The sequence below is a fragment of the Budorcas taxicolor genome, chromosome 11 (genome assembly GCF_023091745.1).
Source record: "Budorcas taxicolor isolate Tak-1 chromosome 11, Takin1.1, whole genome shotgun sequence".
In the NCBI taxonomy this organism is placed as follows: Eukaryota; Metazoa; Chordata; class Mammalia; order Artiodactyla; family Bovidae; genus Budorcas; species Budorcas taxicolor.
Genome location: NC_068920.1, coordinates 79,806,218 through 79,878,306, shown reverse-complemented (window position 1 = coordinate 79,878,306; position 72,089 = coordinate 79,806,218). Strand labels below are relative to the sequence as shown.

The 72,089-nt window shown below is 44.4% G+C and overlaps 1 protein-coding gene across 3 annotated transcripts; it reads left to right on the top strand.

Annotated features, from left to right (window-relative positions):
* Positions 1 to 25,428: 25,428 nt before the first annotated feature.
* CDC42EP3 (CDC42 effector protein 3) lies at positions 25,429 to 51,289 on the top strand. Of its 3 annotated transcripts, XM_052648753.1 has the most exons (3): positions 25,429 to 25,476; positions 25,932 to 26,154; positions 49,301 to 51,289. In XM_052648753.1, exon 3 carries the CDS (start codon positions 49,527 to 49,529, stop codon positions 50,289 to 50,291), a length of 765 nt encoding a protein of 254 aa, XP_052504713.1. In that variant the 5' UTR covers positions 25,429 to 25,476; positions 25,932 to 26,154; positions 49,301 to 49,526; the 3' UTR covers positions 50,292 to 51,289. The 3 variants fall into 3 exon arrangements, with proteins under 3 accessions (XP_052504713.1, XP_052504712.1, XP_052504714.1); XM_052648752.1 differs by lacking the exon at positions 25,429 to 25,476 and having other exon boundaries at positions 25,910 to 26,154; XM_052648754.1 differs by lacking the exons at positions 25,429 to 25,476; positions 25,932 to 26,154 and adding an exon at positions 38,144 to 38,219.
* The last annotated feature ends 20,800 nt before the right edge of the window (positions 51,290 to 72,089 follow it).

Here is a 72,089-nt window from a genome sequence, read left to right as displayed (position 1 = left end):
TACTTGTGATACCTAATACAATGTAAATGTTATATCAATAGGTGCCGGGGCAGCAAACAAATTTTGCTTTTTGGAGCTTTATGAAAATTTTTTTCTAAAGTATTTTTGATCCATGGTTAGTTGACTCTGTGGAGGAAGAACTCACAGATGTGGAGAGTCAGCTGCACTGAAATAGGGCAAAGACTAACATGGATGTAGATATTCCACAAAGCCACCTATTTTTTTCCCTGCAGGATTGCTTTTTTCCTTATTTTACTAGGATGGAGTAAATGTACCTTCCCTGCAAAGCTCTTTCTCATTAGTCCTCAGATCTCCTGTCTTCCCTGGGTTGTACCTTGTCCCCCATCAGTGAGAATTTGTAGCTAATCTGTTAGCCTACTGGTTACTCCTAGTCAGAGTGAAGTTACTTGTGGGAGACCCAGGTTCAATCTCTGGGTGGGGAAAATCCCCTGGAGAAGTGAATGTCAACCCATTCCAGTATTCTTGCCTGGAGAATTCCATGGACAGAAGGTCCTGGCCAGCTACAGTCCATGAGATCACAAAGTGACTTTCACTTTCACACAAGCTTTTATCAGTATAACTTTTTCTTTAGTGTATGTTAGTCGCTCAGTCAGGAGATCGTCCCCACCACTGAACCCCAGCCTCCTGCATTTCAGGCAGATTCTTTACCGTCTGAGCCACCAGGGAAGCCCATAGCTTTTCTTTATTACATTTCTCTAAAATTGAAGTGGTTCCCTCAAAAGCCATTCGAAATCTTCTGCCAAAGTCATCTTCTGTTTCTCACATTATAAATCCCTAACCTTCTAAATCCACATTCTCTAAACCCCTTTATTAGTTCCCATTTCCTTGTCAGATTTTACTTCCCATCCTCAGATAACTGATTTCTTCCACCTCCTCTGCTCACATCATTTTTTGTTCCTGGGATTTCTCTTTTCCTTCCCTTTTTGTACTCCACATCTGCACATTTTTTCAAGCCACCTGACCTCTCACGAGAATACCCTCTCACTTCTCATCTGACAAACCAGCTCTCTCAGCTATTAAAATATGGGAAATTTTCCAACAACTCCTACATACTCTAGAACCTATAGTGACAGATTCACTACTGCTGTCCGGAGACAGTTCTCAGGGCTCAAAATAAACACTCCTTTATTGATCAAGAACTTGATGATTATGTTGCAGTGGCATAATATATGCATTACTTCAGCCACCTGATAAACCAGAAATGTACTCTAATGACATTGTTAATTAAACAGCCTTGTGAGATAACTCAAGAATCTAACCACCATTTATAACATTACTCATTTGTGAAAATGAGGCCTCCATTCTAAATAACCACAAATGAACTTTTGAAGCATGAATGTTCCACACCTGGCATCGGTAGACATTTGTTGTAGTTTGCCATCCACGTGCAAGCTTCATCTAATGCAGGAAGCCACAGCTTTTCTGTTTCAAGGACCCAGAAGAAATGCATTGCTGCACACTGGAGGAAGCCCACTTGTTGATGACAATAACAGTAAAACATTTATTTCTGTATATTTTTACCTTTTAATCACATCTAATTTTTAAAACCTTAAGATTTTTAAAACCTTAAGATTTTTAGAGCTGAAAGCACAGATTTGAGCAAAGAGCCAACTATTTGGAGACAAGTAACCTAGATCAAGGCCTGACTCTACTGTGTATTAGATACCTAATTGGCCAAGTCACTTAATCCTTCTGAGCCTAGTTTCCTTAAGAGTAAAGCAACAGAAGTAACAATACTATTTACACTATCAAATGTCATGGCTCTTCAGTAAGGCATGGCATCGGGACTAGTTGTGAGCAGGGGTGGAACTGCTGGGACAAGTAGGGTCTAGGGTGACCACAGAAATTCAAACAAACAAGTAGAGCATAGCAACCAAGGGAATGAAGCAATGCCCAAACATAAGGCAGACAAACACCAAGTTAGAAGGCAGAAGAAGCAGGATGTCCTCACTTGGGTTCAAAATCTGGTGAACAAGACTGAGTGGGTGGTATTCACCATCCTAGGATTCCACTGAGGTCTTTATCAAAGCCAGTTTCACTCCGTTGGGAAGAGAACCAAGCAAGCATTTAAAATTATAGGGAGATAGACAGAATGTGAATCTAAGGGAAGCCCAGTTCTATGCAATGAGTGGGGCAACAGATGCTTGGAAACAGGTGGCAAACTATGATGAAACTGTAGAATGGCTTCACCAGAACTCAAGACAAAGGATTCTAGTGGTCATCCCTGAGATGCCATGCCCAGCAGCAAAAAAATCTTGTAGCATGACACTAAGGTTACACATCATCAGGGAGAGAATTTTTTTTTTTTTTAACATTTCAAGTTGCTCAGTCGTGTCCGACTCTTTGTGACCCCATGGACTATACAGTCCATGGAATTCTCCAGGCAAGAATAGTGGAATGGGTAACCTTTCCCTTCTCCAGGGGATCTTTCCAACCCGGGGATTGAACCCAGGTCTCCCACATTGCAGGCAGATTCTTTACCAGCTGAGCCATTAGAGAAGCCCAAGAATACTGGGGTGGGTAGCTATCCCTTCTCCAAGGGATTTTCCCAACCCAGAAATCAAACCAGGGTCTCCTGCATTGCAGAGGGGATCTTGATCAATTGAGCTATCAGGAAAGCCAAAAATCTGACCCTTGTAGTTTATTTCCTCCTGCTGCTTAAGAGAGAGATAAAAAAATATCTGGTACTTGCAGGCTATTTTCCATTTGGAGACCCTTAGCCTTCCTACCTGTTTCTTCTCATTCCCTCCTTTTCTTTTAGAAGAATTACATTGCCTAGGGAAAGGGGTGTCATCTCTAAATTGGTGAGGCAGCATATTCCCCTAACCCTCATATTGAGGGTCTCTGATCCAGGGGCCCCAAGTAGTAGTTGGAGGAAACTGCCTCAGTGGCAGGAGTTTGAGTAACCATTGGTAACTTAGCCTATAGCAATGTACATTGAGGGGGCACAGGGCGGTTTGACAAGAAACATCTTCCAGTAGGATTAAACTTGACTTTAATTCAGTTAGTTCAGTGGGCTGGGACTTGGTGTGCTTGGTTTTGGGGCATTGGAGCAGGTGAGTTCCTCTCACTGCCATGTGACCACAGGCCTCTTCTTTGCTCCTGTCAGTTACTCTGTAAATGCTGGGTGCCAGAGCACCATGGGGGTAAGGCAGATTGGCACCACAGCTGATGCTCAACAAGTGTCAGAAAAGTACATGGACCAAGGACTACATAATGAATTTGTTGTTGATTAGTTGCTAAGTTGTGTCTGACTCTTTGTAATCCCGTGAACTGCAGCACACCAGGCTTCCATGTCCTTCACTATCACAGTTTGCTCAAAGTCATGTCCATTGAGTCAATGATGCCATCCAACCATCTCATCCTCTGTTGTCCCCTTCTTCTCCTGCCCTCAATCTTTCCCAGCATCAGGGTCTTTTCCAATGAGTCAGCTCTTTGCATCAAGTGGCCAAAGTATTGAATAATGAACGCCTCAAGTTAAAATGGCTTCCCTCATAGCTCAGTTGGTAAAGAATTCGTCTGCAATGCAGGAGACCCCGGTTCAATTCCTGGGTTGGGAAGATCCGCTGGAGAAGGGATAGGCTACCTACTCCAGTATTCTTGGGCTTTCCTTGTGGCTCAGCTGGTAAAGAATCCGCCTGCAGTGCGGGAGACCTGGGTTCGATCCCTAGGTTGAGAAGATCCCCTAAAGAAGGGAAAGGCTACCCACTCCAGTATTCTGTCCTGGAGAATTCCATAGACTGTATAGTCCATGGGGTCACAAAGAATCAAACATGACTGAGCCCCTTTCAAGTTAAAGTCCATGAACAGGAGATGAGGATTCAGACATAGGAGCCTTTTGTACAAAGAAGAGCCTGTACTTTTTCTCTCCTGCACAGGAACTTTAAGGACAGTGTCTCATTCCTCTTATTAAAAATTAAGCCTGCAGACGTCTGTAGTCCTGTGCTCTCTTCACTTTGGAAGATAGAATGCAGCCCTCTGAATGCATTTTAAGAGCTGTGTAGGAAAAGACAAGCTTAGAAAAATTCAATAAAAGACGAGAAGCCACTTGTTGACAAAATTCAGTGTTCCTGATTGAAGCCAGGCAAAAGCTCTAAACAAAAAATGTGTTAGGCAAAGTGAGTTAATCGCTTAGTAAATACTTTAACATCCATGTGGAAGTGCCTGATGTATCAGTCCTGCTATATCTCCCTTGCAATGCATTTAAGGAGTAGTATAATATAGGGTGCAGTCCAAGGTGCTGTGATCTCGGCTTACTGGCGATAGTGTGAAGCGTGCAGTCTAGATGGGCAAGGTCTGCCCTGCAGGCATGGTGCGTGCTCAGTGGCTTCAGTCATGTCCAACTCTATGCAACCCCATGCACTGTAGCCCACCAGGCTTCTCTGTCCATGGGATTCTCCAGGCAAGAATACTGGAGTGGGTGGCCATGCCCTCCTCCAGGGGATCTTCCCGACCCAGATTGAACCTGGGTCTCTTACATCTGCTGCACTGGCAGACAGGTTCTTTACCACTAGTGCCACCTGGGAAGCCCGAGTTCTGCCCTACAGCCCTGCAAACCCCTTTGTGAGCCTCAGGAGTTCCCACCACGGGGAGAGGCATGTGGACATGTGTTTCTTCGGCTCTCATCCCCAGCGAAGGGACCTTCACATTTCCTAATTAGGCTATATTCAATGTTCACAGGCTGCTGATGGATGAGATACTGAAGTGTAATCACAGCTGATATTATTCATGTCCCAGGAATGTGCAGCCGAGGCCGCTCTGCTTGCTCCAGCAGGAAACAATGGTGTAATTGACAGGGCTTTTGAGTTTCAGATTCTGGTCTGACTTTATTCCTTCTGTTTGGTCATGATTGCAGAACAGGTATCTAGAGAGGAGAAGTAAACATGCTGTGAGTTCCTTTTCCTTGTTGTTTGAAGCTCATTGAGTCATATAGAGACCAGCATAGCCTGTCCAGAAATGGGGTCAACTGGGGAAGCTTTGAGTTGTTGCCTAGAGGCCACAGTAACCACAGAAGGACAACTACCTTAATCAACAGGTGTTGTGCCAGGCATTGTGCTAAAATAAAAGGTGAAGATAAGCTGCCTGAAAAGGTTGGCAGTGAGGTGAAAAAGCAGGCAAAATATGCCAACAATTAACACAAGTCAGATGCAACTCAGTGCTGTGATAGAGGAAAAAGTCTTAATGACTCACCGGAGCAGGGGAAGATGAACTCTGACTAAAGGGAGATATTCTACCAAAGGAGAGTCTTGAAGGATGAGTAACAGAACATGAAGGAGGTGTGGGGTACATTCCAGGAGTTAGGAAATGGGGCAGAGTCGTGTGCAAGAAGCTATAAAAACACAGAAGAGGGACAGTGGCCCAGCCAACAGGACCCCAGAGCATTTGACAGAGGCTGGGGGCCTTGAAGGACCCAGAGGTGCTAGTCAGGTGGAGCTGGAAAGGATATTCTAGAAAGAAGAGCCAGCGCTGCGCATACAGAGCGTGAGAGAATGTGGTGGCTTTGAATACCACAAATCACTCAGTTTGTTTGGAAACTGAGGAGGATTTAAAAGATGAGCTTGGAGAAGTAGGCAAGAGCCAGGGCGCAGCAGAAGTTATTTTTAGCCAGCTGAGCACTTTATATTTTATTCTGATGGCTATGAGAAACCACATAAGGTGGGCCAATCTTTCTGACTCAGTGACAGATTGGATCTGGGGAGAAAGTAGAGATGGTGCCAGGATCAGTATCTAAACCAAGAGAAAGTCCTTTAACAACTTGCTGTGCAGAGAGGTTACTTTCTGTGTCCCTGCACTTTCTCAAGACAGTTGTGACCGTGAAAATCAGTGTGAAGTGAAGACTTCAGTGACGCCCATCTTCTCAGGGATGGTGGCCACAGAGTCTATATCATTTCCAGAGGATTCCAAAGACATACACTTGCCAGTGCAGGGCAAAAGTGAGAAAGAATTTCTCATCAAAATTTCAAAATATCCACTCACTTATTTACTGATACTTACGAGTTCACCAGGTTTCTCTCAAGTCATTCGTTTCCCAATCCATATCCAGAGCCAGCAGTATTTTGGATATTGAATGTGTATATCAATATAGACTGTAACTAAATTTAAAATTTATGTTTGTCCTGGGACTTTCATAGTTGCATTTCAGTAATGCAAATCAATAGTCAATCATCAACCCTGATTATCAATATGGAGAAAAAGATAGTGTTCTATACTTTTGCATCCTTTTATTTTGCTGGCCTAATTATCTACTTCTAATTTTCTGCAAGAAAGCTCTTTATTCATGATGAATCAAAATTTATTTATTATTTAAAAAGTTAAATTTCCAAGCTCTAAACTATAAAGGAAAGAGTTAAAGAAACAAAAGCCAGACAAACAAAATAATTAAGCCCAGATCCTCTTCTCAGTACTTTTTTAGAACAACTTTTTTTATTTTAAAATAGTTGTAGACTTACAGAAAAATACACCGATGATAAAATCCCCATATACCATTTCCCTGTTATTACCATTTTACATTAATAGGGTATATCTGTGACAGTTTGTGAACCAATATTGATACATTATTTTTAACTAAAGTCTGAACAAAATATTTTATTCACATTTCTTCACTTTTTACCTAATATTCTCTCTCTGTTCCAGGATCCCATTCAGTATGGCATATTACATGTAATAGTCATGTCTCTAGGCTCTTCTTCATTGTGAGTTTCTAAGGCTTTGTTTTAATGAATTTGACGGTTTTGAGGGGAAGTGGTCAAGCATTTTGTAGAATGTCCCTCAATTAGGAACTGTCTGATGTTTTTCTCATGATTAGACTGTGGCTATGAGTTTTTGCAAGGAAAATCACCAAGATAAAATGCCATTCTCATCAAATTATTTCAAGACTGCATATTAGCATGATCTAATTAAAACACGCTTACTCCTTGGAAGAAAAGTTATGACCACCCTAGATAGCATATTGAAAAGCAGAGACATTACTTTGCCAACAAAGGTCCGTCTAGTCAAGGCTATGGTTTTTCCAATAGTCATGTATGGATGTGAGAGTTGGACTGTGAAGAAGGCTGAGCGCCGAAGAATTGATGCTTTTGAACTGTGGTGTTGGAGAAGACTCTTGAGAGTCCCTTGGACTGCAAGGAGATCCAACCAGTCCATTCTGAAGGAGATCAGCCCTGGGTGTTCTTTGGAAGGAATGATTCTGAAGCTGAAACTCCAGTACTTTGGCCACCTCATGCAAAGAGTTGACTCATTGGAAAAGACTCTGATACTGGGAGGAATTGAGGGCAGGAGAAGGGGACGACCGAGGATGAGATGGCTGGATGGCATCACTGACTTGATGCATGTGAGTCTGAGTGAACTCCGGGAGCTGGTGATGGACAGGGAGGCCTGGCGTGCTGCGATTCATGGGGTCGCAGAGAGTCGGACATGACTGAGCGACTGAACTGAACTGAACTGATGACAGCTGATGTTGACTTTGATCACCTGGTTGAGGTTGTGTTTGTCAGGTTTCTCCGCTGTCAAGTTACTTTTCCGTCACCTTTTCATATTGTATTCTTTTAAAGGAAATCCCTATATGCAGCCGAAGAAGGCAATGGCACCACACTTCCAGTCCTCTTGCCTGGAAAATCCCATGGATGAGCCTAGTAGGCTGCGGTCCATGGGGTCGCTAAGAGTTGGGCATGACTGAGTGACTTCACTTTCACTTTTCACTTTCATGCATTGGAGAAGGAAATGGCAACCCACTCCAGTGTTCTTGCCTGGAGAATTCCAGGGAGAGGGGAGCCTGGTGGGCTGACGTCTATGGGGTCGCACAGAGTCTGACACGACTAAAGTGACTTAGCGGCGGCAGCAGCTATATGCAGCCCACAATTAAAGACTGAGGAATTATACTCTACTCTTTGATAGAGAAATATTTACATAAATTATTTGGAATCCATCTGCAGGGGAGTTTTATCTAGTGCCCTTTATTTATTTATTTATTCAATCATTTATTTATATCAGTATGGATTCATGGATTTATTTTATTTTATGCTTTGGGTTTTAACCCAACATTTATTTTATGCTTAGCATTATAACCCAACATTATTTCATTCCTCAAATCATTCCCACTTTGGCCATCCAGAGTTCTATCAGTTGGTTCTTGCATACCTTCAAAAATTCCAGTCATTGTGATGTTCTCTTAAGCTCTTCCTTACTTTCTGGGACTGCAAGATGCTCCAGGCTCATCTTGTATATTTCCTGCCCTAGAGTCAGGGATTTCTTCATGGAGCCATAGTTCTTTTTATGGGAGATGGTATTAGAGACCATACTCTGTGTATCCTGGGAGTTACTGGGGGTGTTACCATTGCTAGGTCCTCTCAGCTTACAAAGAATATATGTGTGTGTATAGTAACACATGTATATACACATATATCTATAAATAGTTTATATCTAATAAGCTACATATGGGTTCATATTGTTGTCTCCAACTCTAACCCAGTACCATATGGATCATCCTAGCCTTCTCCCCATGCTTGTCTAGATCCTCTCCCATGCAGCAAGAAACATGGACCACAGCCTCAGCCAGCCACAACTTAATTGCTTGATTCTAGTGCACTGTAGAGTACTTATATGATTGCTAACCCATAACCTCATAGAAAATGACGTAAACCAAAGCACTTGTGTACAATCATTCTGCCTTTAACTTTACACATTCAACAAATTTCTAAAGGTACTTAGGTCAGCACTTTCTCCCCACCCCTTTCAGTGCAATATTTCATACATTTATAATACAATTAGATTCTTTTGCCATATTTTGCATTCCATCCTGGGATCTTACAACCTCCTAAATGATTTTTTAATTTGCATTGATGTTCACCCTTCATGCTGTTCACCAGGGTTTCCATGGTGGTGCAGATGATGAAGAATCTGCCTTCAATGAGGGAGACCTGGGTTTGATCCCTGGGTTGGGAAGATCCCCTGGAGAAGGAAATGGCAATCCACTCTAGTATTCTTGCCTGGAGAATTCCATGGACAGAGAAGCCTGGTGGGCTACAGCGCATGGGGTCTATAAATTTGTTTTAACTGGCTATGGTAAGACATGCTGACATGGGGAAAAAAGCTGTCATGATAATTTTATATGCACAGAGCCCTAGAAATAGGAGCTATGGCACACCATGCAGACCCCATGGGGAAGCACCAGGGCTCAATAGAAGAGGAGCCAGGGGAAAACATGACTATATCATGGTTTCTATGGGAAAGATAAACTAAGACAGGGTCAGCAGGTTTAGGATCAGCTAGTTTGAATAATTTCAGTGGGCTCTGGGTTGAGGGTTGCAGGTGTCTTGTCATATCTGATCAGGTGATTGGGGCAGGGGATGATGGGTTCCGCACTGAGAGCCCTTGGTGAGCCTGATATAAAAGGGGAGGCTGAGGTTGACCTTCAGATTGGTTGGTATGCATATAAAAGCCACGTTCTCATGCAAGTTGTTTGCTGGCTCTGGGAATTAGCTAACCTGGGAGGGACAGCCCCTTCCAGCATCCACATAGCCCCAAGATGTCAAAGCATCAGAATAAAAAAAACCTACTTAATACACTCTACCTTGCAAAGTCTTTATTGCTGGGTCTGTTTTCATTGGTGTTGCCTGAGACTGTCTTCAGTCTTTTCCCGCTTGAACTCCTTACTTCCTGAGGTCTAAGCAAGCTAAGAATCTGCTTAGTCTCTCCAGATTCTTGGGGCAACCTCTCCTTCAAATCCTAGTAAGATGAGGCTGCTTCTTCTATTGATGGCTCCTGTGCATCTGTTTTGAACTTCATGCTTTGCAGGTCATATCAAGTGTACCTGTTGTGTGGCCCCATGCAAACCCTCTGGAGGTGAGAGATTCTTCCTTTCCTTTTACTCCCACTTACCATTTCCCAAAGGAGCTTCCCTGGTGGCTCAGATGGTAAAGAGTCTGCCTGCCAATGCAGAAGACACAGGTTCAATCCCTGGGTGGGGAAGATTCCCTGGAGAAGGGAAGGGCTACCCACTCTAGTATATACTTGTCTGGAGAATTCCATGGACGGAAGAGCCTGGCGAGCTATACACTCTATGGGGTCACAAAGAGTTGGACACGACTTAGCAACTATCACATACACACACCATTTCTCAAATCTTTCTGCTTGCCTGAGACTCTAAATATTTACAGATCTTCGTTATCCATTTATTATCCTCTGTTTTTCTTTTCCCAGCTGTATGGGCTATTGTTCCTCCTGGGTCACTGCTGATACTTCATTCATTCAACACACTTTTTTGCACATGGTGTCTGTGACAGGGATGGTGCCAAGTCCTGGTGACACAGAGACAAACAAGACTATCTACCATTGGAGGCAGGAAAAGCACTTTGAGAATTCTTTCCTTTTGAGGTTTATACTTTTTTTTTGACGTTTGATAATGTCAGTCACATTCATAAGAACTGTCTGACTTAATCTTGATTCCCACGTTCACAATGACTTCTATACTAACTTCCCCTTCCACCACTGTTCTTATAGATAAAGCTCTAAGTTTTAGAGAATTTAAGCAGTAGCCCCTGAGTCACATGGCTAGCTAATCAAGAGCTGGTGTTTGAACCCAGGTATCTGACTCCAAAGCACACAATTATCATCTTGACGCCATGGATCCCCCCAAAGACATAATTCATAGCTCTCTCCCATCCTGATCCTTGCAGGATGGGCCTCTTTGTCCAGATAAAATAAAATTTATTTAGCAAAAAGTAATAATAATAATAGCAACAACAGCAACTTTTCTGGACTTAGAAGCCTTTGCCACTGAGTGGATGATTCTGAGAAAATCTCCAACTTTTTCTAAGCTTCCATTTCCTCTACTATAAAACAGGAGGGCAGAACTAGTGACTTCTAAGGTCTCATAAAATTCTGATGTTCTTTGAATCAATCAGACATGTCTGTAGCACTGTTTAGAGAGTTGCTTAGAGATTGCTTTGAGGAAGAATGCCAGGAAAGGCCAGGTGCTCACCCAACGACGAGAAACATCTCAGAATCATCTTAGCTAGTGTTTCTCTGTCAAAACATGCTTTTTAGTATTGCAGATTCAGCATATTAAAACCATTGTGTGCTGAAACCAAGGGTAAAAAGAAGCAAGCCAATGCATTTTAAAGACACTTGTGGAAAACAAACCCTTGCTATGACTAAGGCACTGTCACCCTGCTAGCTGAACTTGCAAGGGAAATCTCAGGGCCCATCCCACCTTGGCATCTTCATGCCCTGTTGCTGGCTACCCCAAGGTCAACCGCAGCCTGGTAACATAGCTCCCAACAGCCAACCAACCTTGGGTCCATCATGTTCTTGAACTCGGCCAGGTTCCCCTTTGCTCCTCTCTCACGCCATTCTCACTGTCGAATTGACCTCCTTCCCGTCTTCACGTTTGTATTAGTTTGTTGGTGCTGCTATAAGAAAACACCCCAGCTTGGGTGGCTTAAAAAAACATGCAGCTGTTTTCTTACATCTTAGAGGCTGGAAGTCCAAGATCAAGATGCAGGCAGGGTTGCTTTCTCCCAAGGCCTCTCTCCCTGTTTGGCAGATGGCTGCTGTCCTACTGTGTCTTCAGAGGGCCTTTGTTCTGTGTGTGGTCCCTGTCTTTTCCTCTTTGAAGGACACCAGTCATGTTGGATGGAGAAGGCAATGGCACCCCACTCCAGTACTCTTGCCTGGAAAATCCCATGGATGGAGGAGCCTGCAGTCCATGGGGTCGCTAAGAGTTGGACACGACTGAGCAACTTCACTTTCACTTTTCACTTTCATGCATTGGAGAAGGAAATGGCAACCCACTCCAGTGTTCTTGCCTGGAGAATCCCAGGGGCGGGGGAGCCTGGTGGGCTGACGTCTATGGGGTCGCACAGAGTTGGACATGACTGAAGCTACTTAGCAGCAACAGCAGCAGCAGCAGTCATATTGGATTAGGGTCCAGCCATATGATATCTCATTTAACCTAATGACCTCTTTGAAGGACCCATCTCAAAATACTGTCACATTCTGAGATTTGGGAGTTAGGACATCAACATATGGGGGCACAATTCAGTCCATAACAACTTTGGAATCCTACCCATTCTTCTAGTTCCTCCTCACGTGTTTTCTCTTTGAGAAGCCTGGAATTTAACCAACTGGAGGCTCTCTTTCCTTGTAACAACTTTGCTCTAGTCCAGCCCTTAACAAAAGACTTGAAATTGGCTGTAAACTAGCTGTTGAACAACAGAATGATGTATGTCTTATGTTATTATATGCTCCAATTGAATATAGCTTAATGCTTTAATCAGAGTAAAAACTCAACATATATTCAGTAGGCGAATGGATAAACTGTGGTATATCCAGACAATGCAATATTATTTAGTGCTAAAAGTACATGTGCTATCAAACCATGGAGAAAACTTTACATTACAAAGTGAAAGAAGCCAATCTGAAAAGGCTAGCATTCCAACTATAGAACGTTCTGAAACTATGGAGACAGCAAAAAGATCACTGGTTGCCAGGAAAAAGGGAGAAGAGAGGGATGAATAGGTGAACCACAGATGATTTTTAAGGCAGTGAAACTATTGTTTATGATACTATAATAGTGGATTCAGGTCATCATGCTTGTCCATACCCACAGAATATACATATCAAGAATGCACACTGTAGACTGCTGATAATGATGTGTCAATGTAGATTCACTGAGTCTAACAAATATACTGCTCTGCTGCAGGACCTTGATAGTGGGGGAGGCTGTATGTATTGGGGGGCAGATGGTATATGGAAACTCTATGTACTTTCTGCTCAGTTATGCTGTGAACCTAAGACTGCTTTAAAAAATTTTAACAAGTATATTTTTTTTAATCAAACTGAATTTTCTGCACAGTTCTCACAAACCTGTAAGTCTGGGTATGACTTCCATCTTTCTGTGGAAACCCTGCTTCCCTTTATAGCTACCCGCCAGGGTTCTTGGCCTTCCCCAATCCATAGAAATTGACTAGAGGCCAGAAAAGAAATTCAGGCAAGGTTTTATGGAGGCCTCTGCTCCAGGAGGGGGCAATGAAAACAGACAACAGGTTCCCTTGCTTGCTCACTCCCCGAGGGGGGCAAGCCTGTTCCTTATAAGAGGGGAAGACAGGGATGTGTCCAGGGGTTGGGCAGAAGGACAGCTTAGGTGTGTTGCCCACCCCCTGGTAAGGTGTTGAGTGCAGAGGGCATGCTCAGCAGCTGCTTTTGCTCTATTTTCCTCCTGGCTCCTCAGAAGTGGCAGTTGGGTTTTTTGGTCTCTTTGTATCTTTTGGGTCCAGAATTTGCCCCATCTTACCTGCACGCAGTTATTTTTAGTCCCCGACAGCTTCCTTGTATTTTGTTCCTCAAGGAGAGGTATGTCAAGGTACAATCAGGGCAGCCCTGCAAAAAAGGTTCCCAGGTCCCAGGCCTGTCTTAAAGCTAACCAGGGCTTTAGCCTGACAAGAGATAACAAAGCAATTAAGGAAGAGAATGGTGTCTGAGATTTGGTCATTCTTCCAAATCCTAACATTTGGATATTGCAAGACAACATGAAGCTTGGAGTAGGCAACCCACCTCCCAAGCAAGGTTAACTCTACTCCATGCATGTGTGCGTGCGTGCATGCATGCTATATCCCTGCAGTCATGTCTGACTCTTTGCGACACTATGGACTGTAGCCCGCCAAGCTCTACTGTCCATAGGATTCTCCAGGCAAGAATACTGGAGTGGGTTGCATGCCCTCCTCCATGGGATCTTCCTGACCCAGGGACTGAACCTGAGTCTCCTATGTCTCTTGTATCTCTGACAGATTCTTTACTGCTGAGCAGCTACCAGGGAAGTCCAACTATACTCCAAGGTGCAAAAAAACTTCAATTAGTCATAATTAGCTATGCAAAAGGACTAGGGTTCTAGATCACTGGTTCTACAGCTCCTGAGTGGGTCCTTCCTCCCAAGCCTGCCCTCCCTGAAAGAAAGCACAGCATTTCCTGAGGGTGGTAGTTTCATCATTATTGCCTTGAACTGCGTATCTGCTTCTGGGGTCCAATGCTAAAGAAATAAATATTAGATTCCATTGTAAGTGTTGCTGCTGGCAAAGGACAAATATCCAGATAAGCTGGGCCCCTGAGATGACAAAGGAACAGGATAAAGTTTCCTTAGAGGAAAAGGAGGAAGAGCAAGGAAAAGTCAGAGGAGGCCTGAAATGAACTTCAGATCCTTCACCACCATGAAACTCAGTAATTTTTTGGAGGGGCAGAGTGCACATGACCATGAGGGGATCAAGTGTGGGATCATCCCTCATACTGTCTATGAAGGCTGTTTCACAAGTCATGAAGATATATGCCCAGGGTAGATGCACCCAGACCACATGACCCAGTACTATACAGTGCAAAGTCTAATGATCACTTTGTACGTAGACCGACTTCAAATGCTGCCGCCTCCAGCAGGCCACCTGATCAGTCCAACCAGAAGCAATCTCTTACTTCTTACTCATCATCTCTCCATAGTTTCTGTCTCTCCATAGTTTCCACTGTGTTTCTTGGAGCCCATAAGAGTCAGGAGGGAGTTTCAAGTAACTCTTTAGTGAAACGGTAGAGGACTGAGAGGGGAGGGACTGCTCACTGTAGCTCAACCAGAACAACTACACTTTTGCCTATGACATATGCCAAGGTCCTTCTTACAATTCTATTTAAAAAGGAAAGAACTTTAAAACCACTAACGTAGAGTGAAATGGCAGTATTACTGACTGTTCACCCAGATAATCCAGATGATCTCAGTTTAAATACATATTATCCCATTGTTGGATAACATAGCAAAATCAGTTCAGTTCAGTTCAGTTGCTCAGTCGTATCTGACTCTTTGCAAACCCATGAATCACAGCACACCAGGCCTCCCTGTCCATCACCAACTCGAGTTCACCCAAACTCATGTGCATTGAGTCGGTGATGCCATCCAGCCATCTCATCCTCTGTCGTCCCCTTCTCCTCCTGCCCCCAATCCCTCCCAACATCAGAATCTTTTCCAATGAGTCAACTCTTCGCATGAGGTGGCCAAAGTATTGGAGTTTCAGCTTCAGCATCAGTCCTTCCAATAAACACCCAGGACTGGTCTCCTTTAGGATGGACTGGTTGGATCTCCTTGCAGTCCAAGGGACTCTCAAGAGTCTTCTCCAACACCACAGTTCAAAAGCATCAATTCTTCAGTGCTCAGCTTTCTTCACAGTCCAGCTCTCACATCCATACATGACTACTGGAAAAACCATAGCCTTGACTAGATGGACCTTTGTTGGCAAAGTAATATCTTTACTTTTTAATATGCTATCTAGTTTGGTCATAACTTTCTTTCCAAGGAGTAAGTGTCTTTTCATTTCATGGCTGCAGTCACCATCTGCAGTGATTTTGGAGCCCAGAAAAATAAAGTCTAACGCTGTTTCCACTGTTTCCCCGTCTATTTCCCATGAAATGATGGGACCAGATGCCATGATCTTCGTTTTCTGAATGTTGAGCTTTAAGCCAACTTTCTCACTCTCCTCTTTCACTTTCATCAAGAGGCTTTTGAGTTCCTCTTCACTTTCTGCCGTAAGGGTGGTGTCATCTGCATATCTGAGGTTATTGATATTTCTCCCGGCAATCTTGATTCCATCTGTGCTTCTTCCAGCCCAGTGTTTCTCATGATGTACTCTGCTGCTAAGCTGCTAAGTCGCTTCAGCCATGTCCGACTCTGTGTGACCCCATAGACGGCAGCCCACCAGGCTCCCCCGTCCCCGGGATTCTCCAGGCAAGAACACTGGAGTGGGTTGCCATTTCCTTCTCCAATACATGAAAGTGAAAAGTGAAAGTGAAGTCACTCAGTCGTGTCCGACTCTTAGCGACTCCATGGACTGCAACCTACCAGGCTCCTCCATCCATGGGATTTTCCAGGCAAGAGTACTGGAGTGGGATAACATCGCCTTCTCTGGATGTACTCTGCATATAAGTTAAATAAGCAGGGTGACAATATACCGCCTTGAGGTACTCCTTTTCCTATTTGGAACCAGTCTGTTGTTCCACGTCCAGTTCTAACTGTTGCTTCCTGACTTGCATATAGGTTTCTCAAGAGGCAGGTCAGGTGGTCTGGTATTCCCATCTCTTTCAGAATTTTCCACAACCCTATTTGGCGCTTGGAAAATATCATAGAGTTGATGACATTTATCATATATTGTCTTGTATTATAGTTACTTGTGTACTTGCTTTATCACCTCTACAAAATTTTAAGCTAAATTGTGAGCCAGGGAGGGGGCGGAGGACCCTTTGTTGCAGTGCTGCAATGCTTTGCACCTAGAGGCAAAATATGCCTGCAGCACCTGAAGCAACAAAATACAAAGAAACAGTATGGGACCAAAAATAACGGTGCAATTGCAGCAAATTTTGGACAAAAGATACAAAGAGACCAAAACACCCAGCTGCCGCTTCTGAAGAACCCAAAGCACATGCCCCCTACACACACCACCACCTAAGAGGTGGGTAAACCACCTAGGCCACCTTCTGGCAGGACTCCTGAACCAGCTACTGCCCTCCCCAACATGGGAACAACTTGCCACCTCCCCCGCCTCCAAGAGAAGCAAGCAAGCAAGGGAACCCACTGTTTGTTCTCACCCCAATAAAGCCTTACCTGAAATTCTTGTGTGGCCTCTGATCAATTTCTATTGATTAAGGAAGCCAAGAACCCTGGAGGGTAACGAGTGTAGGGGGCATATTCTTCTTTGTACCTGTCACAGAGACCTACACTCTTGTGTTCAACACGAACAAGTTGCATAACAATAAGCATGTAAGGTCATATTCCCTAACAAGCAGTCTTATGCAGCAGGTCCTCAGAGTTACAACATAATGGAACGATGCTCACAACTCTCATCTTTGCTTTCTAGACAGGTTCACAATTTGAAACAATTTAAAATAGTATTTTACAAACCAAAAAGGAAGTCTTAGACCACCCTAGGAACAGAGATTGGGCTTCCCTGGTGGCTCAGGGGTAAAGAATCTGCCTGCCAATGCAGGAGACCCAGGGTAGGGCAGATCCCCTGGAGAAAGAAATGGCACCCACTCCAGTATTCTTGCCTGGGAAATCCCATGGACAGAGGAGCCTGGCAGGGTAAGTCCATGGGACCGGGAGAGCTGGACACAGCTTAGTGACTAAACCATCACCACAAAGGTGACGGCTACCTTTGAGAAAGCTCAGCATCCAGTGTTCGCTTGTGTAAGTCTCACAGCATTTCTGGGATTAGGTACAAAGCATAGGGGCACCACGTGTTGACTCTCACGTGGGTGCCTAATTTGCATAACATGTACTTCTGCCAGACAAATGACTGGACCCCAGTCAAGGGCATCTAGATGTCCCAGGAAGGTTAAAGTGAAGGCCTTTAGAACAGTTTTCATATTCACTCAGGCAGGTTTGGAAAGATGAAGGAAATATAGGTCAGCTTGAGAGCAGTGCCAACGTTATTGGCCCAGTTCCTTGGCACAGGCTGGACCCCCGATAAACTCATGTTGAATGTGTGAAAAGGCTCTCCTTTCCTCCTGCTCCAGTTCAGTCGGCAGTCAGGCAGCTCAAAGCACTCTCAAGGCTGCATCTATCTATTATTATCCTCTTCAAGGAACAATGTTTGTAGAGGGTTGAGGACAAACTCTAATGACTGGGCTTCAGAGCATCCACAACAGCAGGTGGGAGAGATGTGCTAACGAGTCCAGTCCATCAGCAGAGTGAGGTGTGGCAAACGGCCCTGAGCTTGAGCCTCAGTGACCTCGGGGTCCTAAAAGAGGTTATTGTCAGCTGTGGTTTTCAAATGTCCTGATGGAATGTTCTCTGTGAAGTGAGCAAGGAGAGTCCTGGGTGTCCCCCACGGCAGTTTTCCTGGTTTTCTGTGTGGGAGTCCAAATTCAGTGACCTGCAATAAACCTCTAGAAGTTGGTCTGCCTTTATGCACAGGACTTGTGACACTGTGTAAAATAAGGAAGGTGATAGAAGAAAGACAGGGACGGTGAGGACGTCAAGTCCCTGGAGGGCAGGAGTATGTTTAGCGCCTGTGCTGGGGAGAGGTATATGGGTACCTGTCCTTCCACATAAGTTCCTGACTGCATGTAGGGAAGCAGGAGAAATGGAGGCATCATTGAAGACCTCTCTCTTCCTCGCTCTTTTTTCATTTTCTTACTAGCCAGGAACATTAACACACAAAATGTTACTTTCTACTCACTTTATAATCATTATCATAGCCGTACAATATTCATTTGGCAGGTACCAAATTGGATGGAAAAAGAAACTCTGACAATACAATAGTTTGGATGAGCTACCTGGTATTCAAATGAAGAGACACCAGAGAAAGAACTAGCAGGGATTGAAATCTATGTTGTTGTTCAGTTGCTAAGTTGTATCCAACTCTTTGCAATCCCATGGTCTGTAGCACGCCAGGCCTCTCTGAAATCTATACAAGCCAAGTTATCACTGTCTGCGTGACCTTGAATGAATCACACACCTTTCTCTAGTTCATTCAATAAAGCATTGTTTTATTCAACAAATACTTATCACGTGCCAGGTATTTGTACTAAGTTTTGAGAAGGTATGCATTTACTCAGTCAACAAATATTTATTAAGTCCCTACTATGTGCCAAACACTGATCAAATTGTTGGGGTGCAGCAGTGAATAAAACAAGCAAAGTTTTCACCCTCACGGAGCTTATATTCTAGTGAGGTTGGGTAGAAGAGATAATCAAGAAATATACAATATGTTGAATCGTAAGTGCTATGAGTCAAGAGGGGTAAAGAGATAGAAAGGGCCATTAGTGATATTTTATACAGTCAATCCTAGGTATTAGTTTCAGTTCTCCCTGAATATCCCAAAATCACAGGATGTTCAAGTTCTTTATATAAAGTGGCATATTATTTGTATATAACCAATACGCATCCTCCTGTATGCTTTAAATCATCTATAGATTACTGGTAATACCTAAGAAAACATAAATGCTATGTAAATAGTTGTCAGTTTGTGGAAAATTAAAGTTTCACTTATTGGAACTCTCTAGGACAGCAGAATGGACTTCCCTGGCGGCTCAGTGGTAAAGAATCCCCCTGCAATTCAGGAGACACAGGTTTGATCCTTGGGTCAGGAAGGTCCCCTAGAGGAGGGCATGGCAACCCACTCCAGTATTCTTGCCTGGAGAATCCCATGGACAGAGGAGCCTGATGGGCTACCAGTCCTTAGAGTTGCAAAGAGTCGGACACAACTGAAGCGACTTAGCACACATGCATGCAGGGAAGCAGAATATTTTCAATCCATAGTTAGTTGAATCTGCAGGTGCAGAATGTTTGGAGATGGAAGGCCGATATATATATATAGGACATGTTGAAGGCCTCTGGGGAGCTAAGATTTAAGCAAAGATTTGAAAGAATCTAAGGAGGGAGACATACAGCTATTCAGAGAAAGAACCTGTCACAAAGAACATAATAGGAATGACTCCTCATCACACACAGAAGCCTTTTAAGTTGCCTTGAATGTCTTCTGGAAAGAGACAAAGCGTAAATCAGTCCTAAGGGCCTCACCTACCCAACATGGACAAACAACCTAAGATGAGAAAGAAAAGAGATGAATGTCAAAGTGTTTCTCTTATTCTTTTTTGAAGGCTAGAAGACCATTTAAGTATTCAGTTCAGTTCAGTTCAGTGGCTCAGTCATGTCCAACTCTTTGCAACCCCATGAATCGCAGCACGCCAGGCCTCCCTGTCCATCACGAGCTCCTGGAGTTCACCCAAATTCATGTGCATCAAGTCGGTGATGCCATCCAGCCATCTCATCCTCTGTCATCCCCTTCTCCTCCTGCCCTCAATCCTTCCCAGCATCAGGTTCTTTCTCAGTGAGTCAACTCTTCACATGAGGTAGCCAAAGCATTAGAGGTTCAGCTTCAGCATCAGTCCTTCCAATGAATATTCAGTATTGATTTCCTTTAGGATGGACTGATTGGATCTCCTTGCAGTCCAAGGGACTCTCAAAAGTCTTCTCCAACACCACAGTTCAAAAGCATCAATTCTTTGGCAGTCAGATTTCCTCACAGTCCAACTCTCACATCCATACATGACTACTGGAAAAACCATAGCCTTGACTAGATGGCCTTTTGTTGGCAAAGTAATATTTCTGCTTTTTAATATGCTGTCTAGTTTGGTCATAACTTTCCTTCCAAGGAGTAAGCGTCTTTTAATGCCATGGCTTAATCACCATCTGCAGTGTTAGGTAATGCTATTTATTAGTCACTGGTTTCCAATCAACAATCAAAACCGAGTATGTATCTATATTTGAAGGTCTTATCCACAGATAAAATTGGTGCTGCCTGAGTTCAAAAGCTAATTCAAATGCCAAGAGTCCTAGGATTTGGTGGTTCACTGTCTAACCTGCTCAGAGCTGTATGCTAGGACTGTAGTCTGCATGCTCACACTGTCTCATACATACCATTTCCTGCTGCATTTGATTAGGTGAAACTGAAATCTCCTAACCAAGATGTGACCTGACGTTCTTTATTTACAGGGAAATCACTGGTTAGAAAATTCCTTAATTTTTGGCAGCTGTTCAGTCAAATTCATTAGCACAGATTAACTTTATTTCCAGGACTGGTGCAATTCTATTTGGGTAGCAAGGAGAGGAATCCTCCAAGTATAAGGACATACTTGTTCAAAATGTTCTAAACTTTCAGTTTCTCTTACATTTTTCCTTAAATCAAACTTGGGATAATCGAGAACATACAGTACATATGAATTCAGTCTGAATGTGGCATTTTGGAGGAAAACCCCAGCTGAGTACACACCAGCGTGTTTCAGCTTTGCTACAAGAGAAATAGTTATGCATTATACATGGACTATAAAGACATTTTTTGTAAGCCTTGCTTTTAAATGTTTGAATTTCAGGACTTAAAATGTTCCATGTGTTTAGTATTTCTTGTTCAGCTAGACTAAAGAAAAGTGGTTGAAAACAGTCTCAGCATATGTGTGGTATATTTCAGGAATGTTTCATACATTATTATTTGTGGAGCTATGGAGTTTGTGAACACGGCTTTTACATTCTTCACTGGTTGTAGTCAAGGGGTCACTTATTCAATATATATTTATTGAGTACCCAGAGATCAAATTGCCAACATCTGCTGGATCATGGAAAAAGCAAGAGAGTTCCAGAAAAACATCTATTTCTGCTTTATTGACTATACCAAAGCCTTTGACTGTGTGGACCACAATAAACTGTGGAAAATCCTGAACGAGATGGGAATACCAGACCACCTGACTTGCCTCTTGAGAAACCTATATGCAGGTAAGGAAGCAACAGTTAGAACTGGACATGGAACAACAGACTGGTTCCAAATAGGAAAAGGACTACGTCAAGGCTGTATATTGTCACCCTGCTTATTTAACTTCTATGCAGAGTACATCATGAGAAACGCTGGACTGGAAGAAGCACAAGCTGGAATCAAGATTGCCTGGAGAAATATCAATAACCTCAGATATGCAGATGACACCACCCTTATGGCAGAAAGTGAAGAGGAACTCAAAAGCCTCTTGATGAAAGTGAAAGAGGAGAGTGAGAAAGTTGGCTTAAAGCTCAACATTCAGAAAATGAAGATTATGGCATCTGGTCCCATCACTTCATGGGAAATAGATGGGGAAACAGTGGAAACAGTGTCAGACTTTATTTTTCTGGGCTCCAAAATCACTGCTGATGGTGATTAAGCCATGAAATGAAAAGCTGCTTAAACCTTGGAAGGAAAGTTATGACCAACCTAGATAGCATGTTGAAAAGCAGAGACATTACTTTGCCAACAAAAGTCCGTCTAGTCAAGGCTATGGTTTTTCCAGTAGTCATGTATGGATGTGAGAGTTGGACTGTGAAGAAAGCTGAATGCCAAAGAATTGATGCTTTTGAACTGTGGTGTTGGAGAAGACTTTTGAGAGTCCCTTGGACTGCAAGGAGATCCAACCAGTCCATTTTAAAGGAGATCAGTCCTGGGTGTTCACTGGAAGGACTGATGTTGAAGCTGAAACTCCAATACTTTGGCCACCTCATGCGAAGAGTTGACTGACTGGAAAAGACCCTGATGCTGGGAGGGATTGGGGGCAGGAGGAGAAGGGGATGACAGAGGATGAGATGGCTGGATGGCATCACCAACTTGATGCACATGAATTTGGGTGAACTCTGGGAGTTGGGTGATAGACAGTGAGGCGTGGTATGCTGCAATTCATGGGGTCGCAAAGAGTCGGACACAACTGAGCGACTGAACTGAACTGAACTATGTGCCAGGCCCCATTTTAGGTATGTAAGCTACAATAGCAAACAAAGAGAATACATTAGAGAAAAAAGGCCGTAAATGAATCTATAAATAAATATAATGTAATGTCAAGTAATGAAATTCTTCCTGGTTTGAGCAAGGAAAGGGAAGGTGGGTGAGGCTGCTATTCTAGAGGGACAGAGTCTCTGCTGAAGTCTCATTTGAATAAAGACTTTAAAGGACCCTTTCGGTTACCTGAGGAAGAAGTACCCAGGCAAATGGAGTGCCCCAGGCATGGTGGAGTTCCTGGAAAAGCCTGGGGGCCATGTGGCCGAGGTCCACCAAGAGGGAGAACCGAGCATTGGAAATGAGGTCTTACATATTAACAGAACCACATGTTAGAGCGTTCCTGGTGCCCCCCCACCCCCCACAAGTGGAAGAGCCACCGAACCCACAGTCCAGTTTCATTTTCTTAGAGGTCCAGACAGTGAAAATGAATTGCAAGGAAACCCTGCTGTCAAACTACAGTCTCCTCATTGAGCTTCCCCTCACTCTGTGTAGAAATGCATGTCTGTTGTTTTTCTCTTCTGGACCGATTTACCCAGGCATTTCTCCCACCTGAAATGTCCTTATTGACTCCTCTCCCTGGTCAGTCTCTGTCATGTTTCAAAACTTACTTAAGCTCTGCCTCCTCAAAGAATCCTCCCCTAACTCTTCTGGCTGACACTCAGCAGCCCCTCTGACACTATGACTGGAGGTTTTGCTTAGGACTTCCTCATCAATAACAGATTAGCATTCGGGGGAACCCTGAAATCGAAAGCAAAAGAGTTTGTGTAATTCTCCCTTCATGTTTTCATAAGTGTTCATAAGTCACAGGAGATTTTAAAATGAGTCTGTGATTTAAAAGACTGAGATCAACACCTTTGGCCAGTGTTTCTCACACACCAAATGTGCACACAAACTATCTACATTTCATTAAAATGAAGATTCCAACTCAGCAGCTCCAGAGTGAGGCTTAGTGCTGCTGGTCCCAGGATTACACTTAATGGCAACGGACTAGAATATTTGAGTCTACACTTGTTTGCATACAGTGGCTTGTTGCTCTCTGCCCCCTAAATAGATGGGAGGTTTCCGCTGACACTTCTTAGTTCTTCTCCCACGGCAGGGACTAATAGAAAAATAGCTCACTCTTGGGGCTACCAGAGGCTTCCTCTATAGATACAAGTGCATTAATTGAACCTGATCAAAATATCTTCTCTATGTTCTCTTGCTTAGTCTCAGTTAGTTTTCTAAGGTAACCACCTATTTTTCAAGGTGCTAAACTTTTTTGTAACCCAAAGCAGAATCTCCAAACCCTTAAAATCTTCTTAAATCAGTTTTCGCCTCTCTTCCATATTGAAATAAAAATCCATCAAACCTAAAAACCATCATAGTACAGGAAATGCCTAGCTTGGAAGGATAATCCACTATACAAGGGCATTCTCCCTCACTGGAGATGTTCAGTACCAAGATGTTCAACGCAAATAAATAATGTGGAATGTCAAAGAAGCCAGGATAAATCAAATCAGCACCACTAGGCCCCTGGAGGGGTAGGTTTGGGATTAATGGTTTAGAGCCCAGAAGTGCAGTCTCATGAAGAAAGGGTAGAGAGGGAAAGTCTCTAGGAGTTGAAGAACAGTGTAGTAAAGGGAAAATGGGGCTTGGGAATAAAATTGCTACCTCAAAAAACTTGCCACTCTATATTTGCCCAAGATATAAAAGAAGTTACTTAGTCATGTGGAAATAAATTGTTATTAACAGACTCTAACAGAGCAAAATGAAAAAAAAAGTTTACACACAAGACATGTGTAAAGAATGTGTGTGCAAAAGGAATTTTTCATGTGGTATTTAATAAATATATACATATTATTTGTACTTATAAAAATACCATGTGCAATGAGAGCTATGCATAAATATTTATAAAATACCTTTATCTAAGTAGGCCAGTAACATTTAATATTCTTCAATAAATTCATACATAAAATATATACGTTAGTGCCAAAGGGAACATATAGTTTGAAATATGAACGCCTAGTAAAACTTTCAAGAATCTGGAGCAAAATTCAGGTATCTGCCAAAGGAAACTTCGAAGCAGTTGTCGTTTGAAGAAAGGAAGCGATGCTGTGTCTCTTATCTTCGTGGACTATTTGGCTTGTCAGATCTCTAACATCACTTCAGCTGAGTTTTGTATTTGACTTCCAACTTCATGGCCATTTGACCTGCCAACTGTTATTTTCTTTGAGGCTTTTAACACTCCACCCAAGTATTTTGCTTTGCAGAATAGTTGTGTCTGTTCCTTTTCACTTCACCTTAACTTCAGCCGAGGTTTACCAAGTAAAGCTTAACGTGCATCCTCTAAGGTTCAGACAGACCCAGGGACCTTGCGGTGATGACCTGAAGCTGATACCACACCGGAAAGTCAAGGTCCCCTGGAGGATCGCGCTCTGTGCCAGGATTTCCATTCAGTTTGAGAGCCCCGGGGGCCGGGGCCAGGCCCAGGGTGCCAGGCTCTCCTGGGTTCCAGTCCCCTCCCCAGGCAGAACGTGCGGGCTGGGGCCTTACAACCGGAAAACACCGCCCTTTCCTGTCGCCTACTCATTCCCCAGGCTGACTGCTGGAGTAGGAAGAGAAGGAGACGGATTAAGAAAATTAATTAACCCGGTCCACTTTCGGCCTCCGGGCGGAGGGGCGGGGCGCGCAGCGGCTGTGGCCGGAATGACTGGAGGGCGCAGGTGCCGCCCAGGGCGGAATTTTACGCTCCTGGGCCGCCGCCACACTGCTAGCGCCCAGTCGCTTGTCCCCGGCAGCTGCCGCTCGCTTGCCCCAGCTTTGGGCAGATCTCTTTTAGGGTCCCCGCGGGAGAGGAAACGCCTCCCCCTGGACTGGAAAAACCTGCAGCGTCGGCAGTTCGTGTGCCCCGGCTCAGCCAGCAGCCCCTGGCGTCTCCAATTGCCAAATCCACTCTCCGGGTTTTGGCGGCAGCTCCAAGGGGATCAGGCTGGAAACTGACAGAACACGAACACGACCCTCCTCCCAAACCCGGGCGTCGAGTGGCCCGGGGGCCCGCGGCCCGACGGGGACGGCGCGGTCAAGTGGCTTCTCCTCCGCCAGAGTCCCCGCCCGCCGCGCCGGAGCCTTGCCGGGTTAGATCGGGTCCTTGGGACGGAAAGAGGTGGGCGCACGAGGTTTAGTACAGGTGTCTGGGGTGCGGGATGAGTCCCTTTGTTTAGGGGCACCTGGAATTTGCATTCCAGGTCCCTCTTTGAACCGAGCGTCCAGAGTCCTTTCTTTGTGCGGAGGGAGCTGAACGCAGCCTCTCGCAGAGAAGCCACATCCCTGGGGGTGGCGCTGGGGCCGTAACAATGAACGCCCATTGTCCTCCGGGGGCCCGCAGGCCCCGCAGCGGGTGAACCCAGTCCGCCCGCTCCGGGCCGGGGCGCAGGTACCCTGGCTGGGTGGGTCGGCCGGCAGCCCGCGCCCTGCGGCGCGCCCGCCGGCCCGCCCTGGCCCGCCCCGCGCGCTGCCGGCCCCGCCCCCGCCTCCCCGCCCTTCGCAGGTTCAGTCCCGGAGTCCAGCGGCTGCACGCTCAGTCTAGCTCGCACCTTCCCTCCGACTGTTGCCCGACAGGGCGGGGAGCGCAGCCGTGGGGCCCGAACTGGGGGCGAGCCTAGAGACCCCGGCCCTGGGCGCCTGCACACCATCTCGGAGCGGATAATGCTGTGAGCGGGCGGCGAGCCGGCCGACCAGGTTGGATCTGCGCGTGGCGGGCAGGGACTGCGTGCGCCCTCGGGAGGTGTCGGTTGCGGGCGCCTGGTCCCTGGGTCAGCGGCTGGGATCCTTGGCGCCGCTGGTGAGTTGCTGCCTGCCCACGGCTGCTTCTCTGTGCGTCTGTGAGTCTGTCTCACCGGCGGCCGTGGCGGCTTCCGGCGTGCGTGGCTGCTAGGTTTGGTAAAGCACAGGGAGCGGGGATTACCTAGGGCATCACCTTTCAGCTGGTGTCCAAAGGACCGGAGGGGGCACAAAGCAAACTGGGAGGTGGGGGGGGGGGGGGTGATACACGCGGCACGACCGGGACGCAGAGGTTCACCTTTTGTGCCTACCACTTTTCAGGGTGAGGCTGCGCGGCTACACTGCACCCTCCGAGCTATTGACAGCCATTCGGGGCGCGTATTGCATTTTTCCGTCTGAGAACAAGCCGCACATGGCTGCCGCTCCCCTCCCACAGTGGATTGGCATCAGGGCCGCACAAGGGCGCACGGCTCAGATCTGCCATGGCAATACCCGTTTGGTGCCCTCTCTACACTTGAGGGGCGTTGTGGCTGAGGCGCCAACATGGAGATCTGGCAGTTTGGTTTTTTTTTTTTTTTACGGTGGTTTCTGAACAACTGAAGTGTTTTCAAGATTTTTTCCCCCTTTCTCCTTGAAACTGTCTTGACACAGGCAAGTATCAGACACGTGAGGACGAATGGATCTGGCCAGTCATTTTTTCGTTATGAATTATTATGCTCCATCCCCCTCTCGACTTCGGGAGGCATGTGTTTCATCTTATAAATAGAGAGTAGCATATTTTTTGGCAGGACCTTTATACTGTACAGCCCGAGAGGTCAGTTTAAAAATAAATATGCACTTGAATGTTACATTACAGAGAGCCAGGCTGTGGCTGGGGCAAGCTGCGTGGACCGCAGCATCAAAGCCGGGAGCGCAGCTGTGTTGAAAGGAGTAAAAGCCCCAGAGTGCAGCCCAGGCTGACAGTCAAGTAATTACATTTTGTTTAAAAAAAAAAAAAAAGTGAGTGAATTAAAATGAGGGCGGGAATAGGAATGTCAGGAGGGTATTGCAACATGAATCTTTTCCAGAGCTGGTGTATTTGGGGGAGTCGCTGCTGAGGCGTGCTGAGGGTGTAGGGGGCGGTGGCGAGGGAGGTGCTGGCTAAGGGGAGGGAACTGGTGAATGTTAGGGAGACAAAGATTTCCTCCCCAACCCCCCACTCTTAGGCTTCATAATATCCTAGAGTTTCTTGGGGGTGCTGCCTTTCAAAAAAAGAACACGAATCTGGAGAGCAGCAGATGTCCCAATTTGAATAGCAAAGCCTTTCTTGGGGACTTCCTTGGGAAGCACTGGGAGACAAAGGCTCACGGTGAAGGCCTGAGGATGCCCCAGGGGTATTCCTAAAGTCAATTTAAAAGACTCCTGTAGTCTTCTAACCTCGAAAAGATCTTTCATCTAAGGAGCAGGAAATGCAACTTCTTTTCTGGACAGTTCCAGAGATCCTCTTTTTGATACCCGCTGAAATTTGTAAGAGCTCATGTTAACAATTAAGAATAAGCTACACAGGTATGTTTTCAGATTAGATGTAAACACTCTGAGATAAATTAGGGCAGTTGTGAAGTGTTTGGTATTGTCAAATGTGAAATAAGTAATAAAGACTAATAGAGAACCAAGGAACGGTTCCAATTTCTTCATTAAGTCTCCTGAAGCATGTAGGTTTCCCAACAGGCCTCACTCATTGAATAAAACACTCAGCACCAGCCTCTGAGCTCACAGATAAGAACTTTGGGGGGGGGGCGGGATTTGGAAGCCTTTCTGGATCCATGGCCATTTCTATTTTCCAGTGGTTATCATCTGCAAGAGATTTACGTTATGAATTTCATGATTGGAACATGGTGCTGTGGCAGCAGCAGCTACAGACATGAAATAAGATGAGCTCCCTTTTCCCTTAAAATCTGAGTAGTGAAATCCTGTTTTGTATCTCAATGGAACATGTAAAGACAGCTAGAGTAATGAGTGTTGCACTTTTTTTTTTTTGCTTTTATTGTAAATTTAAACGTGGTGCAAGATGAATAAATGTAAAGCCATAAAAATCATCGCAGAACTATTCATATGAGCTGGTTTGTCCTATCTGCTCTCCAGCTTTTGCTTTAAAGTGGTGTTTTATGTCCAACATGTTCACAAAAGCTGCCCTTTTTCCTTTCTAAAATTCATGATATTCAACAGTATTGGGAATAAAGTTGTTTTAACCTACATCACCCAGAGATTTTTTTACCAGGCCATAAATTTTTCACGAGCTCTTTGCCCAGTAGCCATAACATTTATCCAATGGGTGGACTTCAGTTTATAACCTGAAAGAACTCCAGGAAGACTGCTCTGATTTTTTTTTTTAATATTATTACAGTTTTTGCTTTCAGTCTGATTTTGTTTAGGCCTGGCCTAATTTCTTTCTAATCAGAATCCTGCTGACCTGTTTATTCATTGATGGATTAAGAACTTAAACTTGTTTTTTAAATCCAGTATGTTTGCCAGAGAGCAAGGGCAGTATAGCCATTTGAAACTACTAGATGGAGCCAGCCACAAAATCTTTACCAAGCTCCAAAGCCAAAGAATTCTAGTGTATCACACTGTCAGTGAATTTATATGTTAAAGCTACTTCCTACATGGAGCCTGTCAGAGTGCCAAGCCCTGTTCTTATCCTTTTACCTTGATTAACTCATTTATTTCTAATAACCTATGAGGAAAGCACTGTTACTATCCCCATTTTACAGCTGTGGCAACTGAGGACAGATGTCTTCTATAACTTGCCCCAAATTACATAAGTGAAAGTCGTGCAGTCATGTCAGACTCTTTCCGACCCCATGGACTATACAGTCCATGGAATTCTCTAGGCCAGAATACTGGAGTGTGTAGCCGTTCGCTTCTCCAGGGTAGCTTCCCAACCCAGGGATCAAACCCAGGTCTCTCGCATTGCAGGCAGATTCTTTACCAGTTGAGCCACAAGGGAAGCCCAAATTACACAATAAGGAACATACCTAAACAGGTTTATGCAATTTAGCGACACAGTATGTGCATAAATAAATGGCTAATTTTCCACAAAGATCAGCATCTCCTGCTTAAGGAGATGGGAGAAAAAACTTTGAGGTTAAGAGCCTCTGAGGCAGGCTGTCTGGGTTCATATCTTGGCCCTGGGACTTAGCTGGTATACCTCAGTTTATTGATTGCAAAATGCAGATAGTACTACTCAGAATTACATAAGTTAAATAGCACTCAGAGCATGCCAGGTGTAGAGCAGACACAATAAAAAGTTGATGCTTTCATTACTGCTTTTATTGTTTCCCTAGGTGCTTAATACTGGTCTCATTTAATATTCACAACTGCTCTTTGAGGTGGATAATATTGTTATTTTCCAGATGAAAACACAGATTCAGAAAGGTTTGGTAACTTGTCCAAGGTCATACCACTGAGTAAGGAGCAGAATCAGGTTTGAACTCAGACCTGTTTGACCTTGCCCTAAATGAATACCTCACCCTCACCACCAGAGAAAGGCCAGAGAAGTGTTAAATCTGACTCTGTTATAAGGGTTTTTTAGCCTCTGGCAGAGAACTCACTTTGCAGCACACTGTACCACTGCCCCAAGGAAGATGACAGTGATTGCCAGCCTTTGGGAACACCGTATGAATCATTATATTTTTATTATTTTTAAAAATATTTTTATTTATTTAATTGGCTGCACTGGATCTTAATTGTGGCACGTGTGATCATCCTTTCTGCATGTAGGATCTAGTTACCTGACCAGGGATCAAACTCAGGCCCCCTGCATTAGAAGCCTGAGCCACTGGACCACCAAGAAAGTCCCTGAATCGCTTTATTTATTGGAGATGGTTAAATCTCATTGTATAGTCAGTAGTCACCTGCAGTGGATCCAGCTTCAAACTAGTACTAGCAGTAACCTGAGCGGTTTAGTTTACAAAGAGTTTTACTAGGAATTTTGGGACCCAAACATGAACTGGAGTTTAGTGTGCGGCAAACATGCTTGTTAAAGTTCTGGAGGGTCAGGGATTGCGGGGTCCAGTAAGTGAGCAGGACAGTCACCTCCTTGAGACTAGTGACCACAGCCATGGTGCCTGACCCCTCAGCCCCTGGCATTCAATGGACATTTAATACACATTTCATAATGATGTTGGTCTAAGGGGAGCTAAAGCAAAAGACAGGAGCCACCAGTAAGGTGGGTAGGAAGGCTCTGTTCTTAGAGGAAGTCGGGCCTCATTCCAGTTCTAAGTTGTGCACATGACCCAGACTCTGCCAGATAAGCTTCTGGTGTGAAAGATAGAGCAAGGAGGCCTTTGAAACCTAGAGAGGTGCCCCAGATAACCCAAGGAGACTGCCTGGCCTCCAATGCCTCTGGTACTGTGGGTTTGTGATTAGCTGGGAGGCTGCTCAGACTGAAGTAGGGGTTCTGGAAAGGATGTCTTGGCTTGAAATAATCCAGGTTGTCTCAATACCAAGAGCAGTAGCCTTAGGGCTGTCTGCCTCCATTTTCTTCCCATCTTCTGCCCCATCCTCTCAGGGTTACAAATCAAAATGGATCCCACAGACCAGAATAAATAATATCAGTAGCCAAATACTGATGCCTCTGCAGCAGCAGACAGGGATGTTCTTTCCTTTAGGAAAAAAAAATGCCTTCTCTGGCCTTGATGCAGTTCTTGAGTGCCAAGTTTCACCAGTCTCATGGTGAAGGACGGAGTTTGACAGTACCTCTGGTGGAGGAGCAATTTTTTAAAATCAAAGCATACAGTGTTATAATACAAATCATATTGATATTAAAAAGTCTGCTATTTCTGAATAACCAAGAGAACAGATGAGTAGTGAGTTTAAGGGCTGGTGAGTTCAAATTAGTATTTGCTTGATCAAGTCATGAATTAATAGAATCCTAGAATCTCAAAGTAAAAATTTTTTAAAACCTGGATTTTCAGTGATTTGAGTTTTATTTGTACATTTGAGAAAGTCATCATTAACCTTCTAGCCTTTGATTCTTCGCTAAACTGTCACAGAGGTCACACACCTGCAGTTAGCTCATTCAGCACTGAAAAAAGAAAAAGTGAAAGTGTTGATCGCTCAGTTGTGTCTGACTCTTTGCAACCCCATGGACCTGGCAGGCTCCTCAGTCCATGGAATTCTCCGGGCAAGAATACTAGAGTGGGTTACTATACAATACTACATCACGTGAACTCTGAGACATGAATAGGATCAAAAAGTGGTTCTTTGGGAAACCAGTCTGATAGAGGTCCCTCTGTGCAGGACTTTTCAGAGCATTTAATGTCACTGTGTGCAGTGAATCTCCACAGGGAGGAGGTATCTATCAAATCATTTTGCCCAGAGAGCAGCTGGCAGAACTAGTCTAACAGGAAACATTCTGGGAACCATGAAGCCAGAGGCAGAAGCCACATGCTGCAACCTGCCCTCCAGCCTGTTCAGGGGTACAGGAACAGAGCCACCGGAACACTCTAGAAGATGCCATTCTGCTATTTGATAAGACTCATGCAGAACTAAATGGAGACAATCACAGAGGGATTGGAGATCAGAAAGCATAGATTCTGATCATACCTCTGACCCAAGTGGAACTGTGACCTTTCAGGGTCTTATTCTCAGCTCTAAGATGAGACATTTGGTACTGGAGCATTTCAGATCATCTCTAGCTTCTAAAATCCAGTGAGCCAGGATTAGCGACATCTATGAGCATAGCAATCTTACTATTATACTAATCATGTAAAACCCTGTGTTGAAAAACAGACCCAGTGCAGAGCAGCCTGAGCCAGCATGGAAGGCAGAGAACTTCAAAGTCAGGCCTCTATTTAGACAGCTTACACATTTGGGAATCCGTCACATTCTGATGACAACCTGAAGGTCATATTTGTAGACACATCATGCCAGTGATAGATGACTGTGTGTTTAGTTGAAAAAGAGCTTTTCTGTTCAAAACCATTATAATCATTTATGCTACACACAACTTTTTAAACAAGCAAAGACATTTTTTGGTGAAATGTGGCTTTGCCATTTCCGAATATATGTGAATTCTTTCCCTTTTTTATATACTTATTTTTTAAACTTTTTAAAAAGACACGTACCATTGGTCTTTAGCACAGCAGATGAGGTTCTAAGCCCTTGACTGGCCAGCTGTGTTGCAAGGCAGATCCTTGCCCATCTCTGGGTGAGTGATGTCTGTGAAGATGTAGAAAGGAAGGGATGTAGAGGAAGCCATTGAAATTCTCCAAGCGCTCTCCTGGCTCTAAACAGCTGTGATCCTATTGCTGCTTCTCCCCCCCCCCCCCCCCCCCTTGTATCTTAGGCATTTTCCATAGTGTCTTATACCTTTTCCTATTTTAACACTTAATATGTTTAAATTTTCATTTATTGATCCTTGTGACCACCTAGAATATTGGCTTCATAAAAGTAGGGACTGAACCTAGTTCAGCTTGGCACTCATCTTTTTTATACTAGGAGTTAATGAAAAAAGGAAGAATCTCGTCCTACTCATGTTATTTTCTCTTAGAAGTTGCCAAGCCAGAAATCCTTTTCAGTTACCCACCTTAAGTCTGACCATGGTAAAATAATTTCTTCCTAGGCTACCAAATGTTCAAATTCCAAGGAAGCACCTCTAGCCCATCCAAGGTACTTTTGAAATTCAGGCCACCACCAGAACTTCCTCAAAGTCTTCTTGACCGGGCCGTTGCAACCTGCATGGAAGCTTTCTCGTGCCCGGGTATGATTGCAGTAGCTCGGTACCATGTGTCCACTCAGAGCACAGGCCGGGCAGCCCCAGGGGTGGAAGGATGAGGGTTATGCCCACCTAGACTGCTCAGCCATGCCTACATCAGCCATTCATCATTGGTATGCTTACCGATCATCTATCTCCACGCTGGGATGTCCTCTCTGTGAGCACATCGTCACTGTAGCCTCAGTTTCTGGGGTACTGCCTGGCACTCAGTAGGTCCTCAGTAGATGTTTGTTGTTGAATGAATGTTTCAGAAGGTGAGTCACTAGCCAGGAACTGGATGAGGCAAGTGGAAGGCTCTCTCCAAGGCCTGCTGCTCGCTGAATGAATCAGCTCGAGCCACATGTCCTGCTGTGCACGGCATAGCGCCAAACTGAAAACTCTTTTCCTGCCCTCTGATGACTTCAGAGCGAAATGTCTTCCAAATGAGGGTTGATTTTTGGCCATATATAAGTTTAGTAGAAGTTGCATTCATGAGTGGATTTTGTTCTGTATTCCTCTTAAAGAAGCCCTTAAGCTGTGGGCTCAACTGACAGGGCAGGTAGACCCCCCTGCCAGCCCACTGAGCTCTCTGTCTCAGGGGCAGCATGGGCAATGGAGCAGTCAAAGGGAAAGTTGCTCAGTCGTGTCCAACTCTTTGCGACCCCATGGACTATTCTCCAGGCCAGAATATTGGAGTGGGTAGCCTTTCCCTTTTCCAGGGGATCATCCCAACCCAGGGATCAAACCCAGGTCTCCTGCATTGCAGGCAGATTCTTTACCAGATGAGCCACAAGGGAAGCATAGAGCAGTGATGTCTTCCCGATTCCAGTTTTTTCTCAGAATGAGGAATTTAGACAGTTGGCTCTCTGTATCTGTAGGTTCTGCATCTGTGGACTCAACCAACCACAGATCAAAAACTTTTGGGGGGAAATAAAAGTTCCAAAAGCAAACCTGAATTTGCCATGTGCTAGCAACTACTGACATTGTGTTGGGCATAAGTATCTAGAGATGACTTAAAGGGTATGGGGAGGCTGTGCACAGGTTAGATGCAAATACTATGCCATTTTACATAAGAGGCTTGAACATCTGGATTTTGGTATCCATGGGATGTCCTAAAACTAACACTGGACAGATACTGGGGGATGACTATACTTGAAACCAGACCATTTCAGGTTTCACATTATTTAAAACAATCAGTTTGGGTAGACAGGTCCCGAGTAAAGTTGGGAAAAAATTCTGATGGTGAACTTTCAGCTCGTCTTGTTCCTTGTGCAGCTCTAGGTTTGGGGATAATTAATAACAATAACTATATCTCCCATTGATTGTAAGTTCGTTGCTTCACAGGACTTTGTCAAGCATCTTATGTGTTTGTCTCTCTCACTAGCTCCACTCCACAGATGCGCAAGCTGAGGCTTGCAGAGAAAGGCACTGGCATTGCCTAATACCCTTAACTTAATGTGAGGAAAGAGGAGAAAAGATAATGAAAATGCTACAAGCTAGTAAAAAATATTTTAATTCTAAGGATAGTCTTAACTTCATTAAAAAAAAAAAAAAGACATGTTTTTCTTAAAATTCCCTAGAAGCTAGATGTTTCTGCAAACATACAGAATCACAGAACTCTAACATTCATTTTCTTTATTAAGTATAAATAAACTTCAAACACAGATCTATGATTCTAACACCTATCTGTGTATATATGAAGTCTACACGCACATACCAGGGGCTGCTGCTTGAAATGAGACTCATAGGTATCTCCGCTAACTCCTCTCTCAGTGCAGGAATGCTCTCCTTCTCTCTCCTCTCTGGAATTGTTACCAGTCTCGGACTCAGCTGGAAAACTTCCCCTGATGGGCCTCTCTCATTCTTCAAGCTGATTAACTCAAGTTGGTTAGACTTCCTCCTATCCAGCCCCACCTGCCCTCTCCTTGAACCCTAATCACACACCTAATTCTTTTCAAGGGATGGTACTGGTTTCCTTTTACCTGATAGCTCACCAAATATTTAAAGAAAATAACTGTATGCCCTTAAATTTTTCCTTATCTGATCAATAAGTGGCAGTAATTTTCCTAACTCAAAGGAGTCCCACTTGTTCTCAAGGCTGGAAGAGTTGCACATGGAGATAAAGGATACATGTGTATGCATAGAAGTTCGCTTCCTGTCCTGTTGACAGAATTACTCTCTAATTAAGCTGAAATTAAAAGACACTTGTTCCTTAGAAGAAAAGTGATGACAAGCCTAGGCAGTGTATTGAAAAGCAGAGATCACTTTGCCCACAAAGCTCCATCTAGTCAAAGCTATGGTTTTTCCAGTAGTCATTTATGGTTGTGAGAGTTGGACCTTAAAGAAGGCTGAGCACTGAAGAATTGATGCTTTCAAATTGTGGTGCTAAAGAAAATTCTTGAGAGTCACTTGGACTGCAAGGAGATCCAACCAATCAATCCTAAAAGAAATCAACCCTGAATATTCATTAGAAAGACTGATGCTGAAGCTGAAGCTCCAGTACTGTGGCCACCTCATGGGACAAGCCAACATAATGGAAAGTATCCTGATGCTGGGAAAGATTGAGGGCAAGAGGAGAAGGGGATGACAGAGGATGAGATGGTTGGATGGCATCACTAACTCAGTGGACATGAGTTTGAGCAAACCCCAGGAGATGGTGAAGGACAGGGAAGGCTGTTATGCTGCAGTCCATGGGGTTGCAAAGAGTTGGACACGCCTTAGCAACTCAACAACAACAATGCTTGAAATAAGAATCCTTTCCAATTGTGGAGCTTGTGCACAGGGCAGACACAAACCATTTTAGCCCCATCTGCAATCATACATTGGTGACTGCTGCAGACAACATTTAAGGAGAAAATGGACTGATTATTTGGGCAATTAGAATGGTTCCCCTCCTTCATATTGCATTTCAGTAGATGTTCTGGTTTTTCATTAGAGATGAAGATGCTTTGTGCTTGCATAACACTCTATGAAGATTGTTAATTAAAAAGATTCTCATACTTAGCTCTTATAATCACAAGAGATAGATGGGTTTGGGGTGACTATCCCCATTCACACAGGAGGTAACTGGCCCCTGTATGGTCTGGCATTTTATAAGAATCCTATAGCTTTAGCTCAAAGTTTCTTTCCGCCCCTAAGGCCTAGAATAGCAGCAAGAGTTCTTTCTACCATTTTGCTTGCCCGTGTGTTCATTCATTTAATGATATTTTTTTTAAGTACATGATCTGTGCTAGTGACACCTTAATATTCAAAACAATCCTTTTCTATAGAATATGCATTAGAGCTTCTCACAGGTTCCCATACATATATTGGGCCAAAAAATCCAGTTCAGTTCAGTGGCTTAGTTGTGTCCGACTCTGCGACCCCATGGATGGCAGCCCGCCACGCCTCCCTGTCCATCACCAACTCCCGGAGTCTACTCAAACACATGCCCATTGAGTCGGTGATGCCATCTAACCATCTCATCCTCTGTCATCCCCTTCTCCTCCCACCTTCAATCTTTTCCAGCATCAGGGTCTTTTCCGTTGAGTCAGTTCTTTGCATCAGGTAGCCCAAGTATTGGAGTTTCAGTTTCAGCATCAGTCCTTTCAATGAATATTCAGGGTTGATTTCCTTTAGGATGGACTGGTTGGATCTCCTTGCAATCCAAGGGACTCTCAAGAGTCTTCTCCAACACCACAGTTCAAAAGCATCAATTCTTCAGTGCTCAGCTTTCTTTATGGTCCAGCTCTCACATCCATACATGATTACTGGAAAAACCATAGCTTTGACTAGATGGACCTTTGTTGGCAAAGTAATGTCTCTGCTTTTTAATATGCTGTCTAGGTTGGTCATAACTTTTCTTCCAAGGAGCAAGGTCTTTTAAAAAATCCAAGTTCCCCTTTAATCCATTTCATTTTGAAAGAAGTCAGCATGCAAGCCCATTGTTTCTCCTGGGCCTCATTCTGTAAGATTGACTTAAATGTAACTAGTCAGTCTGCATTCCTGGGAAATGTATTGTCAAATTTTTCTAGAGTCTTGCCTGTCTCTCTGTTTGCACATGGTAGTGGTGGATGGAAGTCATTTCCTTTTGAAACATCATGTCAACAAATATTCTTTGCCTTAATCCCAAAGATCTTGTATGAGCCTGTAGAATTAACTGTGGCTTGCATTGATAAGCTGTTAAATTCTTACCCTGCATGGATAGAGAAAGGAGAAATGAAAGAAACTCTTTACCACAAGAAAATAGATGACAGCTCCTTGCTCCGTGGTTTTCTCTCTTTCTTGTAGGAGTCACAGAGAGACTCAGCTTGCATTTTCAGTAAGACAGGTAGGGTTAAAGAGGAAAGAAGTCAGGACAGTCTCAAGCTTTCTCATTTGTTCATTCAACATTTGTTCAAGACCAGCTATGAATTATAGTTCTCCCCCCAGGAGAAGGCAGCCTTGTGGAGCAGACAGTAGTAACTGCAGTATAGTATGAGAGCTGGTGGGGTAGTTGAGTTGCTAAGTCACGTCTGACTCTTCTTGTGAGCCCATGGACTGTAGCCTGTCAGGCTCCTCTGCCTATGGAATTCTCCAGGCAAGAATACTGAAGTGGGTTGCCATTCCCTTTCTCCAGGGGATCTTCCCGACCCAGGAATAGAACCTGGGGGTCCTGCATTGCAGGCAGACTCTTTACCAACTGAGCTATGAGGGAAGCCCAATGACAGCTGGTAGGTTGAGGTATAAACAAGATAGTGTGGACCACGGGATCTGGCTGGACTTGTAGCTACAGGGTTGGGTGAGTTTGCAAAAGTGGGCCTCTCCAGCTATCTTATCTCTAGGCTTTAAGGGTAGGCTTGCCACCCAAGGTTAAGGGAGCATTCTAGATGCCTCATTCTGATAGATATTGAAAGATAAAGTGGGAGGAGATGAGGTTGATGACAGTGAGACAGGTAGGGAGGCCAGTGCCCTTGTTTAGGAGAGAGATCTCAAGGGCTAGAAGTAAAGAGGATGGACAAAGTGAGAGAATAGACTTGATGAGAACGAGGCACGGAGAGGAATCCTGGGTGACAACTGGGTTCTGGATCTTGGTGACTTCCTGCTGCTTACCAAAAGGGAAAAGTATAGGAGGTGAAAGCTGAGGGCCAACAAGAGGAGGAGAGATGGCATATTCCATCAGGAAGTACCTGAGGGAAGCAAAGTAAAGTCTGAAAGACTAGAGGAGAAAAGTCCAGTGCTTCTTTCTGTGAAGGACCAGTGATTTTTAACATTTTGTTTATTTCAATTTCCAGTCCATTGTACACTGATAGCCACATCAAGTAGCTGCTTGGACCATACCCAGCTTCCGTGCAAACCTGATGATACATCCTCTCAAACATGCCCAGAGTCTGACCAGTGAGAAAAATCTACTGATCTGCATGCTTGATTACGTGAGAAAGTTTCTACAAGCTCTCTTTCAATTTCTTTCCATATCTCATCATGGACTGACCCTGGTGCACAGACCCACTTTGAGTTTCACTGGTCTAGACTAAGGCATGTGTAGGCTGAAGACTCCAATTTGGAAGTTAGCATTAGAGATGGTGGTTGAAGCCGAGGACAGGGGTGTGACTGCAAGGGGACTGTTCAGAGTTGGGGGATGGACAACCACTGTCCAACCCTGTGAAAATGCCAACGTCTAAGGCATGGGTTCCAGCTTTTCCCATAAAGCATCAGACACATAGAGGCTGTCACACTACTCAGCTCTGACCTTGTCATTGGAAAACAGCTCTTCCAGGGTTTCCAAACCTCAGCACTACAGAGAATTGGGGGCAGATAATGTTTTGTTATGGGGGGCTGTCCTGTGCATTGTACAGTGATTCTGACTTCTGTTCACAAAAATGCCAGGAGCACCACCACCTCTACAAATATGTCTAGATACTGCCAAATGTCCAGGGGTGGGGGGCACAGAATCATCTTCAATTGAACTGAAGATAATACATAAAAGAAGGAGCACTGGTGTTGTTCCAATAAAGCTCTATTTACAAAAACAGGCACAGGGCTGGATTTGACTCACCTGTCATAATTTGCAGACCGTTGATCCAAGGGCTGGCCATAGGGAAAACTAAAAGTGCTTATTCAATAAGTTATAAGGGCATCCTGTGTTCACAGCCCAAGAGGAGGCTCTGTAAGTGATCCAACATCAAGAGGAGATTGTTATCATGGCAGCACTTTTTTTTAATACCACTTTTGCCTACCTTATTATGGCGCTTACTACTTACCAGGAGATAGCAGGTAAAAAATCGTAAAATCCGGGAACAGGAAAGAAAGCAAGTATCAGCTCTCTAGGAGCCCTGAGAAAACCTCCAAGTAAGGCAGTAATGAGCCTAGATTGCGTGAGGTGAGTTCGAGAATTCCTGCAGGAAGGAAGTGACTGAAGCAGGTCTTGGAGGATGTTATGAATAGTGGTTGATGGTAAGGAGGTGGGAGGACAATTCACGTAAGAAACACAGGGTTCTTGGTTTCAGAAAGTCAAGAGGGAAGTGAAGTGTCAATAGCAAGGGAAGGGAACCATTGTCCCGATGAAAGCCTGTGGGTGTACAGGGCCCCCCGGTGCACAGCCATGATGCACGTGTTTCCTCTGGGAAAAAAAATTAATGGCACTTAATGTTTTTTTCTCAGAACAGGATATTTGTTTTTCTCCTGGAGACTCAGGGGGCTTTTATTACCTCAGAATTTTAATATTTTGGTGTTTCTTTCACATGAAGTCAAATCCCATTTGAGATTCTCTTTGACGAGGACAAAAAGAGTGAAGATCCCTAGTGAGTTGGGGAGGCTGGTGTCTGGGACCATTTTACTCATTGTTAGTTAATGACAAGGTCATATTATTATCTGACTCTTGTTGATGTTGAGATCATAGTGTATCATTTCCCCTTAGTGCTGCTGGACTGCAGGACAGATGGCCTGGAACAGCCATTCCCATTCTCAACCCATTTCCTTGGAGGTCCTCACATTAGTTTTCGAGTCAGCGGTGGTTAGAAGCACAGACAGTGGAGTTCAGCCATGGCTGAAATCCTAGCTCCTCCATGTTTTGGGTGATGGGCCTAAGACACAAGTCTGATCTAACCCTGGTTCCTAAGAAGTGTGTTCTAATACTCACCTGCCTGGCCCACAGCATGCGCTTGAGCCATTGCTGTTCACGTGTACAATCTTCAGAGGACTCAGCATTTCACATGTTATACTTTCTTGCAGACTTGGACGGAGGAATGGTTCCTAAGCACAAAGCAACTATCTCTCATCATGGAAGGCCTAGCAGGGCTTAGGGATTTAAATAACATTTCTTCATTATTTTACTTGTGTGTCACGTGTTGTGGGAGAGAAAAAGGAATAAATTAAGACCCAGCTCACGCTCACAGAAAAGCTCTAACCCTTCTCAAAAGGGATATTCATTCATGCATTCAACAAATATTTGTGTACAGATATTTATGTACAAATAACAGAGAGGAGTTTGCAGTGGAAGTGGGTATGGCATGCACTGGCCACTGCCAGGCTCCAAATATACCCACTGCTGGTGTGATGCAGAGAAGCCAAGTTTCAGTCCATCCAGTGACTGTGGATGATTGTCAAGGGCCCTAGCAGGATGGGAGGGTAGCATGGAAATCCTTATCTGTCCCCTCACCCCATTAGGGAAATAGTCAAGGTAGTCAAGGGACCTAACTTAGAGGATGTGCTATGAAGACAGGATGAAGAGAACCATGACTTATGTAGTATGAGTGAAATGATCACAGTCTGAATTTCTGGACACTTGTCAAACCTGTTTGGAACATTTGATATTCCTATTTCTGGAGTTTTCATAGAGTAATTGCTGACTTTAATATTAGTGGTTTGGGGTTTTGTTTTGTTTTGTTATTTGGTGAGCAGCTTTACTAGTGACTTAACTTGAGCTGAGTCTACAGAGCCAGTTCCTGGCTGAACATTGCTGAACACTTAAGGGTGAGGTTCTCAACCTGTATTGATTTTGTCCTTGCAGCTTCACAAACCAACTCAGATCCATTCGTTCTAGAAGCATGGAAGCAACTGATGGGAATCTTTCCATTTGCTTCATATCCACCAGCTAGAGCGTCTGCCTTGGTCCTTGTGACCAGCCCTGAGGCTGAGTCCCCTGTAAAACTAGTCATGATAAATGAGCCAGACCCTTCCCCTCTCTCGTTATAACTGCCAGGGATCCAGGTCTGCCTCAAGTCCTCCTCAATAACTCATTTTAATAGGGAGAAAGGGCGTAATGGCCTCTCTTCTAAAGTGCAGGGTCAGTACTTTTAGGTGGATGTTCTGTCTCCCAATTTTGCTTCTAAAAACCCTTTCATATAGTACAATTAGATCCTATAAACGTGAGGAGTGTACGCACATTAGTGGTGAGTCTCCCATATGGTATTTGTGGGTCTCTGTATAATCGGAGTTGTAAAAGAAAAATAAATACAAGCTATAGCTGAATCATAAAGGAGAAGTCCTTTTATAAATAATTGACGGTTGAGATGTAGCATAGACTTTCTGAGTGGATCTATAAAATGCTGTCTGCTCAGTCTGGCTATAAGTTCATTTGCATGACAGCCAGGCGGCTAAGGAACTGAGCTAATGGCATCTTATAGCCTTGCAGCATATAGCCATGTCCTCAGGTTCAGATAATATGGGGAGAGGAAAAGAATCTAAAAATAAAAATGGCATCTTCTTATCTTCTTGTGGGTGGAGTAAAACAGACTAAAAATATGGAAAGCATCCCTCCAGGATGCCATTTACCAGGGTATTCTCCGGTTACATTTACTTCTGTCTTAGGTTTTCATGTAAGTTCAATGTTGAATCTCTAATAGTATCCTTTTTTCTTTCCTCCAATTTTAAAATTCTTTGGTGCCTTGTGGTTCAGAGGTTAAAGTGTCTGCCTGCAATGCAGGAGACCTGGGTTCGATCCCTGGGTCAGGAAGATCCCCTGGAGAAGGAAATGGCAACCCACTCCAGTATTCTTGCCTGGAGAATCCCATGGATGAAGGAGCCTGGTGGGCTACAGTCCACGGGGTCGCCAAGAGTTGGACACGACTGAGCAACTTCACTTTGGTCCAGGGAAGCGCTCCTACAGAGGCCCTCATTGTAGTGATACTTTGGTATTTCTGATACAGGAGGTTGTCATCCCTATGTTAGTAATAACTGCCATCTTCAAATGGAAAGCCTTTCAGGAAGTCTGTGAGTGCTTTTTTTTAATAGGTTAGTGTGAAGTGGGACCATAAGGAAGTGAGCAGCAATGGTTTTCCCTTGTAGGAGACTCAGAGTGAACAGGGACGAGACCCCACTCGCTGGGCACATCGCAGGCTCCCAGTCAAGGCTGCTTCTGTGAAGCCTTGGCACATGCTCAGTACACTGCCCCCTCCCACCATGGCAACCCATTCCATCTTTCCAGAACCCTGGGTTCTCCCTTAGAGGATCCAAAATCTGTTTCCCTTTAGCTTCTGCCTTTGTATCCCTAGGGCCTGTCATAACAAGTTAATCCCTTTTCCATTACAGTTCAATGAATCCTTCAGATCCCTAAGGATTCCTGTTCCCTCTGTATTTGAGTTTTCTTCAAGCTGCTCCACTCTACCTTCTCACGTGTCCTGAGTCCTGTCGTCTCCCGATTGGACTCCTGGGAACATGTGGAAACATGTTCCAAATCACCCTTATCCCTTTCAAGTGTGGAGCCCAGGGTGAAATACACTTTTCCAGGGCATTCTCTCCCTTGTGTTTCCCTGTGTTAGCAGTGGAGAGAAATACCCCAAAGGCAGTGGTGGGTGGGGAAGGGGTAGCGGGTTCCTGGCTGAGTTAGCATCCTTCCCTGGGACTGTGGATTCAGGCACAAATGAGGAATAACTGAGCATTTTTGTTTGGGGCCAAGAGGTTGCAGCGGTGCAGCATCTAGGAGCTGGGAGGAAGGGCCTGCTGATTCTACACTGAGACAGAGCAAGAAGTGAGCAGAAGCTGGGGGGTCCTTCACGGATGTGACAACAAGCAAGAAAGGGGAAGTCCAGCCCAGACTCACTTCCCGCAAGTCGAAGAAAGGAAAAGGCCCACAGGTCCCTCAGGACAGACACACAGACACACCCCTCACCACCACCTGCCCTGTTTCATGCATTTGTGTTTTAGATTAACAACCTATTGTTCGGGATGCAAGAATTTTTGTTTACCCTCTCTCTCCCCTAAGAATTAATCTAAAAGCAATTAGCAGACAAGCCACACATTCCTTTCTTAAAATAAATGGACTTTTAAAAAATCTCAACCCCTTTGTTCTTTTCAGAGCCCTGTGACTTGCCAGTACTGCCAGCTCTGGTCATCTAGGGAGTGATTTTTCAGGGTGTAACTTCTTCATAACCCTTTGCTTTTCTCCCACCTCCTGTCTTAGTCTTCTTAGCAACATTCTCTTTACCAAAAAGATGACAAGGACGTGAAGCAAAAGGGGGCCACTTCAGTTTTCTTTCTTCATAGAATTATTATTACTATTAGAATTATTATTGCTGTGTTGATTTCTCTTATTAACACTGTCACCTGTGTGAGAAACTGGAATTGTCTAGTCTGGTATCGGAATGACCACCTGACACTCTGCCTTTCTTATCAAAACCGTTTCTTCAACTTCCTCTTGAGCCCTTTTGTGTCTTGGAACCCTTAAGCTTCTCACAAATTCCTGAGAGTGGGGACCTGTGTCCTTGCAGCTGGACTCCATGCCCACCCATCCCCACCCATCCCCACCCATCTGCCAGACACCCTCTCTAACCTTGACAGAGAGTGACAGGCAACTGACTGAAGAGTTGAAACCTTTCGTTGGCATATCTATCCTCTCCAGTGCCCAGGAGCTAGAACCTCTGATTTCAGAGGAATCTAATTTCCCAGATGAATATTATGTCAAGTGTCATCTGGGGAAGGGTGGGGGGGTGGTGGGGGGGGGGGGGGGTAGAGGAGCAAACAGTGATCCAAAAACTCCCGGAGAAAGGGATTAGCTATCTTGGAGGGTTCAGATTTCAGGGTCAAGGGGAGAGTTTTGAGAAAGGTCTACACATAGGATGGTTGGTTTCTCTCTCATTTTCTTTCTTTCCTTCCTTTCTCTCTCTAGTCCTTCATCCCTTCCTCCCTTCCTTTCCCTCTTTCAAAGACAGTAGGAGTGGAGGAATGATAGCAGTGCAGAAAAGCTGACCAGCAGGAGAGCCCTGAGTGTGGAGAGTTAGTGATGGCGGTAGAGTTCTGATGCTTTTCATTTGGCTCATGGAGCACCCAGGAGGCCTCCCCTTCCAGCTCTAGTCAGGCCTATGAGCCCTTCTGGTTCAGTTCTTCCTCTGCTCTCCTCTTCTCACACTTTCTCCTCTTGGGTGTCCCCCTGACTCAGAGGCTCTCCCTCTGATTCATCCCTTGCTCTGTCTGCTGCCACGTGGGTCAACCTCCTGGAGCCCAAGTCTCCTTTTCAGAAGTGGAGAGGAGGGACAGGATTTTGTGTTATTCCACTATAAGAAGCTGTCCATCTGTGTGGCCACCACCTCTCAAGACAAGGAGCTATACCCCTGAGCCCCAGCACCTCCACCTTCCCACGCTGCCTTCCATGTAGACACCCTGCTCCCACCCTTTCCCCAGTGTCCGGGTCTCTTTCCTCTTCTCATTTCCTTCTGATGAAAACCCTTCTCTTCTAATACCTCTTCCATTCTGCAAATATGGACTAGGGGTACCTCTTAGTGAAGCTCTAATTAACACAGAAAGGAGTGCTCTGTCCCAATGACAAGATGAGGCTCAGCCCTCTGGTGAGGTCGTTGTGGACCCATGCATTTCCCCTGCAGACTTTGGCTTTTGAGCCCATTTTCCCATAGTCATGTTTGTATTACGATCAATAACTTATAGGTTGGGTAGACTTTTCAGGACCTGTGTATAAAATTGTCCCTGCAGGAAAGTGCAGTCTGAGCCCGAAACAGCTCTCTACTTCTTTTTTGTTGTTGTTGTTTTAAATAGCTCATTCACTTGTGTGGTTCAAAAATCCAAAATCATGAAAGGATATACAGTGAAAAGTTTCTCTTCTACCCTTATCCCCTTCCACCTACTTTCTCTGCCTTTGGGCATTCACAAGCCGGGACAGATGTTATCTGTGCACTTTGGCACCAATCTTTTTTTACTTTGAAGACACATATCTTTGAAGCTGTTTCTATATCAACATATCAGGAGCTGCTTTGTCCTTTTGTAGACCATGTAATACTCATTTGTATGGATGTACCTTAACTTGTAGAATCAATCCTCTAAAGGTAGACAATTAATTTGTTTCCAACTCTATTTTTTCCTTTTTTTAAAATTTTGTCTACACAGTGTAGCTGGTGGGGTCTTTGGTCCCCAACCAGCAACTGAACCCAGGCCTTCGTCAGGGAAAGCTCTGTGCCCTAACCACTGGACCATCAGGAAATTTGCAGTTGTTTATAACTCTTGGCTGCTATAAACTATGCTGGAGTGACAGCTTTGTATATAATATTATTTCCTTATTTCCCATATACATAAATTGGATAAACCTACGTAAGTGGAATTCTGGGCTTGAAGGCATGTGTTACGTAGTTTTCATAGATAACCGTCTTCCGCTGGGGCTGGACCAGTGTGTGCTTCCCTTCTCTTATTAGCCCAGCGTGTTATGGCATTATTATATCTTACACAGGTTTTGGAAAGCACCCCCTTTATCATTTGGAATTCAATCACTGACTGAATTCCCAGGGAGCGTGCTCCTTAAGTGTCAAGACCTCTATGTCTGGAATTAAGTGAAATAAGCCTAGCCACTCGGCTTAGTGCCTGGGAGCCATGCCACCTGGCACAACCTGTGCCTCAGTGCTTTGTCAGTAAAATGGGGATGTTAACATGGGTTCCTGTCAGTGACCTAGAACACATCAAAGGCTGGAGCAGTGCCTGACACAGTGAGACACTCTCAAACATTTCCTGTCATAGGAAGTGTTGGTGGTTCCCAGGAGACCCACACATACCCGCTCCAGGACCAGATACTTTGTTCGCTATGAAGAAACTGCCTTGTCGCTTCCTGCTTTAGTGAGTGCAGAAAAGATGCTGAGCAGTCGGCCTGAGGCAAGGCTGTCCATTGACTGATAAGCCAATGGACCCAGGAACATTGAGAAAGGAGGGGGAGCAAGCGGTCAGGACAGAGTCTTGATATTGGATGGTCTCTCCTGGGATCAAGCATGGTTGCCCCTGCACTGGAAGAGGAAAGGTAACAGATACAACAGGCAGATGGGTCTGAGTACTCAGATATTTCCCCAGCATCATATCACAAACATAAACTCATCTAAAGTTAAAACTGACATTTTTGCACCAAATTTCTTTCTTTTTTTCACCCAAACTTTTAGTGAATTGGGGAGCTCCTCACCCTGGCACACAGTAGACATTCAGTACCAATTATTCTTTGCAAAGTCCTAACCCTCCAGCCCTGTCATGCAGTAAAACTGATGTAAATATTTGCAGAAAGAAAGAAAAGCGCCTTTTAAGGTATCTCCTCTCTTTTCCCACTCTGGAGAATCTACTGCCTGCAGCTTATCTAGCCTCTACTCACCAACTCTTTTCTTACTTTTTTCTGTGTTTTTTGGTTCTTTTCTCCCATCTTTGCATGCAGTCCACTAACATAAAATCCAGCTTCTACCAGACCAGGCAAGCCTCTGCCGAAGGGCCGTGGCCAGCGCCAAGCAGGGACTGAGGACTGGGCGTTCCTCCCTGAGCCTTGCAGGTACAGCAGGAGTACTCTTTACCTTTTCTCACCTTTGCTCCCAACATCCCCAGTCACTGTACAGGTAAAGGGTGAATGTGAGTGATCCAGTCAGAGTGACCAAGAAGCAGGCTGGCTGCATCTTCATGATATTTTTATTTTTCTAAAGAATCTGAAATGAATGCTATGCCTGTTCTGGCCTTGCATAATCCCGGCTCCACCAGCTGACCACACGCAGCCAGCCCTCGCCCTCGCTTGCCCCGCAGTTGTGGTGGACACACTGTATCTTTCCATGGCAGCTGCTCTGCTGGCTGTGTTGCTGAGGACACAGCTCCAGTGAGCAGCTGTTGTTCAGGGCTGCCCTCTACCTTCCGCGGCCCCAGTGCCCCTGCTGCTTCTGCAGGTGGTTACTGCATTGTGCCCAGAGGGGCAGGGAGGCAGTGCCAGCCTCCCAGGATGGCAGGGGCTTTGGGCTGTTGTGCACTTAGAGGGGAAGGGTGTTCTGATGTTTTAGCAGAAAGACCCAGGGCTTCCCCTTTAGTTACGATTACAAGACCCAAATTAGAGTTGAAACTATGAGAATGACAGACCCATAAACATATCTTCCTGTGCTGGGTTCTCCATTTACTTGCTTGGTATCAAGCATCTCTTTTCATAACATAGTATCTCCATGCCTTCCAAATCTAAAGTGGGAAGGCAGACCTGCCAGGCTCCTCCAGAGAGTGTATGGTCTTTTCTGGCAGCTTCCAGGGTAGCCTGCTCTGGTGTAAACCCTCATACCACCTCAGCCTCCTCCCCACTCCCAATGCCAGGGGCATGGGGCGGGAGGTGGGGGTGGGGGTGGGGGTGGGGTTCTCTCCAGCTCATCCTTCCCTGCCTTCTCAGGCCTGTGTGCCTGCCACTTCCTGGAGGGTACTGGAGCACAGTTCTCACCACCTGCCACAGGCAGATGAATTTAAAACTTGTGCTGAAAGGAAAGAAATATGGGGTATGGAACAGATGCAGATGGCCTCCAGCTGCTACAAAGCAAATGTAGCTCCCCTCAAGCCACCATCTAACCCAACCCTTGGAGGATTATTTATTTGCTCTGTGGATAAGGAGAGAGCCCAGTGGAAGAAGTCACAGCAGAGCCATTTCAGGAATTCCCACAGTGGGGAGGGTTTTAGCTTCTCCAGGTCAGCTGATGTAACTGAAGAGTTGAAGGATTCTTTTCAAGAGATGAAGAGGTTCTCATCTGTAAGGTGAGAGCCCCCAAACCTTCTTGCAGCCCATCACTTCTAACTGTATCATACAGCATGGGCAGGGAGGGTGTGTGAGTTTTCTACACATGTGGTGGTAGATTATAAACGTGGTGGCTTACAGTCCTACCCATGTATCATCTCCCAGTGTCTGCAGGTCAGGAGTGCAGACAGGGCTTAGATGCATAGTTACATCAGGCTGTAAACTAGGGGCTGGAGTTGTGGTCTAATTCAAGGCTCAGCTGGGGAAAGATCCATTTCCAGGTTCCCTCGGGTTAATGGCAGAATTCACTTCCATATGCCCTCTCAGTATAGTGGCTTATTTTTTCAAAACCAATAAGGGAGTCTCCCTCCAGTGTGCTGAGATAGTATCTTTTATAATGTAACCTAATCAGGGTTGTGATATCTCAATACCTTGCTTGGAATCAAGTCACAGTTTCCGCCTATTAATACAAAGGCATCAACACTAGGCAGCAACTCACTGGGGCTACTTGGAACCTTGCCTAACATAGGGAAAGGATACAAGCTTATCAGCAAATGTTTCAAAAGTACTCACAAGTGAAGACCACTTGTGAGTGATATAGGATCCCACTTTTTTCTTTGAAAAGAAGCAGTTTTGTTCTTCTCCTGTTTCAGAATGCCTTCAAATCCTAAAATTTTTTCTAGCCCTATTCTCTCTACCCCAAGTTGATTCCAGTTCCAACTTCCATAATGACTGTATGTTACTGAGCAAGCCTGTTTTGTTTTGTTTTGTTGACTCCCAAATTTCAGTTTTCTCATCCGTAAGAATGCATTTTCACTGAGATTTTTTTAGACACTAGCATTACTGTCACTTAGTAAATGATAGTTCCAGCTCCTTATGAGACTTCATTGCATTGCATTGATTTTATTTATATATAAAAGTCAATCAAAAACAAAATAGCCTTGCTGGTGTGAACATCAAAGCACAAGAGAAAATATATCTTAAATTCAGTTGTGTTTAAGGAGCTGCAGTCACTTTGGTCATGTGCTGACAGCTTAGAGGAAAAGGACTTAAAGCTTAAAAATATCCAGAAAATTTGTGTCCATTACCATGTTTTAAAAGTGCTAATATCATATGTTTGGGTTTTTTAATCTCGTTCTCTCCATTTTTTCTTTTTTCACCCTGAAGTAAGACTAAGATGAGTGGACCCTTGTTAGGATTAAAGTTTTTAATCCTACTTAATGGAGGGAAACATAATAAAGTTTGACTTCAAATGGGAACTGAAGTCCTCCATTATTTACAAGCTCTTGTGAAAAAGGCAGGCCCATGTGAGCCCTGCGTGTGTTAGTCACTAAGTTGTATCCAACTGTGATCTCCATGGACTGTGGCCCACCAGGCTCCTCTGTCCATGGAATTCTTCAGGCAACAATACTGGAGTGGGTAGCTGTTCCCTTCTCCAGAGGATCTTCCCAACCCAGGGATCGAACCCAGGTCTCCTGCATTGCCGGCAGATTCTTTCCTATCTGAGCCACCAGGGAAGCCCAAGGGACCCCTGAAGGGGCAGCCAGTTTTAACCTGCTTTGGTTTCTCTTCCAGGTTTCTCCCTGCTGTGGAAGAGGTTGAGGATGTGAGTGGCTCTCCAGAAAGGCCTGCTTGCGTCCCGGAAGGCCTCTTAGCTTCCCTGTTTCAGAGCCACTTCTGGAGCTATTTGAGAAAAATGATGTGACAGCACCTATCCAAAAGGATATTGGGAAACTTGGAACATCCGTGAAGAAAGTGGTCCTCTTTCCCTGTTACAAAATCGACATTCTCAAACTCCAAAATGCCAGCCAAAACCCCAATCTACCTGAAAGCTGCCAATAACAAGAAAGGAAAGAAATTTAAACTGAGGGACATCTTGTCTCCCGATATGATCAGTCCGCCCCTCGGAGACTTCCGCCACACCATCCACATCGGCAAGGAGGGCCAGCACGACGTCTTCGGAGATATTTCCTTTCTCCAAGGCAACTATGAGCTTCTACCCGGAAACCAGGAGAAAGCACACATGGGCCAGTTCCCGGGGCATAATGAGTTCTTCCGGGCCAACAGCACCTCCGACTCCATGTTCACAGAAACACCCTCACCGGTGCTCAAAAACGCCATCTCTCTCCCGACCATCGGAGGGTCCCAAGCCCTCATGTTGCCCTTGTTGTCCCCGGTGACATTCAGTTCCAAGCAGGAGTCCTTTGGGCCAGGAAAGCTGCCCCGGCTTAGCTGTGAGCCGGTCATGGAGGAGAAGGTTCCAGAGAAAAGCAGTATGTTGGAGAACGGGACGGTCCACCAGGGGGACGTCTCGTGGGGGTCGAGCGGGTCCGCATCACAGTCCAGCCAGGGGAGGGACAGCCACTCCTCCAGCCTCTCCGAACAGTATCCCGACTGGGCAGCGGAGGACATGTTTGACCATCCCGCCCCTTGCGAGCTCGTCAAGGAAAAGACTAAATCAGAGGAGTCCCTCTCTGACCTCACGGGTTCCCTCCTGTCCCTGCAGCTTGATCTCGGGCCCTCCTTTCTGGATGAGGTGCTGAATGTCATGGATAAAAATAAGTAATAGGACACCGCCGGGCCCTTTTCCTTTGGTGTAAAAGATACCAAAAGACAGAATGGAAGAAAGCTAACCACAGAGAGGAGAGCTTCACTGGCTATACTTGCTGTCATGGGATGGGTTTTCTAAAATAACCTTCCTACAAAATATTTTTTTACCTGGTATACCCTGTTTGCAAAAACAGTATAAAGGAAAAAAAACAACAACAACAACTTGTCCTGGCAAAAGAGAGGAAGTGAGTCAGAACCCATTTTCAGTGGGCCATGCTGAGGTGCAGCTCACATTTTTTGTTTCCAGACAGTGAGAAATCTGGCTTGGCCAGGACTGGCATTACTTAGCTATGAAGGGCTGTGCCAGTCACATTAAGGACCTTTACAGGACTCTGGCATTTTCTGAGCAAGAGGAAGTCAAAATTTATTTAACACCCACGCCTTTTTTTCTAGACTCTTTTCTATATTATATGGTTTGGGCTCACCATAGCAAATTCTTCAGTGTTAAAACTTTTCTCTTGTTTCCACGTTTGAACAACATTATGGGTTTTGGGGATTTGCTTGTAGCTCTTATATATCCCTATATGTTATATCTATATTGCGAAATTTTGACTGTCAGCTACGTGTTGGTAAGACACAAGCGAAGTATTACTGTAACTAAGTTATTTTTAAAGTTAAAATATATTTTTATGTGCCTTTGGCTTTTTATTGCAAAGTCTACATTTTATAGATACTACATCAAATGTGGTCATTTGACTTTTTCCATTGGGTTCCATTGTAAGCTGTGTATGTGTATGTTTGGAAAAGTGTACTCATACTTAGCTTTATTATTATTTTTTCTTCATCTATTATACTTTTCACAGCAGCCAACAGTGGATTGTAAAGTGTAAAGGCACAGGTTACTCACAATGCTTCTGCAGAGACTGTGGGCTATACCACCTGATGTTCTTTGGAAATATGGGTATTTTAGTACAGTACATACTTGCATTACATAGGTACTTCATACAACACAATAAAGAGTAAATGTTAAAATCAGCTTGCTTGGTTATAGTACTAAACAAAAACATAAGACAAGAGTTATATTTTCCTGACATCCAGGGCTAGAAAAAATTGCTTCTGTAAAGTGTACACAAGGCTTTAAATGAGGTAAGAGGTGTATTCCACTCACTCAGTAATTATTATTTTGATTATTATCCAGAAACAAGGCCCTTCAATTTTAGGAAAACTGAACATGTGAGATGATTTTTTTTTTTTTTTTTAGGCAATACTGATGCCACCCTCTCGAAAAACTCATTTCCGTGAATCTCCAACCTAAATTTAACACAGTAAACTCATGCAGGCCTAACCCTGTCTCTACCAGATGGATGTCTCCTTGCTGTGGGTACCATACAGACAAGATTAAGGAGGCCAAAAAGAGGGCAGTAGAAAACACTTGGCCCCCAAAGAGACAGAGATGCTCTGAGAATGTTGGTTAAGAAACAGGAACAGGAAACGTGCACGTCGATTCCTGTCCTTGTCAACCACCCTTTCCCCCTCCAAGACAAACACTCGCACACAAAAACTTTATTTCTCCTTGAAATGTATCCCTGAAATGACTACTGCTTCCAAACCCTTCAGCAATTCTCTCACCATATCCAAAATTGTTGCAATTCTGTCATCTGGTTAGCTGAAATAACCTTTGAGTTAGAGGTGAAACACAGTAGAAGAGGCAACAAGCTCCCCCCGTGCACTGAGTTCTTGCCTTAATTTCCCTGCTGTATTTCTACCTCACGATTTTCCAGTGTTCTTTTTCTGCTAGACCACACTCACTCATGGTTCAAGTTCCACACAGAGACTTCCCAGACTCTTCTAAATCTTATGCATGAGCAAGAGTCCAATATATCTCATCATTTTTAAGCACACTCTTTGAACACATCTTAATTTTTTTACTGATCATATTCTCATTTTACTCTTCATCTGCAGATTAAACTCTTAGGTGAAATGACAAGGAACATCTGTGCATTTCCTCTGCTCCCTCTGTGACAGGTAGAGAGGACAGCTCTGCGGGGGTTGGGTTTGTGTATAGAATCTAAGCAATAATGTAGCCACTAGACTTTCTCTGGAGAAGGAAATGGCAGCCCACTCCAGTATTCTTGCCTGGAGAATCCCAGGGACAGAGGAGCCTGGTAGGCTGCCGTCTATGGGGTCGCAAAGAGTCGGACACGACTGAAGCGACTTAGCAGCAGCAGCAGACTTTCTCTGAGCCCTTTCTCATATGGTCCCTCCCATTAGGTTAGATACCATTGAGATGGCAACAAACATACCCCTGTAAGAAAGGAAACAGCCACATCCGGCTTTTGAACCGTATTGTTGAGTCATTTCGCCTGTGGCAGCCCTTCTAATACTCGGTTCGGTCTCTAGGGAGCAGGTGCAGGGCTGGTGGAAGTTTTCTCCTGCAAAAAGGCTCTTCCTACTTGCACCTGCTGAGAGCTGAATTGATGTTCTCAGCCAGTGACCGTTCTGCCACTTTTACACTAATTTACCAAGATACACTTATTTGCAGATCCAGAATGTGAGCCCCTGGTGACCCAACAACCAGAAAAAAAGACAATGCAATTTGTACAGGTTAGAGACCCTTGGTGTTGTAGCAGTCAAGGTTCTTCCCTTTGAGTGGGTCTAACAAAAAACCAGAGAGATAATTTGTACCTAAAATTACCAGCTGAAAAAGATAAAATATCAAGGTACTTAGGTCTTCACAAATGTAAAATCATTAAGTATCACATTTCAGTGAGTCAGAGTTACAAACAAAAGACTGAACTGGTTGAACATAAAAAAGAGTTTCCAGAGCCATGGTCTATTCCTTTTTTATGTCACTGAAAGTTACCATTTTTCTCAAGTCTCCCCATGAAAACACTTGAAATCATGGCAAGGAGGAATTTCATGAGTCCATGAGTTAACTTGATAAATATTTTGAAACAGAGAAAAGAAAATTGTACTTTAGATGATGGTTCTGATCCTCTTAATGTGGCACTTGATGAGACTCAATTTTACTACAAAATATATCAATACAGCAGAACAAGTTAACATGATGGTTTCTCTCTAATAAGAGTTTCTCCCTTGGAAAGGACGTCCCCAACCTAGTCCAAAATTAAGCAGGCCTAATAAAGAGGATTCTCAGACTTTAGAATGAGTCTATCAGATTAATATGAGTGACTGAACTTGTTTTTTCTTACACAAGTCAGTCAGTCATATAAATAGGGTTACTGGGTGTTGCCCTGTGTCTCCACCCATATTTTTGCATCAGATTCAGCAAAACAAAGTTTTTTGTTTCCAGATACCAAGTGAAAAGCTACGACTGACCCAGATGGTTAGCCTTCTGGTTCATTTGACTGTATGGGACTCAATAACATCATGCAACTCAAAACTATACTTGTACATATTCAGCGTGTTGGTTCTGAGAAAGCAATATGTTTATTCCCTAAAGAAGAGGGTTTCCCTTGCAGGTTTTTAAGACATGTTTGTTTCATCTGACGATACCTGGAATGTCACATGCTTTATTCTGATGGCATACCATCTCATCCAGCCAGACTTCCCTTCCTGAGAATATTTAATTTTCACCTTATTCTTAGAGCAAGTGCTTATCAAAAAGTAGGCCTGAGCATTTCTTACTTGAGTTGTCAGGAGTCATTCATTATTCTGTGGTGAATTGCTGTAAAGGAAATTGTGTGGAAGAATGAGAAGTATGCTTATTTTATGTAGTGATATACAACACAGTGAGATCTGTTTTACAACTAATGCACTGCATTTAATTATCTTCCATCTTTACTTCAGATACTCTGATAGAGAATTTACTTCCATTGGCTTTTAAGGGAGGTCAATAATTTTCATCCTTTGAAGGTTAGCCAAATTTCCTTTGTGGGAAGCAGATTGAAGTGGGTGATAGGTTTTAAAAATCTGCCCAAATCAAGACCACTATGCAGAATAGAGTTAATATTTCAGAGACTCATCACGAAGACTGAGATGTCTGCCATACATCAAAATTAGTGATGCTGAAAACATGAAATGGGTATCATGCTCACCATTAAGCGATTATTGGAGAAAGTCATCGGACGTGTGTGTGATTCGTTGCCAAATCACTGGGAAAACAGCGCTTTGAGTTCTGGGGAGGGAAAGACCTGGGAGGGTTCCATGGAAGAGTAGGACCCAAATGGGGCCTCAAGGGATGGGTGAGATTTTTTTTTTTTAGGCTGAGGGACATACATATTCAAGGAGGAAGATTTTGAGCAAATAAAAGGATCCACTATATTCTAGCAGAGTTTCTACTCAAAATGGATCAGAAAAGGGATTGATGTAGAAAATGTTCAGTTCCAGGGACTTTTCTGGCAGTCCAGTGGTTAAAAACTTTGCACTTTCAATGCAAGGGGCGAGGGTTCAATTCTTGATCAAGAAACTAAGATCCCACATGCTGTGCGGCACAGTCAAAAATATACACATTTTTTAAAATAAAAAAGTGTTCAGTTCCAGGCCTGAAAGGATTGGGTCCAAGCCTGGGAACGCTTTCCCTGTGGACTAAGAAAATACTCTGGAATCTGAGAGTGCTGAACAGGTGGATCTCAGGGTTAGGAATCCGTGTATAATAAGCCACCACCTTGTGAAAATTCCTGCCAGTGTGCCTGTGCTGCAACCTAAAGGCAGACAGACTACTGGGTATCAAGGAAAAGTCATCGTGATGAAAGCAGTGAGAGGGGCTACGTTTCTCCTGAAACAGCACCATGTGAAACAAGTTCATGTTCCGGCACCAGGACTGAACACATGGGCAGCTATCCCACCAGCAGCACTCCAGAGTTTACTCTAGCCTCCTTTTCGGCTCATTTTCCCAGATCTTAGTTGTAACTTCTGATTGAGCAGCCCAGGGTTAAAGGAGAAAGCGCCTCAGAAAACAGAAAGGTAAGTCTAAATATCAGCAAAGAGTCTAGGCTGAGTACAAAAACCAACTAAATGGAGGAGAGGCAAGCAGTCCCTGACTGAGGTGCTCTCCAGTCCCTGCAAGCCCAGTCTCATACAGAACTGAAGCCCAGAGAGACCAAAGGCCAGACTTCCAAACTCTGGTTTCCTGCCTCAGGACTTGCATCTTCCCAGGGGTGACTTGTGGGCCGTGCACCCCTCAGCAAAGTCCAGATTCTCTCCTAGCATGAGCCCTTACCCAGGAGATACATAAGGAAAAGGGTCATCTCAGCACAGCAGGAAGTCCCCGACATTTACACCACAAATATCCACAGTGAGAAGTGGAAAGATCCTTTCATTACATTTGTCTTAAACAAAGAGACCCTTGAGGTACTGCTTCCATGGAAAATTCCATCTTTAATAGGAGTCACAAGAAGTATGTATTAAAATCCCCAAAGGATGTTGTCCCCATGTCCATGAGCAGTCTTATTTGTAAGTGAAATTGGCAGAACTTGAAGGACCCTAGAAAGACAAAACTTCAAAAAATTTCTCTCTGTGTAACTGCCCTGCTGCTGCTGCTGCTGCTGCTGCTGCTGCTAAGTCGCTTCAGTCGTGTCTGACTCTGTGCGACCCCATAGACAGCAGCCCACCAGGCTCCCCCATCCCTGGGATTCTCAAGGCAAGAATACTGGAGTGGGTTGCCATTTCCTTTTCCAGTGCATGAAAGTGAAGTCACTCAGTCGTGTCTGACTCTTAGCGACCCCATGGACTGCAGCCCACCAGGCTCCTCCATCCATGGGGTTTTCCAGGCAGGAGTACCGGAGTGGGATGCCATTGCCTTCTCTATGTAACTGCCCTAGGGCCAGAAAATCTAGCATTGGAAATTGGTTCCTTTAGATAAGGTGTTATGCCAGGCATGGAGTCTCCTTAAAACACTCCCAGGAATATCAGCATCTTAAAGCCACCAACAGCAGGATGTGAACTCACTTATCAGGTGTCTATTCTAGGAGCATAGCCTCTAGCAACTGGCCTGGGTCAAGGGAAACAGAATAAGCGAGAACAGGAAGAACATGAAGAGTGAGTTCATGTAATGCAATATTTTGCCTGGCACCCCAAAAAAGAGGGAGTGGGGAGACAGTCTTTTCCAAAAGATTTACCCATTACCAATGGGGCTAACTTCACCAGAAGAGGTAACAAAGGTTATAGTTGACTCATGTCCCTCGTGTCGAAAGAATAAATGCAAACAATGCAATTAAATCTAATACTGAATTGATGTGGAGAAGGAAATGGCAACCCACTCCAGTACTCTTGCTTGGAAAATCCCATGGACTGAGGAGCCTGGTGGGCTGCAGTCCATGGGGTCACAGAGAGTTGGACACGACTGAAGTGACTAAGCACGCATGCACGCACTGAACTGATGCAAATTAGACAGTACAAGAGAACATGAATATAAAGCTCCCAATGATTAACATGGTTCCATTCACCCTACAGATCACCAGGTATAAAGGGATTAATGCCTTGACACCAAATGTTGATATTTCTAAGTCACTGTCTAACCTTCCTTCTGCTTCTTCCACCCCACCCCTTAACAACGGCATTTTAGTGAAGTGGTTTCCTAGAGGGGATTATGCTTTTATCCTAAAGTCTCTTTCATAATAGTTTTTTCTGCATTTTAAGGTAAACCATTAGTAATGCCCCAGAAACACACAAAACTTAGAAAAGCCTGAAACAACATTCAAGTTACATATTGAATTTTTCAGAATAAGCAGTAACACAGAGCACAGGAAGCAGAGATGTTGTTAAACGTGGGAGAAGAACATGGCTAATTATCTTCCAACCCCTCCTCTCATTGCAAGAAAATGAAATTGGGATGGGACTAGAAATGAGAAGCAAAACATTTATGGTGCTCTGGCTTCAGATTTTTCACCATAAATGGCAAGAAAGAAGAGCAGACAAATATAATTTTAGATGTTAGATTAGCATCCAATAAAGTTCTCCCATCCTCATAGTGGACCATGGATCCTGTGACCAAATAAAGCACTGTTTGTGAAGATTCATTCTGCAGTAACCCTCTTTGTTAAACAACAACAAAAAAGAGGTGCTTCCACCATTGATTAAAATTGCTAATTTTCAACACAGTTGCCTCTTTGGACTTCATACGACCCCAGGGACTATACATACAGTCCATGAAATTCTCCAGGCCAGAATACTGGAGTGGGTAGCCTATCCCTTCTCCAGAGGATCTTCCTGATCCAGGAATCGAACCATCCGCATTGCAGGCGGATACTTTACCAACTGAGCTATCAGGGAAGCCCTTGGGCTTCATAAGCGAATTGAAAATTGATCAGGTGCTTTAAGTAATCCATAAAGGGGAAAAAGAGCCTCATGACACAGAACACAGATTAGGGACAGACTCTGTTATATAAGAAGGGGGAAAGCAGAGTCTTACTGCCCAAGACTCAGCCTGGAGATTGCTCTAACTAGAAGTAAAATTATTGCAAGTGACATGGCTTATAAGAGTGAGATACCCACCCCTCTAATCAGCCGTGAAATAGGAATCCATGGAAGATACTCTCCTTTCTTCCCATCCTTAATCACCCAAGTATTCCCTCTCCAGGGAGATGTCTCAGCTTTTCAGCCTCCAGACCACCCTTCAGGTCTTGGAAGTAGACCACAGCAAAGGACAGGGCCAGCTGTCCTTTGGATGGACAAACCTGTCCAGCAGGATGGTTTGGAGGGGTGTGATCCTGCCTGCACACACCCAAGAAAGACATCTTTAAGTCTTTCATAGGTTGACTGCGTTACTGAAACACTAAATGATAGTGCACGTGTGTGTTCAGTCATGTCCGACTCTGCGACCCCACGGAGTGTAGCCCACCAGGCTCCTCCAGTCCATGGAAGCTTCCTGGCAAGAATCCTGGAGTGGGTTGCCAATTCCTCCTCCTCCAGGGGATCTTCCCAACCCAGGGACTGAACCCATGTCTCCAGCATTGGAAGGAGGATTCTTCACCTCTGAGCCCCCAGGAAAACCCCCAAATGATAGTATCTGAGTTATATACCTGTAGTAGACCGAATAATGCCCCCCACCAAAAGTAGCAGGTCCAAGTCCCTGGAACCTGAAAGTGTAACATTTGGAATACAGATCTTTACAGATATGGGTAAGTTAAGGATCTTGAGATAGGTTGTTTTCTTGGTTTATTCAGGGGGTCCCTAAATGCAATCTCAATTGTCCTCATGAGAGAGTAGTAAAGGAAAATTTGATACACAGAAGAGGAGGAAAGGAAGTGAGCACTGCAGGGGCAGAGATTGGTATGATGTGGCCTCAATTCATGGAATGCTCTTAAGTACCAAAAACTGGAAGACAAGGAACAGAGTCCACCTTAGAACTTCCACAGGGAGTGAGGCCCCGCTGACAGCTTGACTTCGACTCAGTGATACTGATTTTGGACTTCTGGCCTCTTGGTCTGTTAGAGAACAAACTAATGTTGGTTTAAGCCACCAAGTTTGTAGTAATTTGTTAAAGCAGTCATAGGAAACTAATGCAATACCCAAGCACTGGAGAAAATGCAGAAAAATAGAATGTGTTAAAGATAGAATGTTATGAACTGGATTGTGTTCCCGCAAGATTTACATACCTTTACTTGGTGGCTCAGAAGGTAAAGCACCGGCCTGCATTGTGGGAGACCTAGGGTCAATCCCTGGGTGGGGAAGATCCCCTGGAGAAGGAAATGACGATACACTCCAGTATTCTTGCCTGGAGAATTCCATGGACAGAAGAGCCTGGCGGGCTACAGCCCATGGGATCGTAGAGTCGAATATGACTGAGCGACTAACTTCAACTTTTTTCAAGATCTATATGCTGAAGTTCTAACCCCTGATGTAACTGTATTTAGAGATGACACCTTTAAAGAGGTAATTAAGGTTAAGTGAGGTGGTAAAGTAGACCCTAACCCAACAGGATTTGTGGACTTAAGAGAAAGGAAACTCTCTCCCTCTCTCTTCCTCCTCCTCCCTCTCACTCTTCTTGTCTCCCCCTTCCCCACCCTGGAAAATGCTCTGTGAGGACATAGCAAGAAGGTGGCATCTGATAGCCAAAGAGAGACCCTCAGGAGAAACCAATATCATTGGCACCCTCGGAACTCTGAGAAAATAAATCTCTGTGGTTTAAGCCATCCAGTGTGTGGTATTTTGTTCTGGCAGCCCAAGTAGTTGGCAAAGAAGACCCCTTTTAAGAGCTAGGCTCTTCAAGGAAATAAAGCCAGGATGACCCCACCTCCCTGGTTGTCAGTCTCCCCTGTAAGGCAAGATTTACACTGAGTCAGTGGTGATGAGGGAGGGGAAAATACTCCAGGCAGGAGATCAGCAGGAGCCAAGTCTAGCCCCCCATTAACAGTTTCAGGAAGTGTACCTATACGAGCACAGGAGAAAGCTACTTTCATGCACCATGTGCTTCCACGGGGTAACAGTCTCATCAGACACTGGTGTGATGCCTTGGCCCGTGGAGGCGGAGTCAACTACCTTCAGGAAGGTCACTGTCACTCACAGTTGATTGCTGCTGGTGTACAGGTCAAGGGTGTGCACGGTGGGCAGACTTGGGGAAGATGGAGAGAAAGAAGGGATGTAAAGTGTGTTTTGAGGCTTGTTCCCAGCCCCAGACAGCATTTGATGTGGGCAGGGGCCAGACTGTCCCTGTCTCCAGAGAGCAAGGAAAGGGAAGCAGAAAAGACAGACAGCAGAGGGACTCTGAGTTATCACTAGGAAGAAAGCATATCTTCCAGGGACAGGGGGTGGGGGAGGAGGAGCCCTGCAGGGCAGAGCTTCCCACATCATAACTCACAAAGGAAACAGAGACGTTTAAAGGTAAAGCATCTGCCTGCAATGCAGGAGACCCAGGTTTGATCCCTGGGTCGCGAAGATCCCTTGGAGAAGGGAATGGCTACGCATTCCAGTATTCTTGCTTGGAGAATTCCATGGATGGAGGAGCCTGGTGTGCTACAGTCCATGGGGTCTCAACGAGTTGGACACAACTGAGCAACTAACACTTTCACTTTCTTTCAAAGGACACACTGAGGGAATGAGAGGGCTGCTAGACTGAGGCAGCCTTGCCCCCGCCTACCCCAGCTGCTCCAGGGTCAACACCTCAGCACCCTTGTAATGCATTCAAAACCCAAAAGTTGGGGTGTGGAAAATCCTGTTCCAGGGTACCTATCATCATACTGACCACCTGGCTACTTATGGGACCATGCCAGGCTCTTTCTATGACTCGGACTCCTGAGACCCACGTGGGCACAAGTGGTGAGGAGCAAGTACGGGTCTAGAGGGGACACAGAATAAGGCATAGGTGAGGCCTGACTGCCAGATGGCAGTGGAGGTGGTGATGGGGAGGCGGCAGCAGCAGGGGCACAGCGAGCCCCTTGCCTGTGACAGTGGACAGGAAGCACACGCAGGACGGGGAGCCTGGGAAGCTGGGGAGACATCTGGTGAGTTGGGAAAGTAAACAGCAAAGTCTTCCATCCAATAGGAGAAGCCCAACTGAGACGGCTTCTAACCATCGGTGGCCAAAACTATCCTTTCAGTGTCACGGACTCTTGGAGAACACGGGGCAGAGAATCTATTCAAGTCTCTCCCACTGGAAACCAAACAGCCAGCCTTGAAGCTGTGACCCATTCATGACCTTCAAAGGGTAACTGACACCTATGTCCCCAGCTTGTGACCTCGCTGAGCCCCTGGTTTCTACCCCTACCACCATGCCACCAAAGCTGCATTCAACAGCGTCACCAATAGATTCTGTTCCTAAAGTCACAGACGTCTCCTATCCCACCTTCCTTCCTTCTCTGCAGGCTTTGACTCCACTGGGCACTGCTTAGCCTCTCACACCCTCCTCTCCCTCTGACCACCCCACTCTGGGTCCTTCCTGGTTCCTCTTCCTCTGTGTGCCTTGTCCCTACTGCACACCTGGGGGGTCATCCTTGTCTTTCTCTTGGTCCCTCAGTTTGGTTGTAGAGCTTTAACTACCAGCTACTTATGACTCCCAAATCTGTGTTCCCTGCCCAAACTCAACTCCTAGGCTTCTTACTTGAATGTGCAACCAAGGACTGCTCCTCTCTACTTGTTGGTCCTCCAGGAACCTCCAATTCACTTTATTCCAAATGGAGTTCACCATCACCAATAATATGCTTTCATTCTCCTCTTCCTCTCCCAACGAATGATACCACCAGCCAGCTGCCTGAGATGAAACCTAGGAATTGACTCCATCCCACCTCCAGCAACCCTAGACTTCTACCCCTTTGACATTCCTCACGTTCAGCCTCTTTTCTTCATCCCCACTGCTGCTAACCTTCAGATCCTCATTATTCCTTGCTTCTATGACGGCAATAGATTCATAACAACTTCCTTGTCTTCAGTATGACCTCTGCCAACGTATTTTGTTTCATTTTGTTGGTGGTGTGCTTTTTTTAAAGGTTTTGATCCTTTAAATGAATAAATGGGTATAAAGCAGATAATAAAATTGAAGCTCACCAGAAGAATTCTTTTTTTTAGTCCACAAGGTATAAAGCCCACAAGAAGTTAAGACTTCTCAGGAACCTTAACGGAATGGAAAAATGCCATAAATACTGAAAAAGCACTTTTAAGGAAAAGAAAACAAAGTACAATGCATGTTTTCAACATATTCAAAGGAGGCTGTAGAGACTAAATAGGACTGAAACATTTAAAAATACCAATATATACACATGCAAATGTTTCCACAGATTGTTTTACATGTTTATACATTTTCATTATTCTATAAGAAAAATATAGCTCTATAGAAATTTATTATTATTTGCTCCAACAAGACAAAGCCATTACAGCATGCTTTTAAATATTGTTGGTTTAAAGAAGCACAAGAATGCAATTTGGAGTCTATAAGCACTCAGAGTCCTGAACAAGCCTAAACAAACATTTTTAATCAGCGTTAGTGCTTTATGAAAATTTTAAGCTGCCTCTTAAGAGATGCTAATGTATAAGTTGGCAAAAAAGAAAAAAAGGCCTGTCACCTTTACCATACATTATCTAAATGTGCTCAAGCAAATGCATTCAAATACCCTACCCTACTGCTGCACAAACACGTAATAGGACAGGAAGTCAGCAGTAACTGATTTCATGTCCTAATCAGCAGCACTGGCTATTTTTAGAACAGCCAAATTGTGTCAGGAATAAAAACATAAATTATTCACAGTAACCAAGAGGAATAACATGTAAAAATTGACTATATGGCCTCCTGGTAGAAAGCAAAGTCTGAATCTTAGGCTATCTAAATATTTTAAAATGATATAAAATGTGATTTTAGTTAAGTAGTTTTCCATACTGACAATGTAGACCCCTAGCCATTGAATTACACATAACATCGCATTATTTCATCTAAGACTGCAGCTGTCACAAGTCACAGGACACTTGATCCACAGGCAAGTTAAGATTTACAAGAGCTAAGTTCTAACCACAAACAGGAGTACACAACAGACGTCTAGAAGAATTTCCACTTGTGCCATGCTGGACATCTTGGCATTCTCAGCATACGAGGACTTGACTGTTGGGATGCCAAATCTGAGAATGACAGTAAGTAACCCTGGACTCTATTTTCTGTATCAGATATGGGGCTCTTTGTTTCATGAATTTCATAGTCCCTAACACAAGGGACAAGTTCTATGCAAACATGCTGCCTATTCATTAAAGCAATACGTCCATCAGTTGTGTGTGCGTATTTGTGGTATGGTGTGTGTGTGGGGAGAGGGAGAGCGAGACACAGAAAGAGAACGGCAGACTAAAACAGGCAGATGATCAAAGAGATAAAGAGAAAGGGTGGCAGTTTACCAGCCTGAAAATAAGTCGAGGGGCACACAATATTATGAAACAGAAGTTGATTTTTGAAACAGAGACAACAAAGAAAGAGCAATTTAAGTAAGCAGAAAATGTGCAAGAAAACGCAAACCTTAAAAGAGATATGAGAAATTACAAATAAAAGCAACAGCACCTTAATAGGAAAGGAAATAAGATACCCCAAGGCAGACAGTCCCTAAGGTAAGTGTCTCCAGGCAAATATGTTTTTCAGGGTCCCTGCAATTTGACTTTTTAATATTTTAAAAAATTCATGGTCCTGCATGAGGCATACTGATTATTGATGGAGACACAGAACTCTGCGTAGAGAAGAGGTATTTTCGCATTTGTTTATTGTCTAATCAGTGTGAGTGAAGATTATTCACAGTATGTAGACACTTCCTATGCAAGTGCCACAACCATCTCTTTAAGCTCTTCATTGTTAGATGTGCTAATTTCACCTCCACCCACCTCCTTGTCCCCAGGAGAAGCTGTTATTATTCACAGCATCATAGCCCTCCAGAACACATTTGTACTGAAACAACATAGATCTGCTTGCCTCTGCATTTCCCTGACACTATTTATGTATTTAATGCTGATTATGTCACCTCTCCTGCCACCCATGAATTCCAGCTTCCAATGACTCTCTCAAGGGTTCTTACTGGCTTTGTGGATGGTGACCACAAAGGCAAGCCTTCCCCTGAGTATAAAAGAAAATGTGAAGTTAATTGGCTTTCTGACCATGTTAAATTCACTGCTTGAAATTTTCTGGAATAAACCTAGAACATCACATTTTCGGGCCATAGCTTCTCTTGAAATCCCTTGGGGAATTACTGCATTCCTAGAATGTGATTTCTTCCAATGTTGTCAGTACCTCTGCCTTCCACAGACCATCATTAGGGGGAGGGCAGAGGGAGGGAAGAGCCTAGGAGTAAACAAAGATGAGTGGTCCTATTTGTGCAAAGAATGCCTGTCTCTCACCGACATGGCTTAAACATGAATATTTGGAGCCTAGTGAAGGTGTCAGTCAGAGAAGACCTAGAAGAATTGCAGGCCAACAGCTGGAAAGCCCTCTGAGGAGAATGTCATAGGTCTCTGGAGGACTGGGCAGGGAGGAGTTTCGACCACCCTGGTGCCAGTGAAGGGAGGTTCATAAAATAAAAGAAGTATGATTCTACCATTGCTGCCCTGGGGTGGGGGTGGGAGGACGGAAACCAGACATTGCCATATATCAGAACATGGAGGGGTGAGAGCTGATACACGCACCCAACACATGGCACCCCAGCGTTGACAGTGGGCCGTGGGTACCCCAGAGTCATGAACTTGTGTCTCCAAGATGGGAGTCATCCGTGAGTCTGGTGTATGGTGGCTTGGTCTCACCAAGTCTCACTAGAGAAGACACGACTCTCCTGAGGAACAATTGCTTTTCAGGTCACCTTTCTAAAATCAGGGCCAGGGCAGGGGCCCCAGAATGATCCCATAGATATGAGGCCTAGAGTTCTTTGGGGGCATCTAGTCAATTCAACATGGCGGATGAGGAGTAGAGACCCAAAAACACCCCCAAAGGGAGAAAAGGGGACCAGGGTCCACAAGGACCCTGCCCAGATAACAAGGCTACCCTGGTTGTTCTTGAGTATCTGAGGGGAACTTTGAAAATGCTGAGGAAATCATTTTAAAGCAGACAGAAACTGGGGTCCAAGGGCTGTGCTGATGTCAAGGATGACCAGCAACAGGGATTACCAACCGGAAGAGTTGTGGAGAAATCTGAGACACTGGGCAGTCAAGCAAATGTCCAATGTGCAGCTACTAAGTGGTAGAGTTTGATATGAAAACAGTCTGACTTTAGGACCTGTGTCCTCTGCTGTAAAAATATCTAAAAAGATTATAGATGTTTATATTCAAACAGACCTGAGTCTAATTTACCACCCTCAGAAATGATATGGACCTAACAGAAGCAGAAGATATTAAGAAGAGGTGGCAAGAATACACGGAAGAACTGTACGAAAAAGATCTTCATGACCCAGATAATCACGATGGTGTGATCGCTCATCTAGAGCCAGACATCTTGGAATGTGAAGTCAAGTGGGCCTTAGAAAGCATCACTACGAACAAAGCTAGTGGAGGTGATGGAATTCCAGTCAAGCTATTTCAAATCCTGAAAGATGATGCTGTGAAAGTGCTGCACTCAGTATGCCAGCAAATTTGGAAAACCCAGCAGTGGCCACAGGACTGGCAAAGGTCAGTTTTCATTCCAATCCCAAAGAAAGGCAATGCCAAAGAATGCTCAGACTACTGCACAATTGCACTCATCTCACATGCTAGTAAAGTAATGCTCAAAATTCTCCAAGCCAGGCTTCAGCAATACGTGAACCGTGAACTTCCTGATGTTCAAGCTGGTTTTAGAAAAGGCAGAGGAACCAGAGATCAAATTGCCAAAATCCACTGGATCATGGAAAAAGCAAGAGAGTTCCAGAAAAACATCTATTTCTGCTTTCTTGACTATGCCAAAGCCTTAGACTGTGTGGATCACAATCAACTGTGGAAAATTCTGAGAGAGATGGGAATACCAGACCACCTGACCTGCCTCTTGAAAAATCTATATGCAGGTCAGGAAGCAACAGTTAGAACTGGACATGGAACAACAGACTGGTTCCAAATAGGAAAAGGAGTACGTCAAGGCTGTATATTGTCACCCTGCTTATTTAACTTCTATGCAGAGTACATCATGAGAAACGCTGGACTGGAAGAAACACAAGCTAGAATCAAGATTGCCAGGAGAAATATCAATAACCTCAGATATGCAGATGACACCACCCTTATGGCAGAAAGTGAAGAGGAACTCAAAAGCCTCTTGATGAAAGTGAAAGAGGAGAGTGAAAAAGTTGGCTTTAAAGCTCAAGATTCAGAAAATGAAGATCATGGCATCTGGTCCCATCACTTCATGGGAAATAGATGGGGAAACAGTGAAAACAGTGTCAGACTTTATTTTTTGGGCTCCAAAATCACTGCAGATGGTGATTAAGCCATGAAATTAAAAGACGCTTACTCCCTGGAAGAAAAGTTATGACCAACCTAGATAGCACATTGAAAAGCAGAGACATTACTTTGCCGACTAAGGTCCGTCTAGTCAAGGCTATGGTTTTTCCAGTAGTCATGTATGGATGTGAGAGTTGGACTGTGAAGAAGGCTGAGAGCCGAAGAATTGATGCTTTTGAACTGTGGTGTTGGAGAAGACTCTTGAGAGTCCCTTGGACTGCAAGGAGATCCAACCAGTCCATTCTGAAGGAGATCAGTCCTGGGATTTCTTTGGAAGGAATGATGCTAAAGCTGAAACTCCAGTACTTTGGCCACCTCATGGGAAGACTTGACTCATTGGAAAAGACTCTGATGCTGGGAGGGATTGGGGGCAGGAGGAGAAGGGGATGACAGAGGATGAGATGGCTGGATGGCATCACTGACTCGATGGACATGAGTCTGAGTGAACTCTGGGAGTTGGTGATGGACAGGGAGGCCTGGCATGCTGCAATTCATGGGGTCACAAAGAGTCGGACATGACTGAGTGACTGAACTGAACTGAACTGAACCAGTAAGTGACCTTGGCAATGAGTGGTGTTAACAGTAGTTACTTTGTAGGATTGTTTTCAAGAGTCAACTTTTTCTATAAAGGACTAGTTGATAGATTCTTTAGGCAGCCTATACAGTCTGTTGCAACTACACAATTGTGTGACATGAAAGTAGCCACAGGCAATGCATAAATGAAGGGGCGCTCCTGTGTTCCCATAAAACTCTATACAAAAACAGATGGTGGGCTGGATTTGGTCCATAGACCTTAGTTTGGTAACTACTTGTTTTTAGCATTAATTCTGATAATGTCAATAAAAGCTTTATAATAGTTACCCACACATAACAAACACTTAATAAATATTAGCTGTTATTAAAACAACAAAGGGTTTCCCTAGTAGCTCAGCTGGTAAAGAATCTCCCTGCCATGCAGCAAACCCTGGTTGGATTCCTGGGCCGGGAAGATCCCCTGGTGAAGGGATAGGCTACCCTCCAGTATTCTTGGGCTTCCCTGGTGGCTCTGACAGAAAAGAATCCACCTGCAATGCAGGAGACCTGGGTTCGATCCCTGGGTCGTGAAGAGTCCCTGGAGGAGGGCATGGCAACCCACTCCCGTATTCTTGCCTGGAGAATCCCCATGGACAGAGGAGCCTGGTGGGCTACAGTCCATGGGGTTGCAAAGAGTCAGACACAACTGAGTGACTAAGCACACACATACCAACAAAATGACTACAACGTAAACTTATTGGTTTAAGGTTCTAGTCACTTTTGTCTCCTTCTTTTACAGTTACATTGTACATACTCCAGGAAGAATGATAGGTGAATAAATACTTCATTACTTGAGTTCTTCCTCATTACTATTATTTTTGAAAAGTTCTCCTTAGAGTTATTTTCCATCTGAAAACCACCAGTCTTTAAAATGTGTGAATCAAAGTCTTTAAGTACACCTTTATTAGGTATTTAAAATAGAAAGTTTCTGTTCATATTTCTACTTCAGTAACATAAAATAGTGGGAATTTTAGATGCTACAAATCAAATTTTTTGAAGAATACATATATTTCAAGAATACATATAATATGTAAACAATCTGTTTACCATCATTTATATGTAATTCTCATAACCATTTATAACATCATTTATCTGGCATCTATATAGCTCCTTTCCACACTTCTTTTATGAATAGGATTTCTTCTTATCTTTGGGAGATAATCTCTTCCTCCATCCTATTCAAGTGGTTTAAAAAATCAATGTCAGCTGGTTTAGGGGCTGAGCCCAGGACCTAAGTTATGAGCTGAGCGGATTCGTTGCTTCTGCTGGTCTTATTTCCAGCTGTCAGGAGGACGTTGTCAGGCAGAATGGAAACAAAAAGTAGAGTACAAAGAGGCCATGAAAGCAGGGATGGAGGCTTATAATGGTTGAGTCCTCATCTCCTTTACCCTAAAGTTCAGCCACATCCCTGGCCTCTCGTGGTTTCGCTATGAAAGACAATGGACTCCTCTTGTGCCTAAGCAAGTTTCAGTTGATCTTGGGCTATGACATCACCCTTGGGTGATATGAATCATCCCCACTCGGCTTATCCTGGGGGAAGCTGTCCTGTCTGCCACTCATCAGATGTGTGGCTTTGGCATCAAAGAAAGTAACTTACAGAGAAGAAAGCTCATTTGAGGGCACTTCTTTCATCTGGAAGACCAGATGAAACCAACTAAGTCAAAAAGATAATTATTTTAAAAGACTATGCATGGTTTTTTGCATTTTTTAAATCACTAATACAATTGGGAACATTGTACTCAATTAGGAAAGGGGCAAAAGGAAAACTCCAAGCTAATATCATTAGATCAAGAGAAATTATGGATTATTTTATAGCAAGTGGCTTGTACTCAGGGTTTCAAAGCAAAACATAACTTTAAGAAAACCTAGTAAGAAGGCACCAACATAATTTCCTGTTTTTTCCCCCTAATTTTTTCCCAGTTTCTTGGGGTACATCAGGTGAGCATTTGATAAGTAAAAAATATATGGCTAAAAACACATTGGCACAATGGTCCTAGTTCTCTTTGCATTCTCCTGTATTAGATTGGGCTGCCACAACAAAGTACCACAGATTGGGTGGCTTAAACAATGGAAATTTATTTTCTCACAGTTCTGGAAGTTAGAAGTCTGAGACCAGGGTGCCAGCACAGTCAGGTTCTGGTAGGAACACTTCCTGACTTGCCGAGTCCTGTCTCTCACATGGCTGAGAGAGGAAGCAAGCAAGCTATCTGGCATCTCTTCCTCTAAAGGCACTAATCCCATCATAAGGACCCCACCCTTGTGATTTCATTTATACATAAGTATAAAGGAAGTCAACTCTGAATATTCACTGGAAGGACTGATGCTGAAGCTGAAGCTCCAATACTTTAGCCACCTGATGCAAACAGCTAACTCATTGGAAAAGACTGATGCTGGGGAAGACTGAAGTCAGAGAAGAGGGCAACAGAGGCTGAGATGGTTCGATGGCATCATCAATTCAATGGACATGAACTTGAGCAAACTCCAGGAGATGGTGAAGGACAGGGAGGCCTGGTGTGCTACAGTCCATGGGGTTGCAGAGTCAGACATGACTTGGCAACTGAACAACAACAACCACAATCTTCCCCAAAAGCCCTCATCTCCAAATACCTTCCCAGTGGGGTTAGAGCTCTAACATATGAATTTATTTGGTGGAGATACAACTCCATCATACTCCCTTAGAAGATTGCCACTTTTTAGAGACTGGGCTTCCCAGGTAATGTGAGTGGTAAAGCATACACTGGCCAGTGCAAGAGACATAAAAGATGCGAGTTTTACCCCTGGGTTGGGAAGAGCCCCTGGAGGAGGGCATGGCAACCCACTCCAGTATTCTTGCCTGGAGAATCCCATGGATAAAGGAGCCTGGCAGGCTATAGTCCATAGGGTCACAAAGAATCAGACATGACTGAAACAATTTAGCATGTACACACACACACAACTCAGTTCATCACACCCCCTTAGCAGATTGCTAATTGATGGAGATTAACCTATCCATTACCCTATTAATGAAATTTGAGAAGAACCAACTATCTAAAAATATTTTCCCCTGTTTTTCAGGCAGCAGAGTGTGAGGGAATGGACAAGGGCTCTTGGAGCCAGTGATCTGGATTCAAGACCTACCTTGACATTTAAGTAGGTTGCTTACGTTTATTGAGCTGCAGTCTGTAAAACTAGGGCTTCCCAGGTGGTGCAGTGGTAAAAAACCCTCCTGCCAAAGCAGGAGACGTGAGAGATGTGAGTTTGGTCCCTGGGTCAGGAAGATCCCCTAGAGTGAGGAAATGGCAAGCCATGACAGTATACTTACCTGGAAAATCCCATGGACAGAGGAGCCTGGTGGGCTACAGTCCATGGGATTTCAAAGAGTCGGAAATGACTGAGTACACGTCAACACTGTAAAACTGAGATTTGCATCAAACAGAACAGATAAAAACTATTCTCAACCACTTGACTTTTAAAGGTCTTCTATAATGAATAACCACTTTAATCTTATAACTCTCCAAGGGCACCAAGCAATCACATATTTGTGTAAATTAGTCAGTTTGCTTCTTCTGAGGTTGGCCCTCAGGGAATTGGTTGTTGTTGAGTCGCTCAGTTCAATTTTGAACCAGTCCGTTGTTCCACATCCGGTTCTAACTGTTGCTTCTTGACTGGCATATAGGTTTCTCAAGAGGCAGGTAAGGTGGTCTGGTATTTCCATCTCTTTCAGAATTTTCCACAGTTTGTTGTGATTCACACAGTCAAAAGCTTTAGGGTAGCCAATGAAACAGAAGTACATGTTTTTCTGGAATTTTCTTGCTTTTTCTATGATCCAGTGGATGTTGGCAATTTGCTCTCTGGTTCCTCTGCCTTTTCTAAATCTAGCTTGAACATCTGGAAGTTGTCGGTTCATGTACTATTGAAGCCTAGCTTGGAGGATTTTAAGCCATTCTGAAGAAATGGGTATAGGGATCATTTTGGAAGGTGGGGTATTGGAGTAAAAGGAAAGAAAACTTTGGTGGTATGCCAAAGGAAGGTTAAATTGGACATTTAGAGAGTAGGACAAAGGGATCTGTCAGCAGTGAGGATGAGAGTGGTGTGGAGGATAGGGTACACCAAAAGAACACAGAAGACGATGGCCAACAAAGGTCAGTCTCATGATTTTCTAAAACTTAGCTCTGGGAACGGGGTTTCTGGCCCTCCCAGAAAAGCCACTATGCTCCCCTTCTTTTCCCTCTGTGACCCAAAGGAAGGCAGGAATAACCCTTGTTAATAATCATCACATCTGGGGCAGGAGAAGGGAGCAGTGACTACAGGGTCTCTTTGGCTGAGGGCCATCACCGCCGTTGCCACACCCGACCCAGAACATTCTCAAGCCACGCTCAGGGCCAGCTGTAGTCTGCCAAGCACTAGAGCAGATGCTGCCGACCTGGGTTCTCTGTGAGACGCTGTTTGTAACTCTCTGCCAGGAAGTGCCTTTGGAAGGCAAAGAAACAGAGACCAGACACCTAACTTCATAAAAACTAACAAGAGTCTGATCCTCCCGGCGGCTTGCTTGTACAGCTGTAGCGGCTGCTTGGGACATTTCTTTTCCTCACGCGCTTGCCAACCGTAATACGCAAGGAGAGCACTCTTTTTCATACACATACAGGGACAGAAGGAGCCAAACACTGCCAGGATTCTTTTCAAAAGTGATTTGAGAATATCCTTCCTCTCAAGATTATCTGATCCAACAACATTCATCCTACTAATATTTTTCTGTCAGAAACTGTACTTCAGATGACAAAACTCTATTTTCCGGAATCTTCCACATTGGAACTGCCTATTAATTACCTTTGCTTGTCAGCTGGCCCCACACACATGGCTTAAATGTTTAGTCTGCAGTTTGTATAATCATTCTCCTGCTTCATAATTACTCTCCAGAATTACTTCACTCTGAAGGTACCACCACAAAGTCTGTGCTTTTCATGTCTATTAATAATGCCTTATCAGGTCTGCATTCATAAAGCCTTGCTCAGGGATTGAAAGGAATCTTGAAGAATTCCCTGGTGGTCAAGTGTTAGGACTCAGCACTTAACACTGCAGTCTCCTGGGTTCAATCCCTGGTTGGGGAGCTAAGATTCTGCAAGCCTCATGGCATGGCCAAAAAAAAAAAAAAAAGAAGAAGAATCTTGATGTAATACTTATCACTCGAACAAATTCTCAATTTTATACCCTTTTCTTGAGTTCGTGGGTTGAGGGCCAAGTGAGTGGGTCCTGGGGATAATAAATAGGAGAAGCCTTTCTGTTTTCACCGTGCACATAGAGGGAATTTCCATACATTCAGAGGCAAGAAGCCTTCACCACTCCGTTCCCTAAACTGGCTCTGTCCAAGTTGGAATAGTAATGAGATTTAAGGAGTTCCTACATGGCCTTGACACTCATCTGCCATGCCTAGACTTGTGTCACACTTGGACCA

Bases quoted from the DNA above. Each gene is read 5' to 3' on its own strand.
- CDC42EP3 (XM_052648753.1), top strand. From the start codon at position 49,527: ATGCCAGCCAAAACCCCAATCTACCTGAAAGCTGCCAATAACAAGAAA.